General features: G+C 56.0%; 1 protein-coding gene and 1 long non-coding RNA gene across 3 annotated transcripts; one reads left to right on the top strand and one right to left on the bottom strand.

Moving 5' to 3' along the window:
* Window positions 1-15,138: 15,138 nt before the first annotated feature.
* Window positions 15,139-38,351, bottom strand: LOC141977464 (uncharacterized). The gene is made up of 3 exons (XR_012636236.1): window positions 36,505-38,351; window positions 15,942-16,094; window positions 15,139-15,576 (listed from the first exon to the last, which is right to left on the bottom strand). It is a non-coding gene; the product is annotated as an uncharacterized LOC141977464 (long non-coding RNA).
* PSMC4 (proteasome 26S subunit, ATPase 4) lies at window positions 28,542-53,851 on the top strand. Of its 2 annotated transcripts, none has more exons than XM_074938982.1 (11): window positions 28,542-29,080; window positions 48,148-48,246; window positions 48,738-48,924; window positions 49,024-49,170; window positions 49,478-49,587; window positions 49,913-50,006; window positions 50,339-50,506; window positions 51,101-51,177; window positions 51,395-51,563; window positions 52,779-52,834; window positions 53,496-53,851. In XM_074938982.1, the coding sequence occupies exons 1-11, from the start codon at window positions 28,691-28,693 to the stop codon at window positions 53,607-53,609; spliced, it is 1,611 nt and encodes a 536-aa protein (XP_074795083.1). In that variant the 5' UTR covers window positions 28,542-28,690; the 3' UTR covers window positions 53,610-53,851. The 2 variants fall into 2 exon arrangements, with proteins under 2 accessions (XP_074795083.1, XP_074795084.1); XM_074938983.1 differs by lacking the exon at window positions 28,542-29,080 and adding an exon at window positions 40,697-40,842 and having other exon boundaries at window positions 53,496-53,771.
* Window positions 53,852-55,950: the final 2,099 nt, after the last annotated feature.

Raw genomic sequence — 55,950 nt, 5'->3', positions numbered from 1 at the left:
CCATCTGCATCTTTCCCAAGGCTGGATCCCACACTTCCTGCTTCTGATTGTTCCCCGTCTCCATTCCGCTGTCCTGGGCTGTGGGAGTTTGGCTTTGCGCACCACCAGCAGCTGTGCTGGGCCCCAGCCCGGGCTGTGTTGAGGCCCTGGAGCATTCCTGTGCACCAGGACTGTTACACAGGGACAAAACCTCAAAGATACAGTTGCCTTGCCTTGCTTCCCCTGCTGCCCGTTCTCCCATTGCTTTGTGGGGAAGACTCCTGGCTGCAAAGAAAACTTCCAAAAGTGACCCCCGTGACCAACACTTTTGAAGCACTTGGAGGAAAGGAAGGTGATGAGGAACAGTCAACATAGATTCACCAAGGGCAAGTCATGCCTGACCAACCTGATTGCCTTCTATGACGAGATAACTGGCTCTGTGAATATGGGGAAAGCAGTGGATGTGATATATCTTGACTTTAGCAAAGCTTTTGATAAGGTCTCCTACAGTATACTTGCCAGTTAAAGAAGTATGGATTGGATAAATGGACTATAAGGTGGATAGAAAGCTGGCTAGATTGTCAGGCTCAACGGGTAGTGATAAACGGCTCAATGTCTAGTTGGCACCTGGTATCAAGCAGAGTGCCCCAGAGGTCGGTCCTGGGGCTGGTTTTGTTCAACATCTTTATCAGTGATCTGAATGATGGGATTAATTGCACCCTAAGCAAGTTCGCAGATGACACTAAGCTGGGGGGAAAGGTAGATACACTGGAGGGAAGGGATAGGGTCCAGAATGACCAAGACAAATTGGAGGATTGGGCCAAAAGAAATCTGATGAGGTTCAACAAGGACAAGTGCAGAGTCCTGCACTTAGGAAGGAAGAATCCCATGCACCACTACAAGCTGGGGACCAACTGGCTAAGCAGCAGTTCTGCAGAAAAGGACCTGACCTGGGGATTACCGAGAACGAGAAGCTGGATATGAGTCAGCAGTGTGCCCTTGTTGCCAAGAAGGCCAATGGCATATTGGGCTGCATCAGTAGGAGCATTGCCAGCAGATCAAGGGAAGTGATTATTCCCCTCTATTCAGCACTGGTGAGGCCACACCAGGAGTATTGCATCCAGTTTTGGTTCCCCCACTACAGAAGGAATGTGGACAAATTGGAGAGAGTCCAGCGGAGGGCAACGAAAATGATTAGGGGGCTGGGGTACATGACTTAAACAAGGAGAGGCTGAGGGAACTGGGGTTATTTAGTCTGCAGAAGAGAAGAGTGAGGAGGGATTTGATAGCAGCCTTCAACTGCCTGAACGGGGGGGGGGGGTTCCAAAGAGGATGACGCTCAGCTGTTCTCAGTGGTGGCAGGTGACAGAACAAGGAGTAATGGTCTCAAGTTGCAGTGGGGGAGGTCTAGGTTGGAAATTAGGAAACACTATTTCACTAGGAGGGTGGTGAAGCACTGGAATGGGTTACCTAGGGAGGTGGTGATTCTCCGTCCTTAGAGGTTTTTATGGCCCGGCTTGACAAAGCCCTGGCCGGGATGATTTAGTTGGGGTTGGTCCTGCTTTGAACAGGGGATTGGACTAGATGACCTCCTGAGGTCTCTTCCAACCTTAATATTCTATGAACGCTGCCTGAGTATGTGCAGAGATTGGGCTGATCACCCTAGAGGAGGCAGCTGCCCCGAGTGTAACTCACGTAGCCTGAGTCTGCAAAGAGTCTGGGTCGATCGCCCTGGGAGGGGGCAGCTGCCCCGGGTTGTCAGCCACGCTGCCTGAGTCTGCGCAGAGCCTGTGTCGATCGCCCGGAGAGTGGGCAGTTGCCCTGGGTGTGACCCACACTCCCTAAGTCTGGGCATAGCCTGGGACAATCGCCTGGAGAGGGGAGAGCTGTCCCAGGTGTCAGCCATGTTGTCTGAGTGTGCACAGAGCCTGAGCCAATGGCCCGGAGAGGGGGCAGCTGCCCCACAATGCCTGAGTCTGTGCAGAGCCTGGGTCGATTGACCTGAAAGGGGGCAGATTCCCTGACCGTGAGCCATGCTGCCTGAGGCTGCACAGAGCCTGGGGGATCACCTGGAGTGGGGGCAGCTGTCCCAGGTGTGAGCTACACTGCCTGAGTCTGCGCAGAGCCTGGGACTATCACCCGGAGAGGGGCAGCTGCCCCAGGTGTGACACACGCTCCCTAAGTCTGGGCAGAGACTGGGCCAATCGCCTGGAGAGGTGGCAGCTGCCCTGGGTGTGACCCATGCTCCCTAAATCTGCGCACAGACTGGGCTGACTGCCCGGAGAGGGGGTGTCATGGAGTCACCGGATCATTCTTGTTTTTTTCTTGGTTTTGTCAATGGTTTGCATGTAGAGGGGGTGGGACGCAGTTTCCCTGGGTGTTACTGGTTTAACGAGGTGATGGGAGAGGGAGTTTGTTGTTACAGAGGACCAGCCAAGGAACTTGGGACCCCAGCCATGGCCTGGAGAATGGGTATCCCAGCGACCGGTGACCTGGTGACTGGGAGGCCCAGCTCGGGAGTCACCGCTGGTTCTGGCCAGTGGGAGGACAATGGGCTGCAAAGAGAGGACCCCTGTCAATGTTCCTTCCCCACTCTGAACTCTAGGGTACAGATGTGGGGACCTGCATGAAAACCTCCTAAGCTTATTTTTACCAGCTTAGGTTAAAACTTCCCCAAGGTACAAATTAATTTTACCCTTTGCCCTTGGATTTCTACTGCCACCACCAAACTTTATCTGGGTTCCTGAAAAAACGGAGTTTGGACACGTCTTTCCCCCCCAAAATCCTCCCAACCCTTGCACCCCACTTCCTGGGGAAGGTTTGGTAAAAATCCTCACCAATTTGCATAGGTGACCACAGACCCAAACCCTTGGATCTTAGAGCAATGAAAAAGCATTCAGTTTCCTTACAAGAAGACTTTTAATAGAAGTAAAAAAAAAAATAATAATAATCATCTCTGTAAAATCAGGATGGTAAATACCTTACAGGGTAATTAGATTCAAAACAGAGAATCCCGCTAGGCAAAACCTTAAGTTACAAAAAAAGACACACAGACAGGAATATCCATTCTATTCAGCACAGCTATTTTCTCCGCCATTTAAAGAAATCATAATCTAACACATACCTAGCTAGATTACTTACTAAATTCTAAGACTCCATTCCTCTTCTGTCCCCGGCAAAATCATCATACAGACAGATACGACCCTTTGTTTTTCTCCCTCCTCCCAGCTTTTGAAAGTATCTTGTCTCCTCATTGGTCATTTTGGTCAGGTGCCGGTGAGGTTACCTTTAGCTTCTTAACCCTTTACAGGTGAGAGGATTTTTCCTCTGGCCAGGAGGGATTTTAAAGGGGTTTGCCCTTCCCTTTATATTTATGACACGCCCCCCAAATCTCAGCTAGGGTAAAATGCTGGCTGGGATTTCTTCCTGGAGCTCTAGGAAAAACAGAGTTAATAAGACACATGCACCTCTAAATATACTACCAAGTACATAAAGACTAACAATATTTTCCACATCTCAAGGACGATTGTAACCAGTTGATTCTGGGAAACTTTCATGGGAGAGTGCATCAGCCACTTTGTTAGAAGCTCCTGAGACGTGTTGGATGTCGAAATCAAAATCTTGGAGAGCTAAACTCCACCGAAGAAGTTTTTTGTTTTTTCCCGTGGCGGTATGAAGCCACTGTAGTGCAGCATGGTTGGTTTGCAGGTGGAAACGCTGTCCCCAAACATATGGGCGTAGCTTTTCCAGAGCGTAGACAATGGCGTAACATTCTTTTTCACTGACTGACCAGTTGCTTTCCCTCTCAGACAGTTTTTTGCTGAGAAACACGACAGGGTGGAATTCTTGATCCGGTCCTTTCTGCATTAAAACTGCTCCCACACCACGCTCGGACGCATCTGTGGTTACTAGGAACGGTTTGTCAAAGTCTGGGGCCCTTAGCACAGGGTCAGACATGAGTGTCGCTTTAAGCTGGTTAAAGGCCTTCTGACACTCTTCGGTCCACTGAACAGCATTTGGCTGTTTCTTTTTGGTTAGGTCTGTCAGTGGGGCGGCGATTTGTCTGTATTGCGGTACAAATCGTCTGAAATAACTGGCCAAGCCTAAGAAGGATTGGACCTATTTCTTTGACTTTGGGACAGGCCACTTTTGGATAGCATCCACTTTGGCCTGTAGGGGGCTGATAGTTCCTTGACCCACCTGGTGTCCAAGGTAAGTCACTCTGTTAAGGCTAAGAAGTGTCAAATAGGCCTAAACAGTTAGTCCTGCCTCCCTTATGCGCTCAAAGACTTTTTGTAGATGTTCCAGGTGTTCTGCCCAGGAATCTGAAAATATGGCCACATCGTCAAGGTAGGCTACTGCATATTCTCCTAATCCCGCTAGGAGACCATCTACAAGTCTTTGGAAGGTGGCAGGTGCATTTCGCAGCCCGAAAGGGAGTACATTAAATTCATACAGCCCAACATGTGTGGTGAAGGCTGACCTTTCCTTGGCGGATTCATCTAGCGGTACCTGCCAGTACCCCTTGGTTAAGTCCAAGGTAGAGATGAACTGGGCCCGTCCCAGTTTCTCTAATAGTTCATCTGTGCGTGGTATTGGATAGTTGTCTGGGCGAGTTACAGCATTTAGCTTACGGTAGTCCACGCAAAAACGTATCTCCCCATCTGGTTTGGGAATTAGAACCACTGGAGATGCCCATGCACTTCCAGAGGGGCAGATTACACCCATCTGTAACATATCCTGGATCTCCCAGTCTATAGCAGTTTTAGCTTGAGGAGACACCCGGTAAGGTTGGACTCTAATTGGGTGAGCATTACCTGTGTCAATGGAGTGGTATGCCCGTTCAGTCAGTCCTGGGGTGGCTGAGAAAGTTGGTGTGTAGCTAATGCACAGCTCCTTGATCTGCTGTTGCTGCATACGCCCAAGGGTCATGGAGAGGTTCACCCCTTCCACACCACCAGCACTTTTCCCTTCATAGTAGACACCTTCAGGCCACTCAGCGTCGTCTCCTCCCTGGGCTGTAAACTGACAAGCCTTTAATTCTCTGGAATAAAAGGGCTTTAGAGAATTAATATGGTACACCTTAGGCTTTCGGTTGGAGGTGGGGAATGCTATGAGATAATTAACAGCTCCCAGGCGCTCCTGGACCGTGAATGGCCCTTCCCACGATGCTTCCATTTTATGGGCCTGGAGCGCCTTTAAGACCATGACCTGGTCCCCTACTTTGAAGGAATGCTCTCTGGCATGTTTATCCTACCAGGCTTTTTGCTCTTTTTGAGCATCTTGTAGGTTTTCTTTAGCAAGGGCTAAAGAGGTTCGGAGGGTGTTTTGTAGGTTGGTTACAAAGTCCAGAATGTTAGTTCCTGGAGAAGGTGTAAATCCCTCCCATTGCTGCTTCACCAACTGTAATGGCCCCTTAACCTCATGGCCATATACAAGTTCAAATGGTGAAAACCCTAAACTGGGATGTGGTACAGCTCTGTAGGCAAAGAGCAACTGCTGCAACACTAGGTCCCAATCATTGGAGTGCTCGTTTACGAATTCACGTACCATGGCCCCCAAAGTTCCATTAAACTTCTCCACCATGCCACTTGTTTGATGGTGGTAAGGAGTGGCAACCAAGTGATTTACCCCATGAGCTTCCCAGAGGTTTTCCATAGTTCCTGCCAGGATTAGTCCCTGCATCTGTGAGGATGTCGGAGGGCCAACCTACCCTGGCAAAAATGTCTGCTAGTGCCTGGCACACACTTTTAGCCCTGGTGTTGCTTAGAGCTACTGCTTCCGGCCATCGGGTGGCAAAATCCATGAAAGTCAGTATATACTGCTTTCCTCTGGGTGTCTTTTTCGGAAGAGGACCCAGAATATCCACAGCTACTCACTGAAATGGAACTTCAATGATGGGGAGTGGCTGGAGAGGGGCTTTGACCTGGTCTTGGGGTTTTCCCACTCTTTGGCATACTTCACAAGACCAGACATAGGTAGAAACATCCTTGCCCATTCCCTCCCAGTGGAATGACCCCCCCAAACGGTCTTTGACCCTGTTCACCCCAGCATGGCCACTAGGATGATCGTGGGCTAAGCTCAAGAGCTTGGCCCGGTATTTAGTTGGAACTACCAACTGTCTCTGAGGATGCCAGTCTTCCTGGTGTCCACCAGAAAGAGTTTCCTTGTATAAAAGTCCTTTTTCTACAACAAACCTGGATTGATTAGAAGAGCTGAGAGGCGGTGCGTTGCTCCATGCCACCGTTCAAGCTCTCTGGAGGCTTTCATCTGCTTCCTGTTCAGTCTGGAACTGTTCCCTTGAGACTGGAGACATCAGTTCCTCCTTGGATTGTGGACCTATGCTTGGTCCCTCTGGTAGCGATGTAGGGGATGGGGCTGTTTCCGTTGACTGTGAACCGCTTTCCGCTGGGGCACTATGTTGGGGTTCAGGCTCCGGCTGAGCCTCTTTTGTAGGGTTATGGGTTGCTGCCGGTTTAGGTTCGGTGGGGCCCTTTGGTGTTGAGGTTGCAAGTACTGGATTCAGTGCTGGCAATGGGTCTGGTGCTGGTTGTTCCGCTGGTTCCGGTTCTGGGACTGGCTCTGTCTGGGTCTCTGGGACTGGATCCACTACTGCTGTTGCAGACATGGACCCGGACCCCAGGCCAATCACCTCTGACCGGGCCCTGGTAGAAGTTTCCGGAACAGAGCTAGGCATCACAGCTTGTTTAGCCTGGATGCGGGTGACCATTCCCGCCCTCTTGGACCGCTTCACATGATTGGCCAAGTCTTCCCTCAACAGCATGGGGATGGGATAATCATCATAGACTGCAAAAGTCCACGTTCCTGAGCAGCCCTGGTACTGGACAGGCAACTTGGCTGTAGGCAAATTGAAAGAGTTGGACTTGAACGGTTGAATCGTCACTTGGATCTCTGGGTTGATTAAATTGGGGTCCACTAAGGAAGCATGGATAGCTGACACTTGTGCTCCGGTGTCCCTCAACACCATGACCTTCTTCCCGCCCACACTCACAGTTTCCCTCCGCTCCAAGGGTATCTGGGAGGTATCTGGGCCTGCGGATCTCTGGTGTGATTCCGGTGCAATGAACTGTAATCTGTTGGGGTTCTTGGGGCAGTTGGCCTTTACATGCCCCAGCTCGTTACATTTAAAACATCGTCCAGCTGACGGGTCACTGGGGCGAGGTGGGTTGCTGGAGAACGGGGTGGCGGGACAATAAGGTGTCTGGAGGGTTCTTTGGGAGGCAGGTGGGGCCTTGGGCGGCCCCCGGTAATAGGGTGTGGTCTGGGGTTGTCCCTTCTGGTCTCCTCTCCAACTGCGACCAGTTTTCTTCTTCTCTGCCACCTCCACCCATCTGGCTCCAATCTCTCCTGCCTCGATTACAGTTTTGGGCTTCCCATCTGGGATGTATCTTTCTATTTCCTCAGGAACACCCTCTAAGAATTGTTCCATTTGCATTAGGAAGGGTAAATTTACTGGAGATTCCACACTTGCTCCTGATATCCAGGCATTCCAATGTTTCACAATGTGGTAGGCATGTCGGGTAAATGACACGTCTAGTTTCCACCTTAGGGCTCTGAACCTCCGACGAGAATGCTCGGTGTTATCCCCATTCTGACTCTCACAGTTCATACTTGTTCATGTGTTCTTTAGGCATTTCAGCCGCCACCTCAGCTAAGGGTCCACTGAGCTGTGGCCTCAGCTCTACCATGTATTGGTCGGTAGAGATGCTGTACCCAAGGCAGGCCCTTTTGAAGTTTTCTAAGAAGGCCTCAGTATCATCACCTGCCTTGTAGGTGGGGAACTTTCTGGGATGGGAAGTGGTACCTGGAGAAGGATTGCTAGGGTTTGTTGGTATATTCTGCTGAGCCTTTATCTTCTCCATCTCCTCCACATGCTTCCTCTTTTTCCTTCTCCTCCATTTCTTTGTCCCTTGCTTCCATAGCTCTCCTGTGAGCAGCCACTTGGTGTTGTTCTGCCTCTTTCGCTGCCTCCATTTCTTTGTCCCTTGCCTCCATTGCTCTCCTGTGAGCAGCTTCTAGAGCTTTTTCGGCTTCTTTCATTGTCTCCAGTTTGGCTAACTCCAATTTGTGTAGTGTCTTGGTGTCTGTCATCTTTACCTCTCTGTTTTTAACTAACTTTACACCCGAGGGTTAGAACTAAAACAAACAAAACTTGGCTTGTAAAATTTTGCTGTGCTGGAATAGGATACCTATTCTCTGATAGTGATTGTCAGCCTACAGAAAAAGACAATTGCCTTTGTCTCTGCTCTGGCCCCAAATCAAAGCAAAAAACCTCCACTACTTGGAAACCTCCTTTCCAGCAGCCCCAAGGAAAAAAAAAATTCCTTTTCAAATCTGTGCTCCTTGTAAAAAAAAAAAAAAAAACCAAAATCCTAAAAAAAAAACCCCCCAAACCCTTACCACTTTTGTCTCCAGGCAAATGGGTATAGAACACCCCCCTATTTACTTTTAGGGGAAAAAACCCTCAGGTTTGTGAAGACTGTGAATTTCCCTGCAGGAGGTTAACTACTCTGCCTCCAGGCAAAGAAAACCTGCAATTTCCACAGATAATCCCCTTTTGTCTCTGCTCTGGCCCCAAAGCAGAGAAAAAACTAGCTGCTTTCAGCTCGACCTCCTTTCCAGCAGCCCCAAAGGAAAAAAAATATTTCCTTTTTAAAATCTGTTTTTCTGGTTCAAAAAATCTCAAAATTGATCTCAAAAGGATTTCAGGTTAATCCCACCACTCTGCCACCATGTCAAGGTTCCTTCCCCACTCTGAACTCTAGGGTACGGATGTAGGGACCTGCATGAAAACCTCCTAAGCTTATTTTTACCAGCTTAGGTTAAAACTTCCCCAAGTACAAATTAATTTTACCCTTTGCCCTTGGATTTCTACTGCCACCACCGAACTTTATCTGCATTCCTGAAAAAACGGAGTTTGGACATGTCTTTCCCCCCAAAATCCTCCCAACCCTTGCACCCCACTTCCTGGGGAAGGTTTGGTAAAAATCCTCACCAATTTGCATAGGTGACCACAGACCCAAACCCTTGGATCTTAGAACAATGAAAAAGCATTCAGTTTCCTTACAAGAAGACTTTTAATAGAAGTAAAAAAAAAAAAAAAATCATCTCTGTAAAATCAGGATGGTAAATACCTTACAGGGTAATTAGATTCAAAACATAGAGAATCCCTCTAGGCAAAACCTTAAGTTACAAAAAAGACACACAGACAGGAATATTCATTCTATTCAGCACAGCTATTTCTCCGCCATTTAAAGAAATCATAATCTAACACATACCTAGCTAGATTACTTACTAAATTCTAAGACTCCATTCCTCTTCTGTCCCCGGCAAAAGCATCATACAGACAGACACAGACCCTTTGTTTTTCTCCCTCCTCCCAGCTTTTGAAAGTATCTTGTCTCCTCATTGGTCATTTTGGTCAGGTGCCAGCAAGATTACCTTTAGCTTCTTAACCCTTTACAGGTGAGAGGATTTTTCCTCTGGCCAGGAGGGATTTTAAAGGGGTTTACCCTTCCCTTTATATTTATGACAACCGCGGTGACCTGACCAGCCAGAGCGGAGCAAAGGACGGCTAAGAGGAGAGGAGGCCCAAACAACCCTGTTTACCTGGGTAGAAGACAATGGACAGAGGCAGGACTTGGGGGAGGTGATATCGGATGCCCAGCTGGAAAGCACGGGGCGGGGGCTCGGGACTGGAGAGAGATATCAGGCAGAGCCCACCTGGATGCAGGAGAAACTTAGATGTACAATGCTGAGGGAGGCCAGGCCTGAGGCCCGGAGAGTTTCCTATGCTGTGCTCAGACGCTCAGTAAACCCTCTTGTTTTATGCTGGCTGAGAGTCACTCTGGTCTAGAGTTCAGGGTTGCATTATTCCCTCTGGGAGTGGAGGTCCTGGGGGTCCAGAGCAAGTGGACTCCCTGAGGGGGCCCACGGCAAGAGACAGGCATGCTAAGGCTCAGAGAGGTGCGGTTCCAGGATGTGGAGGGGCTTAACCCCCGAGAGTGGACCCCCGAGAAGGGCTGTCACACTGGAGGGGGTTCTCCCCAAGGACTGTACGGGGCCAAGAGTGGGCACGACCTGTGAGTCTGTGACACAATGCTCTGGAACGACTCCATACGAAGCCAATCAGGACTCTGGGGGAGCCTCCTGTCTCTGATCATACTGCCTCCAGGGCAAGAAACTCACACAGCTTTGACCTTCCTGGGTCTGATCTCGGAGCATTCAGCATCCTCTGCCCCTCCGTGCGCTTCCCACAGCGAGTCTGCCCGGGCGGGGCTCCAGGGGAAGCCAGAGGGCCCTGCACCCCAACTCTGCAGCCAGCAGTGAATCTCCGCCAGCCGGTAAAACAGAATGTTTATTAGTCGACAGGAACATAGCATCGGGCAGAACTTGTTAGCACAGAAATCAGTGACTTTCAGCCAAGTCCATCTTGTGGGGAGGGGAGCCCAGAGCCAGGGCTCTGGTCCTCCCCCTGCGCCCCAAGCTAGCCAAGACTGACTTGCTTCCAGCTGGCTGGCTCCTGCCCTGCTCGCTGTGCCTCCTCCGGCCTTTGTCTTGCTTCCTGGGCCAAGAGTCACCTAGTCGCATCCCCCTCCTGGGTCTCAGGTTATGAAGGGGCAGCTATATCATCAGTGCAGGCAGCTGGAGCAGCCTCCGCAAAAGTCACACCCCCTTATTCCCACCACCTAGACATTGGTGCAATGTACAGGGAAACTGAGGCACACACAGCATTCATGCAAACAATAAGACTCACATACAACATAACAAGGGAAAATCCCCACTACGTCACAGAGGGCAGCTGCCCCGGGTGTCAGCCATTCTGTCTGAGTCTACGCAGAGCCTAGGCCGATCGCCCGAAGAGGGAGCAGCTGCCCTGGGTGTCAGCCACACTGCCCGTGTCTGCGCAGAGCCTGGGCCAATCGTCCAGAGAGGGGGCAGCTGCCATGGTGTGGGCCCTTAAAAGGCTGCAGCCATATCTATTTGGGCGGCGATTCACTGTGTACACTGACCATTCTCCCTGACGTGGCTGCACCAAATGAAAGGGGCTAATGCCAAGCTCCTGACATAGAGCCTTACTCCACTAGGATTATGACATGGAGGTGGTCCATGTGAGGGGAATACCAATGTTATAGCCGATGCTTTATCATGGGGCGGGGGCCCTGAACTTCCCCAGGTCACTGGCTAAGTGACCCCGGCTCAGTTCAGATTAGAAGGGAGGAGAGATGTGACAAAGTGGGGGATTTTCTTGTTTTTTTCAATGGTTTGCACGCAGAGGGGGTGGGTCGCAGTTTCCCTGGGTGTTACTAGTTTAGTGAGGTGATGGGAGAGGGAGTTTGTTGTTACAGAGGACCAGTGACAGAACTTGGGACCCCAGCCAATGGCCCGGAGAATGGATACCCCAGCGACTGGTGACCTGGTGACCGGTAGGCCCAGCTCGGGAGTCACAGCCAGTTCTGGCCAGTGGGAGGACAATGGGCTGCAAAGAGAGGACCCCAGTGACCTGACCAGCCAGTTCCAGCCAGAGGGGAATGAAAGGACATCGGGAGAGGAGGCCCAGGTGACCCTGTTTACCTGGATAGAAGACCATGGACAGAGGTGGGGCTTGGGGGAGGTGATATCGGATGCCCAGCTGGGAAGCAGGGGGCCTCAGGACTGGAGAGAGAGCAGGCAGAGCCCACCAGGATGCAAGAGAGACTTAGATGTCCTGTGCTGAGGGAGGCCAGGCCTGACGGCCCTGAGAGTTTCCTATGCTGTGTTCAGACACTCAATAAACTCTCCTGTTTAACGCTGGCTGAGAGTCACTCTGGTCTAGAGATCAGGGTGGCCCCGGGGATCCCGAATGAGTGGACTCCCTGAAGGGGCCCCCGGCGAGAGACAGGCGTGCTAAGGCTCAGAGAGGTGCGGATCCAAGAGGCAGAGGGGCTTAACCCCCGAGAGAGTGGACTCCCGAGAAGGGCTGTCACACTGAAGGGGGTTCCCCCCAGGGACCCTCTGGGGCCAAGAGTGGGCATGACCTGGGAGTCTGTGACAACGTGGTAGCAGAGGATGTTTTGTGGATGCACCCTGTAGACACTTGGCTGCGAGTGCAGGCGCTTTGCAGTGAGTGGCTGCCCGCAATAAAACGAGGGGATTAAAGGAACCAGCACGGAAATTGTCTACAACCAGCTCTGTAAGAGGGACCTGGCACGTCAGTGCAGGGAGAGAGGGTTGAGCATTGGGAGGCTCACCCAGGAGCAGCTGGTTGCCTGGCTGGTAGAGATTGACGAGTCCTAGGGCCAAGTTCCAGATCCCAGCAGGTCTTCCTGGATGCCCGGAGAGCCTGGGAGTAGCAGGGTGTAGTTGGGGTAGTGGCAGGGGGTCCACTGGACCCAGTTCCCCAGCCAGGATCGGGGCTTCCCACCTGGGTTCCTCCCAGTGTGTGTGAAGAGATGGGAACTGGAGCTGGAAGTGAAGGAGCTGGAGCTGGAGGAGCAGAGGCTAGCTGGCTGCTCGGAGCAGTGACAACATGAGCTGGAGTTGGAGGAGCGGCGGGCCAAGAGGGTCTGCCGGGGGGTACGTGGGGAAGGGCCCCAAGACACCAGTTCTGCAGAGAATCTAGACACCAAACTGCTGCCCCAGCCTAAGGAGGGGGATGGGATATTGATGCCTACCTCACAGCCTTTGAGAAGGCTTGTGATCTGAACCAGATTGATCCCGCAGACAGGCTCCACTGTCTGACCCCCCTGCTGGATCCCAAGGCCATAGATGCCGTCAGCCAAATGGAGGGTATTCAAACAGGCTTTGGTGCTGAAGTTCGAACTAACCCCTGAGGCGTACAGGAAACGACTCCGGGGTGTATGCAAGACCTCAGGCATCACCTACAAGGAGGTCGCCAACCTGCTGGGGGAACATCTCTCCGCAAGTGGGGAAAGGGCACAGGAGCCACTACTGTCAGACGTGTATAACCTGGTGGGGTTGGAGCAGCTGTATGACATCTGCCCTCCAGACCTTAAGGTGTGGTTAGTGGACTGGAAGCCTAAAGATCTGCACTGAGCGGGGGCACTGGTGGATGAGTTGTGGACAGCAGACTGGGGGCAGGCAGGAGACCCACAACGGGGACTCAGAAGGGGAGTCACCCAGAGACCTCTCAAAGGTGGGACTCCAGGAAGCCCAACTCAGGGGTGCCCATGAAGGCCGGGGTGGGCCGACCCCCATCATGGGACTTGAGGGACCTGAAATGTAATTACTGTGGCTAAAAAGGACCCAAGGTGGTGTCATGCCCAAAGACACAGGAAATTTTCGCCCAAGAGAACCCTCAAAGGGTTAACGGGCGAAGGGGAGACAGCCTGTAACAGAGGCTTAGAGAGTGACCTGGGAACCTGTCACCCAGCTGGCTCCTGGGGCAGAGCTGGCCAGGGGAAGGGGGAAGGCAGACGGGCTTCCCCTCCAAGCCCAGCAGATATGTCTGCTTGTGACCCCTGGGCTCAGGCCCCAGGTCAGTGGGGAGATATTCACAGAGTGAAGCGATTCTGGGATGAGACTCTTGTGGGTGTGATGCAACCTCACCAGCTGCTATGGGGCCGTATAACTTGGGGGAAGGCTCCCAGATGGCAGCCATTCACCCGGGGTTCCTGTGTAGACAAAGGAAGGATCGGGATACAGGGCTGTTAGCTGAGGTCCTTCAACACATCAGCTTTGATGTACTCTTGGGAAGTGACTGTGTCTCTTTAAGGACAGGTTTCAGAGTACCAGCCGTGTTAGTCTGTATCCACAAAAAGAAAAGGAGGACTTGTGGCACCTGAGAGACTAACAAATTTGATGAAGTGAGCTGTAGCTCACGAAAGCTTATGCTCAAATAAATTTGTTAGTCTCTCAGGTGCCACAAGTCCTCCTTTTCTTTTTGTGTCTCTTTAAGACAGGATCCGGACCCCATGCCAGGAACGGCCAAAGAGCTGAACCCAGAGATCAGCGGAGAGGGCAGGAGCCAGTGAGCATGTGAATGGCCCATAAATGGCCCGGTTGGCAGGCAGGGGGGTACTTTCCCCCCTGGCTAGTAGCACAAGGGAAGAACTGAGAAGCTCTGGTTCCCTGCCTGTCTGTAGCCAGGCCCTGGAGCTGAGTGGGACAACAGCCCTGCACAGGGGAGAGGTGGCTCAGACTGGCTCTGATGCGGCAACCAAAGCAGTGGGCTTGCTCCCTACCCTCACTGGGACACAGGTGCTGGGGGTGGTCGGACCCCCAATTAAGATCCTGTAGCGAGGACACATCTGAATGGGGGCCCCAAGGAGGTTGGGGTGCATGATCAGCTACCTGCAGAGGTGCTGATGGGGGATGGACTGAAGAACTGGCCAGACGGTGCCCTGGTCCTTGCCTGTGGCTGAGGGGTGGGGCGTGGAACCTCCAGTGCGGGGAAGTGAGTTGCCAGGGACAGGGCTTAACAGGGCTGAGACCAAGGCCTTGTCCCGACATGGGAAAACTAAGGCACAGCAATGAGGGCTGGGCCCCAAACCCAGCAGCTGAATTCTAGACCTAGCTGCAGAAGGATCCCTCCTGGAAGAAGCGATGGGTCCTGGTGTTGCAAGATTCTGGGAAAGGATCCAGGTGAGAGAAGGTACCCTGTACCAGGAAAGGGCTCCCTGAGGGAAAACTGAACTTGGGGGATCAGAGGGTGTCAGGTGGTCCCCCAGAAGTACCACCGAGGGGATGTCCCTTCTTCTAAATGTAACCCTTCTGCCTGTCAGAGTTGGCAGCAACAAGGGCTGGGTTCAGTATCAAGGGGTTCCCTTCCAATAACACAATGCAAAACTGTCTCGAGCCCCCACCCAGTGACCTGGGACAAATATGTACCACCCCCGCTGGGCGACTCCAAGAGGCAATACTTCCCTTCTCGCAAGCACATAGTCTGAGTGTAGCAAAAAGCCTTTAATAACAGAGAGAAACAATGTGGCATTATGTTGGGGAAACACCACCAACAGGATTCATAACACAACCCATGAGCAAAAAAAACCCACCCCAAGCAAATAGGGGCGTGTCCTTTCCCTTGGGTTCTTGAGTCCAGCAACCCAAAATCACCCAAAGTCCCACAACTCCAACGACCCAAAAGTCTCTGTCCCTGGTCAGGGCAGCCCCAGAGTTCGAAAGTTTATCTGCAGAGTTTTACCTCCCAACCTGGGTGGAGATCGGGGAGGAGGGGTTAAGGGGCACCTTACGTGGTCCAAAGCTGATGGCCCACCTCTCCACGGGGCTCTGCTCTGCCAGCCGCCCCATGAGCTGCTCTAGGCATCCAACAAACTGCTCTGCTTCACCAGCCGCTCTCTTCCACAAGCTGCTCTGCTTGCCGTCCCGCAAACTGCAATGCTCTGCTCTGCCAACCGTCCCGCAAACTGCTCTGCTCCACAAGCCGCTCCGCTCGCCGTCCAGCAAACTGCTCCCCCATATATCTTCAGGCTCCCCCACTACTTAACACGACACTCAGTGGTTTCAGCTCTTAGTCAGTTCAGCTCTTTTGTGATTTCAGCTTGTAGTAGGGGAGCCTCAGTGCTGGCACACCATTAGCCCAAAGTGAATTCAGCTCAGCAGCCTGTAACTAGACTCCTAATGGAATCAAAATTAGCTCTGATATTCCACAGTGGAGAAAGAAGGAAGTGCAATTAGCATGTAAGGCCCTCACCAAGGGGCCCATGCCACCAAGTATTAATACCTGTCCCCAACCTCTCTCCCTTCACAGAGTTTTGGAACCCATGTCCCTTGCCTAGCGAGTGCTACTTAGTTGATGGCGAGTCCCTCCATCATAACAAAAGGCCAAGTACAGTTCCACTGTCCTTGATTACCATAATCAGGGTAATAACAATTTATTCTTCCTGCCCCAATAACAGAGACACTGGGGATCCCACAGCAGCCAAAGTGACCATTTGTCCTCAAGCTTGTTGACCCCCTCAAAGTATGTTCACCTCGTTTACCTGTCTGATGATCTTGAAGGGGCCATCCCAGGCAGGTTGCATGCAGCTTGTTCTTCCTTACGGGTATGAGAAGCATCATCTGGTCCCCGGTAGCATAGGAGCGGGCACGTGCGGAGTGGTCGTACCAGACCTTCTGCTTCCTCTGTGCCCTGGCTAAAAGGAAATTTAGTTTAATAGTTTTCTATTTGGTAAGAACTCACTTATCAATAAACTTAGTTGGGAAACCTGTATGTCTTTATAGATGTAGTTGTGAAATCCTCACTTCTGTATTGTTTTGTCATTATAGTTCCCACTTTGCTATTGTTTATTTGCATGGTCTCTGTCTGGTTCTGTGATTGTTTCTGTCTGCTGTATAATTAATTTTGCTGGGTGTAAACTAATTAAGGTGGTGGGATATAATTGGTTAGCTAATCATGTTACAATATGTTAGGATTGGTTAGGTAAATTTCAGTAAAATGATTCGCAAAAAGAAAAGGAGGACTTGTGGCACCTTAGAGACTAACCAATTTATTTGAGCATAAGCTTTCGTGAGCTACAGCTCACTTCATCAGATGCATAAAGTGGAAAATACAGTGAGAAGATTTATATACACACAGACCATGAAAAAATGTGTGTTTATCATACACATTGTAAGGAGAGTGATCACTTAAGATGAGCTATTACCAGCAGGAGAGTGGGGTGGGGGGAGAGAAAACCTTTTGAAGTGATAATCAAGGTGGGCCATTTCCAGGAGTTAACAAGAACGTCTGAGGAATAAACAAGGGAAAATAGTTTTACTTTGTATAATGACACAACCACTCCCAGTCTCTATTCAAGCCTAAGTTAATTGTATCCAATTTGCAAATTAATTCCAATTCAGCAGTCTCTCGCTGGACTCTGTTTTTGAAGTTTTTTTGTTGAAGAATAGTCACTTTTAGGTCAGAAATCGAGTGACCAGAGAGATTGAAGTGTTCTCCGACTGGTTTATGAATGTTATAATTCTTGACATCTGATTTGTGTCCATTTATTCTTTTACGTAGAGACTGTCCAGTTTGACCAATGTACATGGCAGAGGGGCATTGCTGGCTCATGATGACATATATCACATTGGTAGATGTGCAGGTGAATAAGCCTCTGATCGTGTGGCTGATGTGATTAGGCCCTATGATGGTGTCCCCTGAATAGATATGTGGGCACAGTTGGCAACGGGCTTTGTTGCAAATGACTGGTTAAGGTATAGCTAAGAATATTACTATATAAATTAGGGGCAAACAGGAAGTAAATTGGGATTTGAAAATAAGAAAAAAGGAACTTGGATTTAAGCTTGCTGGAAGTTCACCCCAATAAACATCGAATTGTTTGCACCTTCAGACTTTGGGTATTGTTGCTCTCTGTTTACGCGAGAAGGACCAGGGAAGTGGGAGGGTAAAGGAATAAGCCCTCTGTCACGGAAGTCACAGGCTCGGTGCTCTGGAACAGCTCTGAATCAAACCCAGGCAGCACCCTCTTTAGTGTGCTCCCCTCAGGGCACACTCTGCTAGGGTAAGCCTCCTTGGCTTCGACACCTCCTGGGACTGACCTCAGAGGGTTCAGCACCCCTTTTCTCACCGTGAGCTCCCGAAGGGCCTTGCACCCCAAACTTGCAGTCAGCAGTGACTCTCAGCCAGCGTTGTAAAACAGAAGGTTTATTAGTCAACAGGAACACAGCGTAGAACAGATTTTGTTAGCACAGGAAATGGACACTCAGCAAAATCCACCTTGGGGGAGGGCATCCGGAACCCAGGGCCCTGGAGCCCTTTCCCCCCTGATTCCCCAACCAGAGACTGACTCCTTTCCCCTAGCCAAACCTCAGTCACCCTCTAGCCCCTCCTCTGGCCTTTGTCTCTTTCCAGGGCAAGGAGGCCACCTGATCTCCTTGTTCTCCAACACCTTCAGTTGGCACCTTGCAAGGGAGAGGCCCAGGCCATTAGTTGCCAGGAGACAGGGTGTCGGCTATTCTCTGTGCAGACAGGATCACACCTGCCCTCTAGGGCTCTGCAACAATCACACACCCTTATCCCACCACCTAGATACTTAAGAAATGCATAGGGGAAACTAAGGCACCCACACAGTACTCAGAGAAAACATTAAGAGCATTCCCACTTTGTCACACCCTCTAACAGCTAGGTTTCCCTTGGCCAAGCCCATGATCTCCGAATCCACCACCGATTCCACATTTGTTTCTCATTGCGTCCAGTGGTCCCCTCCTTCTCCTTTCACCTGTGACGTGGCTACACCAAATGAAAGGGGCTAATGCCAAGCTCCTGAGAGGGAGCCTGCTCCTCCAGGGTTATGACATGGAGGTGGTCCATGTGAGGAGGACTGCCAATGTTATAGCCGATGCTTTATCACAGAGCAGAGGCCCTGAACTTCCCCAGGTCACTGGCTAAGTGACCCTGCTCAGTTCAGACTCGAAGGGGGGAGAGATGTGATGAAGTGGGGGGGTTATCTTGGTTTTTTCAATGGTTTGCATGCAGAGGGAGTGGGATGCAGTTTCCCTGGGTGTTACTGGTTTAATAGGTAATGGGAGAGGGAGTCTGTTGTTACAGAGGACCAGCGACGAAACTTGGGACCCCAGCCAATGGCCTGCAGAACAGATACCACATCAACTGGTGACCTGGGGACCGGGAGCCCCAGCTTGGGAATCACAGCCGGTTCTGGCTAGTGGGAGGACAATGGGCTGTGAAGAGAGGACCCCAGTGACCTGACCAGCCAGTTTCAGCCAGAAGGGTACAAAGGACGGATGAGAGGAGAGGGGGCCCAGGGGACGCTGTTTACCTGGATAAAAGACAATGGACAGAGGTGGGGCTTGAGGGAGGTGATATCAGATGCCCAGCTGGAAAGCACAGGGGCTTGGGACTGGAGATGGAGAGCAGGCAGAGCCCATCTGGATACAGGAGAGACTTAGATGTACTGTGCTGAGGAAGGCCTGGCCTGAGGCGCGGAGAGTTTCCTATGTTGTGTTCAGACGCTCAATAAACCGTCCTGTTTTACGCTGGCTGAGAGTAGCTCCAGACTAGAGATCAGGGTTGCATAATACCCTCTGCGAGTGGAGGCCCCGGGGGTCCAGAGCGAGTGGACTCCCTGAGGGGGCCCATGGCAAGAGACAGGCGTGCTAAGGCTCAGAGAGGTGCGGTTCCAGGAAGCGAAGGAGCTTAACCACTGAGAGAGAGTGGACCCCCGAGAAGGGCTGTCACACTGGAGGGGGTTCCCCCCCGGGACTGTACGAGGCCAAGAGTGGGCATGACCTGTGAGTCCATTAAGGCTACACTTTCTGAGTCTGTGCAGAACCTGGGCCGACCACCCAGACATATGGCAGCTGCCCCGGGTGTTAGCCATGCTGCCAGAGTCTCCACAGAGCTTGGGCCGACCGCCCAGAGCGGGGGAAGCTGCCCCGAGTGTGACTCACGCTGCCTGCGTCTGCAAAGAGCCTGGGCCAACTGCCCAGAAAGGAGGCAGCTTCCCCTGGTGTCAGCCACGCTGCCTAAGTCTCCACAGAGCTTGGGCCAAGCATCCGGAGAGGAAGCAGCTGTCCCAGGTGTGAGCTATGCTGCCTGACTCTGAGCAAAGCCTGGACCAACCACTTGGAAAGAGGGCAGCTGCCCCGGGTGTCAGCGTCGCTGCCTGAGTCTGCACAGAGGGTGGGCCGATCGCCCGGTGTCATGGAGTCACCAGGCAATGCTCTGGAACTACTCCATACGAAGCCAATCAGGACTCTGTGGGATCCTCCTGTCTCTGATCATACTGCCTCCAGGGCAAGAAGCTTACACAGCTTCGACTTCCTGGGTCTGACCTCGGAGCATTCAGCATCCCTTCCACACTGTGTGCTTTCTGCAGCAAGTCCGCCTGTGCAGGGCTCCTGGGGAAGCCAGAGGGCCCTGCACCCCAACTCCACAGTCAGACATGATTCTCAGGCAGCTGGTAAAACAGAAGGTTTATTAGTCGACAGGAACACAGCTTAGAAAAGAACTTGTTAGCAGAGAAGTGAGTGACTTTCAGCCAAGTCCATCTTGGCAAGAGGGGAGCCCAGAGCCAGGGCTCTGGTCCTCCCACTTCGCCCCAAGCCAGCCAAGACTGATGCGCTTCCAGCTGCCTGGCCCCTGCCCTGCCCATTGCTCCTCCTCCAGCCTTTGTCTCACTTCCCGGGCCAAGAGGGTCTCAGGTTATGAAGGGGTGGTTACAGCATCCGCAAAAGTTGCACACCCTTATTCCCACCACCTAGACATTGGTGCAATACACAGGGGGACTGAGGCACACACATCATTCATGAAAAACAGTAAGATTCACATAGGCTCATATACAACATAACGAGGGAAAATCCCCACTTCGTCACACCTGGAGATGGGGCAGTTGCCCCAGGTGTCAGCCATGTGCCAGAGTCTGGGCAGAGCCTGGGCCAAATGCTCAGAGAGGGTGCAGCGGCCCCGGGTGTCAGCCACAATGCCTGAATCTGCACAGAGCCTGGGCCGATCGGCCTGAGAGAGGGCAGCTGCCCTGTGTGTCAGTCATGCTGCCTGAGTCTGCGCAGAGCCTGCATTGAACATCCGCTCCGGGTGTCAGCCCCACTGCCTGGGGCAGCCTGGGGAGGAGGCAGCTGCCCTGGGTGTCAGCTCCTCTTTCTGAGTCAGCACAGAGTCTGAGCCGATCACCCAGAGGGGGGGCTGCTGCAAGAGATGTCAGTCTCTCTGCCTGAGTCTGCGCAGGGCCTGGACCAACCATCTGGAGTTGGGGGAGCTGCTCCGGGTGTCAGCCACACTGCCAGAGTCTCCACAGAGCCTGGGCCAACTGCCTAGAGTCTGCGCAGAGCCTCGGCTGATCATCTGAGAGGGAGCAGCTGCTCCAGGTGTCAGCCAGGCTGCCAAAATTTGCCCAGAACCTGGGCCCATCGCTGGGAGAGGGGGCAGCAGTCCCAGGTGTCCTCTACCTTGCCACAGTCTGCTCAGAGCCTGGGCCAATTTCCTGAAATAGGGGGCAGCGCAGATCATGCACCAACACTCTGAAGTGGGGACAGCTGCTCTGGGTGTCTGCCACTCTGCCTGAGTATGATCAGAGCCTGGGCCAATCACAGGGAGAGGGGGCAGTTGCCACGGGTGTCAGCCACGCTGCCAGAGTCTGCGCAGAGCCTGGGGCCATCACTGGGAGAGGGGACAGCTTCCCTGGATGTCCTCCACGCTGCCTGAGTCTGTGCAGAGCCTGGTCCAACCACCCAGAGAGGGGGCAGCTGCCCCGGGTGTCAGCCATGCTTCCTGAGTCAGCGCAGAGCCTGGGAAGACTGCACAAAGTGGATGCAGAAACCCTGGGTGCCAGCCACGCTGCCTACGTCTGTGCAGAGGATGGGCTGACCACCCAGAGAGGGGCAGCAGCCCCGGGTGTCAGCCACGCTGCCTGAGTCTGCGCAGAGCCTGGTCCAACCACCCAGAGAGGGGGCAGCAGCCCCGGGTGTCAGCCACGCTGCCTGAGTCTGCGCAGAGCCTGGGCCCATCTCTGGGAGAGGGGGCAGCTGCCCTGGGTTGTTGTAGAAGCAGCAGTGCTCTGTATGACTATGCTCTGTATAACCTGTACGTTCAAAAGGTCTGTTACACCTTCTGCCCCCCTCCCCCCCCCCGCCATTTTGTCTCCTCTCCCTCTTTGAATACTTGTGAAGTGGCTTTCCCCCTCTCCCTCCCCCTCAGATCAGGTCCTTAAAAGGGGAAGGGGCCATGTACTCAGGAGTGCACTCACAAGCAGGGGGTTGGACTAGATGACCTCCTGAGGTCCCTTCCAATCCTGGTACTCTATGAAGGCCCTTCACCCGGTTTGCCTGCATTTCATCGTGCGTCAGGAAGACTTACCTCCATTGCTGTGCTGTGGGACACTTACCTTGAAGGATCCTGACATCCCCAGTGCCATGCCTGTCCTGAGAGTGTGAATGTGACCCCTCTGCCTTCTTTTGAGCTTAGCTATCAGTATAATAAACGTGCTGCTTTTTGCCAAACTCTGGTGGATCACTAGTTCTGCCTAAGCTTACTAGCTGGCTCAATTTTGGGTAACATGGGTGTCCTCCACGCTGCTTCAGTCTGCACAGAGCCTGGGCCGATTGCCCGGATAGGGGGCAGCTTCCCCCTTGTGACCCATGCTGCCTGAGTCTGCACAGAGCCTGGGTCAACTGCCCAGAAAGGGGACAACTGCCCCGGGTGTCAACTACACTGCCTGAGTCTGCGCAGAGCCTGGGCCAACCACCTGGATTGGAGGCAGCTGCCCCGGTTGTCAGCCATGCTGTCTGAGTCTGCACACTCTGGGAAGACCGCACAAAGTGGATGCAGATGCCCCGGGTGTCAGCCATGCTCCCTAAGTCTGTGCAGAGCGTGGGCTGACCACCCAGAGAGGGGGCAGCAGCCCCAGGTATCAGCAACTCTGCCTGAGTCTGCACAGAGCCTGGTCCGACTGTCCGGAGATGGGGCAGCTACCCCAGGTGTCAGCCACGCTTCCTGAGTCAGTGCAGAGCCTGGGCTGACTGCCCGGAGAGGGGGTGTGATGAAGTGGGAATGTTCTTAATGTTTTCTCTGAGTACTGTGTGGGTGCCTCAGTTTCCCCTATGCATTTCTTAAGTATCTAGGTGGTGGGAAAAGAGTGTGTGATTGTTGCAGCGCCATAGAGGGCCAGCATGATGCCATCTGCACAGAGAATGGCCGACACCCTGTCTCCTGACAACTGGTCTTAGTGGTGGGATTTACTGATGGCGCTTCCTGCAGTGAATGACCGGGAAGCAGTGAAATGAAAGGGGATTAACGAGGACCAGGCATGCTGAAGCCTCAGAGAGGAGCGGTTTTAGGAGGTGAAGGAGCTATGCTTAACCCCTGAGAGTGTGTGACCAGCGAGGACTGTTGCAGTAATGGGGTCCCTCTGGGGACCACAGTGAGTGGTTCCAGGGGCGGAGGAGTTTGCAGCTTGACCCTGACAAAGAGAAGGATAGTTGCAGTAACGGGGTCCCACTGGGGACTGTGGCAAGCGGTTCCAGGGGTGGAGTCTGCGGTTTGACCCCGGAAGAGAGGTGTTGACCTGCAGAAGGGCTGACACAGTAGCGGTTCTTCCTAGAAACCGTGGGGAGCTGAGACCACACAGGCCTGTGAGTCCACAAAAAGTTGGGAACAGCAAAGTGGTGGCCTATCAGAGGGTTACACATTGGAAAGTTCACCAAAGAACAGTTAATCATGCAGCTGGAGGACGATGACGCTCTAAGGAGCATATTCCTGACCCAAATGGGGCTACAAGAGGATCTGGGAGCAGCTGGAGCAGTAGCCAGGCATCCCCAAGACTCCTGTCCCCAACCAGATGGGGGTCTTCACGGTCAGGTTCCCCATCAGGGGATCTGAGATGGATGGGATTGGAGCTGAGTCCGAGAGAGCTGGAGGACAGTGAGAGACAGCGAGAGCTCAAGAAAGAGCTGCAGGAGAAGCAGCAGCAGCATGAACTGGCGATGGTGAAGTGGAGAAGCATACGGGACTTCCTAGGGATGAGTGGGGATAGACCCCGGGGTGCCAATTCCGCAGGGAACCTCAATCCTAAATTGCTGCCCCTGGTTAAGGAGGGGAGGATGTGGATGCCCACCTCACTGCCCTTGAGCAGGCTGGTGATTTGAACCAGGGGTACCCTGCGGAAAAGCCCCAGTATCTAGCTCCCTTGCTGGGTCCCAAAGCCAGATGGGTGGGGTAGTGGACAGGCTTCCACTACTGGCCCCGGCCTATATGCCTGCGTGGACTCTCCTGGGCTCAGGCCCCTCGGTCCCCCAGTGGGAGTGGAAGGTGATGGTCAATGGGGAGACATTCCTGGGGTGGCGAGATCCTGGGACAGAGAGAACTGTTGTCAGGCTCCCAGTGGTGCAGCCTCACCAGATGCTGAGGGGCTGCGTGACCTGGGTGAAGGTACCAGGGATGAAGCCCCTCACCCTGCCTATGGCCCAGACCACTTTGCACACACAGGAGGGGTCGGGCTGGATGGTAGTTGGGGTTCTCCAAGATATCGGCTGCGAGGTCCTGTTGGGGGGTGACTGTGTCTCTTTGGGACAGGATCCAGGCCCTGCTCCTGTAATGGCCGAGGGTTTGAATTTGAACCCAGGGAACCAATCGGCTGAGACTGAAATTGTCAGTAAAAATACAAATGACCTGGCTGGCAGCGGGGAGGAGCTGCTAGGCTCAGGATACCTGCCCACCTGTAACCAGACCCCTGAGGCTGGGTGGGACAAAGAGATGCTCCCTGCCCCCCTGCACACCGGAGAGGGGGCTCACGCTGGCTCTGATGCTGTGACCAAAGCAGCGAGCTCACTGCCTGCCCTCAGTGGGACCGTAAGGGCAGCACTGAGCACGGTGGGAGCTGAGACCCCGGCTGAGTGGGGGGGATACAGGCAGGGCAGGTCGGCTGCCAACCACGTTTGCCTTGTCCAGAAGCGCTGCTGGGAAGTGAGTCCACAGCAGGGAGGGGACTACCAGGGACAGGGCTCAGCGTGGCTGTGACCCCAGGCCCAGCCAGCGAGAGGGAACAGGTCCCACTCCCTCCCGCAGCAGCTGAATTCCAGACCGAGCTGCAGAAGGATCCCTCCTTGGAGAAGCTGAGGGAACTTGCTGGCCACAGCGCTGCAGACCCCCTTGGGGAAGGCTGCAGGGACAGATTCCTGTGGGAGAAGGGGTTCCTGTACCGGGAATGGGCTCCCCAAGGAGAAGTGGAGTCGTGGGGGAACCAAAGGCAGCTGGTGGTGTCCCAGAAGTACCGCTGCAGGCTGCTGTACCTGGCCCGCGACGTCCCTCTCTCAGGACACCAGGGGATCCAGAGCCCCAAGCAGCGGCTCTGCAGAACTTTTCCTGGCGTGGAGTCTGTGACGCAGCCCAGCAGCACTGCAGGTCCTGCGACCCCTGCCAGCGGGTGGGGAAGGCCTGGGATAAGGGTGAAGCTCCTTTGAGACGCCTGCCCATCTTTGAGGAACCTTTCCAGTAGGTGCCTATGGACATAGTGGGGCCCCTCAGGAAGGCGACCTGTTCAGGGAAGAAATACATCCTGGTGGGGATGGATTTCGCTCCCCGCTCCCCAGAGGTGGTGGCTCTGTCCTCCACCAAGGTAGACACCATGGCAGACTCGCTGCTGACCATCTTCAGCAGAGAGGGGGTCCCCAGCGAGGTTCTTACAGACCCAGGGTCCAATTTCATGTCAGCCCGGCTCCAGGGCTTGTGGGAGAAATGTGGGGTCTGGCCCACCTGGGCCTCTGCAGGTCACCCTCCGTCCCACAGGCTGGTGGAGAGAGTTTACAGGACCCTGAGGATGATGCTGAGGACTTTTATGAATCAGCATCTGCAGGACTGGGACAAGGACCTGCCCCACCTGCGGTACAGGGAAGTGCCCCAGGAATCCACAGCGTTCTTCCCTTTCGAGCTGCTGTATGGGAGGAGAGTGAGGGGACCCCTGGACCTGGTAAGGGACGGTTGGGAGGAGAAGGGGGAAGACCCCCTGGTGGATCTCTTCCCTGAGATGGGAGCCAATCCTCCCATCAGGTGTCCCTCGTTCAGAGTCACTGGGAAAACAGCCCAGACCCTGGAGAGAGAGGTCAAGGACATGCTGGCTTTAGAGGTGATCCAGCTGTTCAACAGCCCATGAGCCTCAACAGTGTGGCGGGTCCGATTCTGTATGGACTATCAGAAGCTTAATGCCATCACCGTGTCCGATGCCTACCCCATGCCTAGGCCTGGAGAGATTCTAGACAAGCGGCCGGGGGGGGGGGGGGGGCGCTCACTACCTCTTTACTATGGATCTCACCAAGGGCGACTGGCAGGTGCCTTTGGACCCAGATGCCAGGTTGAAATCTGCCTTCACCACCCCTTTGGGGCTCTTTGAGTTCCTGGTCCTGCCTTTTGACCTCAAGGGGGCGTCGGCCACCTCCCAGCGCTGGGTGGATCAGCTACTGAGGGGCATGGAGAACCTGGCCCTGGCATACATTGATGACATCTGTGTCTTTAGCCAGACCTGGGAGGAACACATGTCGCAGGTGAAGAGGGTGCTGGGGTGCCTCAAGGAGGCAGGACTGACGATAAAAGCTGGAAAGTGTAAGGTGGGGATGGCAGAGGTGTCGTACCTGGGCCACAAGGTGGGGAGCAGCTGCCCAAACCCAGAGCTGGCCAAGGTGGAGACAATCAGAGATTGGCCCGTTCCCCAGACCAAGAAACAGGTCCAGGCCTTTACTGTGATGGCGGGGTACTACCGGAGGTTTGTACCCCACTTTAGCTCCCTAGCTGCCCCCATCACTGAGCTATGTAAGAAGGGGAAGCCAGACGAGATGGTCTGGACCGAGCAGTGCCAGAGGGCTCTCTATGCACTGAAGGAGGCTCTAATCCAGGCCCTGGTAAATCTGGTAAACCCAGACTTTGCCAAGCCCTTTACAGTGGCCACCGACACCTCAGATGCAGGGCTGGGCGCGGCGCTCATGCAGGCCGATGCTAAGGGGGGAGACACCCCGTCGGGTACCTGAGTAAGAAGCTGCTGCTCTGGGAGCAGAACTGTGTGGCCACAGAGAAGAAATGCCTGGCCACGGTGCAGGCCCTTAAAAAGCTGCAGCTGTATCTATTTGGGCGGCGCTTTGCTGTGTATACTGACCACTCTGCCCTGACGTGGCTGCATCAAATGAAAGGGGCTGATGCTGAGCTGCTGGTGACAGAGACACCTGGTCAGAGGGTGGCCAAGATCAAGATGGGGGCTTTTAACCAAGAGAGCCCGAATCACAGCCCTCCAGACTGGAGCGCTGGGAGAAGACCCGATCTCAGTTTGAACGCCAGGGGTTTTGGGGTTTTGGGGCTGCATAAACCTTCCCACATGCGGCCTGTGAATGCCATCAAGCATACCCGATCTAAGGGAGGGTGTGAAACTGGAAAGGCCTGGTGTAACTCTCACCAAGGAATGGGAGAGATGCTGGGGCATACATGGGAACGTTGGTGGGTTCGAACTTCTCCAGGTCACTAGCTAAAGGGACCCCACTCAGTTCAGTCTCGAAGGAGGGAGAGATGTGACAAAGTGGGAATGTTCTTAATGTTTTCTCTGAATACTGTGTGGGTGCCTTAGTTTCCCCTATGCATTTCTTAAGTATCTAGATGGTAGGACAAGGGTATGTGATTGTTGCAGAGTCCTAGAGGGCCAGTGTGATGCCGTCTGCACAGAGAATGGCCGACACCCTGTCTCCTGGCAACTGATGGCCTGGGCCCCTCCGCTGCAAGGTGCCAATTGAAGGTGTTGGAGAACAAAGAGATCAGGTGCCCTGCTTGCCCGGAAAAGAGACAAAGGCCAGAGGAGGGGCTGGAGAGAGTTTTTCAGTTTGGAGTAGGCTGGGGAGACAGGGGGAGGCCCAGAACCAGGACTGAGGGGTCCTGTTTTCTGTACCTACAAGCTCTGTTTTGGACTGTGATCCTGTTGTCTAATAAACCTTCTGTTTTACTGGCTGGCTGAAAGTCACGGTGAATCGCAAGAAGTGTGTGGTGCAGGGGCCTGACCTCCCCCAAACTCCGTGACAACTGGTGTCAGAGATGGGATGTACTGCACCCTGTGGATGGCACTTCCTGCAGTAAGTGAGTGGGGAGCAGTAAAATTAAGGGGATTAACGAGGACCAGGCATGCTGAAGGCTCAGAGAGGAGCAGTTTCAGGGAGCAGAGAAGCTACACTTAACCCCTGGGAGTGTGTGACCAGTGAGAAGGACTGTTGCAGGAACGGAGTCCCCCTGGTGAGTGGTTACAGGTGGGGAGGAGTCTGCGGTTTGAGCCTGGGAGAGAGGTGGTGACCTGGAGAAGGGCTGGCACAGTAGGGGTTCTTTTTGGAAACCGTGGGGAGCTGAGAACACACAGGCCTGCGAGTCCACAGCAACTTGGTATCAGCGAGAAGTCGTGTAACCATCTCCTTAAGAGCAACCTTGTGGAGCTGTGCAAGCAGAGAGGCCTGCGCACTGGAAAGCTCACCAAAGAACAGCTGGTTGCCCAGCTGGAGGAAGAGGATCGCTCAGAGGAGCCGATACCTGTCCCTGGGGGAAGCAGCCCAGTAAATGCAGTGTGCGGTGTCTGTCCCAACTGGGAGTGGTCAGACTGCTGCCAAGAGCACTCCAAGGCCCCTCCTACCTATGGCTAGGGGAGGGGCTGGAAGGAGCCTGGCGAACATCAGGGGCACCGTGACTCCCGCAGCCAGCAGGGGATCCTCACGGCGGAGCTCCCCACCACTGGAGCTGAGGTGGCTGGCATGGGAGAGGGAGATAAAACTGAAAGAGCTGGAGCTGAGGCAGCATGAGCTGGAGGAGTGGGAGAAACAGCGGCAGCATGAACTGGAGGATCGGAATAAACAGCGGCAGCATGAACTGGAATTGGCAAGGCTAAGGAACAGAGAGCCCTCTGCTGCAGTGAGTGAGGGGGAATCCAGGACTGCATGGAGCTTTGATAAACGCATTCTGTCCCAGTTTAAGGAAGGGGAGGACATAGATGAATTCCTGATTGCCTTTGAGAAGGCCTGTGAGCTGCACAGAGTTGACCCTGCAGACAGGCTCCAGTTTCTCACCCCCTTACTGGACCCCAAAGCCATGGGGCTGTATAGCCGAATGGAAGGGGTGGAGGCAGGGGACTATTAACTGTTCAAAAAGGCCCTGCTATGCAAGTTTGGGATGACTCCCGAGGCGTATCGGAAAAAGTTCCGGAGTCAGCGTAAAACCGCTGAGGACACATATCTGGAACTGATCCTCTGAATGGAGGGATATGTCCACAAGTGGGCAGATGGGGCCCAGACTAAGGTGGACATGGTTAAACTGATTGTACTGGAGCAACTGTATGAACATTGCCCAGCCAATCTGAGGATGTGGTTGGGGGACAAAAAGCCAGAGGACCTACAGCGCACAGGGCAGCTGGCCGATGAGTTTGTGGACAGCCAGTCAGGGGGTGGAAAGGAGAAGTCCCAAAAGAATAAGCCCACCATGATGCAGAGAGACAGTCACCCTGGGATCCCCCAAAGGGGGAATGTGGAGAACCCCCTTCCCAAGGGGAACAACTGGCATCAGGACCAACCGCCCAGCTCAAGGGAGCCAATGGAACCTGAACTGCTATTACTGTGGCCAGAGAGGCCACATAACTCAGAGGCAGTGAGTTATATCTCCACGTGGTGCCTTGGCACCAGCAAAATTCAGAGCCCAGGGGCACAGCTCCACCAATATTTGGGGCTGGGTGTCCCCCCACCCCACGCCTCCTACTAGTGCCCCCTGGACTCCCCTTGCTGCCTCCCCGGGCCCCAGAGCAGAGCCTCCCTGCCTCTTCCGAGCAGCTCTATGCTGCCTCCCTGCAGCAACTGCTGCGGCAGAGTCCTAGTGCCGCCATCTTAACTGCCAGGGCAGACTGACTGAGCCTGCCCTTCCACCTCAGACCCTTCCCTTTTCCGGTGGGACCCTCCACCAGCACAGGGGGCCCCCCCGCCCGCAGTCACCACTCCTGCCCCATGCTGGGCAAGGGGCAGCCCCATCCCTCGCCCCCAGTGAGGCTACAGTCAGGGGCAACAGCAGGGGAGGAGGCGCACGCAGCTCCTCCCGGCACCCACCACGGGGGAGGCGAGGTGGATTCCTGGACCTGACAGGGACCCTAGGAGCACATGCAGTGACAGTGGTGGGGCTGAGTGTGCTGCTGGGGGAGGCAGGAAAGGGGGGCTCTTCCCCAGAGCTCGCTGCTGCTGGCAGGGAAAGGGCTGGGGGGAGCCCTCCTCTCTGGCCCCTGTCCCGCAGCAGCCTGCCTGCACCCCAAACTCATCCCCAGCCCTGCCCCACCCCAGAGGCCACACCCCCAGCCAGAGCTTTCACCCCCCCACCACACCCTCAACCCCAGCCTTGAGCCCCCTTCAGCACCACAAACCCCTCATCTTCCGTCCCAGCCAGAGCCCTCATCCCGCCTCACCCTCTACCCTCTGCCCGAGCCCCTCCAGCACCACAAACCCCTTATCTCCAGTCCCAGCCAGAGCCCTCATCCCCCCACACCCCAACCCTCTACCCCAGCCCTGAGCCCCCTCCAACACCACAAACCCCTCATCTCCAGTCCCAGCCAGAGCTTTCACCCCCACACACACCCCAACCCTCTGCCCCAGCCCTGAGCCCCTCCAGCACCACAAACCCCTCATCTCCAGTCCCAGCCAGAGCCCTCATCCCCCTACACCCCAACCCTCTGCCCGAGCCCCCTCCAGCACCCCAAACACCTTATCCCCAGTCCCAGTCAGAGCCCTCATCCCCCTGCACGCCAACCCTCTGCACCAGCCCTGAGCCTCTCTAACACCCCAAACCCCCCAGCCCCAGACAGAGCCCTCATCCCCCACACTCCTACTCTCACCCTGAGCCCCTCCCACACCCCAAACCCTCATCTTCAGCCACACCCCACAGCCCTCACCCTGCACCCCCTCCCATCCCCAAACTGCCTCTCAGAGCCTGCACCCTGCACCCCAATCCTATGCCCCAGCCTAAGGCCTGCACCCCAGACCTCCTCCCCCACCAAAACTCCCTCCCAGAGCCTTGGGCAGGTGGAGGGCAGAGTTTGGGCAGGGGTGGGTTCTGGGCACCACCAAAAATTATACAAACCTACTGCCCCTGCCAGTGCCCAAGCTCAAGGACATACTGAGCAGACCGAACCCGCACAGAGTTAACTAGGTAGGAACACAGCCAGAGAAGGGGCAGGCTTCCCTGGGGGGGTGGGCAGCTTACCAACTGTTCAGGAGGGAGGAGTTTCCCAGACCAGCTCCCCTGGGTTGCTCCGGACTCAAGGTTCTCAGTTTACAGGGTGGGTGCAGGGCTGTCCCTGCAGAGTGAGTGCCTTGTTCCCCTAGAGGTGGATGGGAGGAAGGTGTCACGGAGTGTGGGGGAGTCCAGGCCCTGCACCCCTCTTCCTGGGATTCACTGAGACTCTCAGCCAGCCAGTAAAACAGAAGGTTTATTGGACAACAGGAACACAGTCCAAAACAGAGCTTGTGGGTACAACCAGGACCCCTCAGTCAAGTCCTTCTGGGGGAGCAGGGAGCTTAGACCCCAGCCTTGGGGTTCCCTGCGTTCCTCCACCCAGCACCAAACTGAAACTAAACCCCCGCAGCAGGCTCCCTCCTGCAGCCTCTGTCCACATTCCCGGGCAGAGGTGTTACCTCCCCCTCCCCCTCCTGGCTCAGGTTACAGGCTCTCAGGTCTCCCATCCCCAGGGCACATTCCCAGGTCAACACTCCCCTCTCTCTGCTGCGTCACATCGTCACAGAAGGTCAATGGATAATGGGACATGGGCGCTGAGGTGCCGCTGGCCCAGCCCTAGGTGGTGGCCCCAGATCGGGTGGTGCCCAATACCTATCTGACCCTGACGGGTTTGGGCGGGACCCCATTCAAGGTGCCTGTGGTGAGGGTACATCTGAAATGGGGGGCCAAGGAGGGCCCCAAGGATGTGGGGGTGCACCATCATTTGCCCACTGAGGTGTTGATGGGAGGTGAACCTAAAGGATTGGCCAAGCAACCCCCAGAACGCCCTACTTGTGACCCGTAGCCAGAGCCGGCGAGGGGCACTATGCCCTGACATTGGGGAGGGTACCTCACAGGAGGCACAGGACTCTACTCTGGTGGGGAGAGAGTGCCCAGGGACAAGGCTCAGAGTAGTGGCAGCAAGAGGGAGCAGGTGCCCATCCCTTCCCCATATGCTAAGTTCCAGGCCGAGTTGCAGAAAGATCCCTCCTTGCGGAAGCTAAGGGACCTGGCTGGCCTCAGTGCGGCACAGACCATGGGGAAAGGTTGCCAGGAGAGGTTCCTGTGGGAGAAGGGATTCCTGTACCAAGAATGGGCTCCCCCAGGGGAAGTGGAGTCATGGAGGAATCAGGAGGCAGCTGGTGGTCCCCCAGAAGTATTGCTGCAAGCTACTGTAACTGGCCCATGACATCCCTCTCTCAGGACATCGGGGAATCCAGTGCACCAGGCAGAGTCTGCTACAGAACTTTTACGGGCCTGGAGTCTTTACTACCGTCCAACAGTGTTACAGATCCTGTGACCCCTGTCAGGGGGTGGGGAAGGCCTGGGACAAGGGGAGAGTGGCTTTGAGACCTCTGCCCATTATAGAGGAGCCTTTTCAGAAGGTGGCTGTGGACAAAGTGGGGCCTCTCAGGAAGACAACCCGGTCAGGGAAGAAATACATACTGGTGGTGGTAGATTTCACTACCCACTACCCCGAGGCAGTGGCCTTGTCTTCTATTGATGCAGACACCATGGCAGATGCACTGCTGACCATTTTCAGCCGAGTGGGGTTCCCCAAGGAAGTCTTAACAGACCAAGGATCCAACTTCATGTCAGCCCCGCTCCGGTGCTTGCGGGAGAAATGTGGGGTCCGGCACGTCTGGTCTCAGCATATCACCCCCAGTCCAATGGGCTGGTGGAGAGGTTCAATGGAACTCTAAAGATGATGCTGAAAATCTTTATGAACCAGCACCTGCAGGACTGGGACAAGTACTTACCTCACCTGCTGTTAGCGTACAGGGAAGTGCCCCAGGAGTCTATCGGGTTTTCGCCTTTTGAACTGTTATATGGAAGAAGGATAAGGGGGCCCCTGGACCTGATGGGAGACAAATGGGAGGCGAAGGCCACTCCCGATGGAGAATCAGTGGTGGAATATGTCTTGACCTTCTGAGAAATACTTGCTGAGCTCATGGGCTTGGCCAAGAAGAATCTGGCCAGAGCCCAGAAGAAGCAGAAGGTCTGGTATGACTGCACGGCGTGGGCCCCTGCCTACACCACTGGAGACCAGGTGATGGTTCTCATCCCTGTGAGACGAAACAAACTACAAGCCGTCTGGGAAGGTCCTTTCAAGGGTGTTAAGCAACTAAATGAGGTAAACTATGTGGTGGAAAGAGAAAAGGAGTACTTGTGGCACCTTAGAGACTAACCAATTTATTTGAGCATGAGCTTTCGTGAGCTACAGCTCACTTCATCCGATGAAGTGAGCTGTAGCTCACGAAAGCTCATGCTCAAATAAATTGGTTAGTCTCTAAGGTGCCACAAGTACTCCTTTTCTTTTTGCGAATACAGACTAACACGGCTGTTACTCTGAAATATGTGGTGGAACTGTCTAACTGGGCACATGGCCACCGTGTGTACCATGTTAATATGATGAAACCATATTATGACAGGGGGAATGTGGTATTAGTTGCGTGTGGACATTGGGAGGAGCAGGAAGTTGACCCTTTAGTAGATCTATTCCCTGAGACAGGAGCTGGCTCCTCCCTGGAAACAATTCCCCTCTCTGATCAGCTAACCCCTGCCCAGCAAGCTGAGATCAGAGGGACGTTGCATTTGTACGGATAGCTGTTTTCCAATCAGCCTGGACTCACTAATCTGACTGTCTACCGGGTGAAGACAGGATCGCACCCGCCTATTAGATGCTCCCCCTTCCGAGTCACAGGGAAAACTGCTCAGGACCTGGAAAGAGAAGTCTGTGACATGCTCGCTTTGGGGGTGATCCAGCCATCTTCCAGCCCTTGGGCCTCGCCTGTGGTCCTGTTCCCCAAAAAGGACGGGTCGATCCGGTTCTGTGTGAACTATCGGAAGCTTAATGCCATCATCGTGTCTGATGCCTACCCCATGCCCAGGCCTGATGAGCTCCTAGACAAGCTGGGAGGAGCTCGCTACTTTACCACCATGGATCTTAAAAAGGGCTACTCAGAAGTGCCATTTATGCAGATGCCAGGCTGAAATCTGCCTTATCACCCCTCTGGGGCTCTATGAGTTCCTGACCCTGCCTTTCAGCCTCAAGGGGGCACCAGCCACCTTCCAGCACCTGGTGGATCAGCTACTGAGGGGGATGGAGAGTTTTGCCGTGGCGTCACTGATGTTATCTATGTCTTTAGCCAGACCTGGGAGGGACCACGTAGGGTGACCAGATGAAACGGACAAAATATCGGGACACATGGGGTAAGCAAAAAAAAAAGGGGGGGGGCAGAGCGGAGTTGCCGAAGGAAAAAAAACAAACAAACCGCCGGAGCGGACAAAGCTGCAATATCAGGACAAATGGCGTCCCAACCATGCATCGGTCGGGACGCGGGACAAAGAACTAAAAATCGGGACAGTCCCGATTTTATCGGGAAGTCTGGTCACCCTAGAACCATGTGTCCCAGGTTAAACACATGCTGGATCGACTCCAGGAGGCTGGGCTGACCATAAAAGCAGAGAAGTGCAAGGTGCGGATGGCCGAAGTATCTTACCTGGGCCACTGGGTGGGGAGTGGCTGCCTAAAGCCAGAACCAGCCAAGGTGCAGGTGATCAGAGACTGGCCTGCTCCCCACACCAAAAAGTTGGTCCAAGCCTTTATTGGGATGGCGGTGTATTATTGAAGATTTGTGCCCCACTTTAGCTCCATAGCTGCCCCCATCACTGAGCTATGCAAGAAGGGGAAGCCAGACACAGTGGTCTGGACTGAGCAGTGCCAGAGGGCTCTCTGCGCGCTGAAGGAGGCTCTGGTGGCCCAGTGCTGGTAACTCCAGACTTTGACAAGCCCTTTATGGTGTTCAGCGACACCTCAGACACGGGGCTGGGGGCAGTGTTAATGCAGGGGGAGAGACATCCCATCGTGTACTTGAGCAAGAAGTTGCTACCCTGGGAGCAGAACTACGCAGCCGTAGAGAAGGACTGCCTGGCCATGGTGTGGGCCCTTAAGAAGCTAGAGCCCTATCTATTTGGGTGACACTTCACTGTGTACACTGACCACTCCCCCTGACCTGGTTACACCAGATGAAAGGAGCCAATGCCAAGCTCCTGAGGTGGAGCCTGTTCCTGCAGGATTATGATATGGAGTTGGAGGTGGTCCATGTGAAGGGGAGTGCCAACATAATAGCCAGGGCTGTCCTTACCCATACACAAAGTACGCAGCTGCGTAGGGCACCAGGAAATTTGGGGCACCAAATTTCCTGGTGCCCTCTGCAGCTGCGTGCTGCTCCAGCCCCTGCTCTGGCTCTTCCCCAGGGTCCCCGCCCATGCCCCGCCCTGCCTCTTCCCACCCCAGCCCTGCCCAGACTCCCCTGAGCTCTGCAGCAGGGCCAGGCCTGCACTGGCTTGGGGGGCAAGGGGGAACCACCCCCCAGCACTCACCGATGGCATGGCTGGGGACCGGGTGGCTGCACTCCCACTCCTGCTGCCGGTGAGTGCTGGGGGGTGGTTCCCCCTTGCCCCCCAAGCCAGCCCCGCCCCCCACTCCCTCCCTGCTCCTACCCCACAGAGGCCTGGGGCCCCTCACTCCCCACCCCACTCAGTTCAGTCCTGAACGGGGGAGAGATGTGACAGAGTATGGAGTGGGGAGTATTGACCTGGGAATGTTGCGTGGGAGTTTTATTGGGAATGTTGCATTGGTGCTGGATGGTGGTGGGATATCAGGGTGTGACCTCACGTGATGGATGATACGTAACCTGAGCCCAGGAGGGGGCTTGGGCCAGGTGACACCTTCTGCCCAGGAAACTGGACAAAGGCTGGAGGAGGAGCCGGGGGGGTATGGTTGCAGGGAGACTGCTGGAAGGGGTTTCAGTTTGGAGCTGGCAGGGGAAACGGAGGGAGGCCCAGCACCGCGGTCTGGGCTTCCTACCTCCAAGATGGACCTGACTGAGGGGTCCTGTTTTCTGTACCTACAAGCTGTTTTGGACTGTGTTCCTGTTGCCTAATAAACCTTCTGTTTTACTGGCTGGCTGAGAGTCATGGTGAAGCGCAGGAAGTGCGGGGGTGCAGGGCCCTGACTCCCCCACACTCCGTGACAGGGGGCAGCTGCTCCAGTTATCAGCCACTCTGCCTGAGTCTGCGCAGAGCCTGGGCTGACCACCCAGAAAGGGGACAAATGCCCCAGGTGTCAGCCACGCTGCCTGAGTCTGCGCAGAGCCTGGGCCAACCGCCCGGAGAGGAGGCAGCTGCCCCGGGTGTCAGCCACACTTGCTGAGTCAGCGCAGAACCTGGGCCAACCACCCAGAGAGGGGGCAGATGCTCCAGGTGTCAGCCACACTGCCAGAGTCTCTCCAGGGCCTGGGCTTACTGTCCGGACAAGGGGAAGCTTCCCCCGGTGTCAGCCACGCTGCCAAACACTACGCAGAGCCTGGGCTGATCGCCTGGAGAGGGGGCAGCTCCCCCGGGTGTCACCCACACTGCCTCAGTGTGCGCAGAGCTTGGGAAAATCACCCAGATAGGGGGTAGCTTCCCCCATGTGACCCACGCTGCCTGAGTTTGTGCAGAGCCTGGGCCAATCGCCCGGAGAGGGTGTAGCTGCCTCGGGTGTGAGCCACGCTGCCTGAGTCTGCGCAGAGCCTGGGGTGATCACCAGAGAGGGTCCAGCTACCCCAAATGCACCCCATGATACCTGAGTCTGCGCAGAGCCTGGGCCGATTGACCTGAAATGGGGCAACTGCCCCAAGTGTGATCCACGCTGCCTGAGTCAGTACAGTTACTGGGCAATGGCCCAGAGAGGGGGCAGCTTCCCGAGATGAGCCACGCTGCCTCAGTCTGCGCAGAGCCTGGGCTGATCGGCCAGAGAGGGGGAAGCTTACCTGGGTGTCAGCCACGCTGCCAAATTCTGCGTAGAGCCTGGGCCCATGGCTGGGAGAGTGGGCAGCTGCCCTGGGTGTCCTCCATGCTGCCTCAGTCTGCACAGAGATAGGTCCAATCGCCTGGAGAGAGGGAAGCTGCCCCGGTTGTAAGCCTCGCTGCCTGAGTCTCCACAGAACCTGAGCCGCCCGCCCAAAGAGAGGGCAGCTGCCCCGGCTGTGAGCCATGCTGCCTGAGTCTGCGCAGAGCCTGGGCCGATCATCCGGAGAAGAGGCAGCTGCCCCAAATGTGCCCCACGATGCCTGAGTCTGCGCAGTGACTGGGCCGATGGCCCAGAGAGGGGGCAGTTTCCCTGAGTGTGTGCCTGTGACAAATTTGAGGATTTTTGTAGTGTTTTACATGAATAGTGTGCGCGCCTCAGTTTCCCTGTGTGCTGCATGTTTAGCAAGGTGGTGGGAGAGGGTTTGTTGTTGCAGAGGACCAGGTGTGACCTCGCATAGAAGCCGGGACCCCCAGATAATGACCTGGAGATGGGGAAACCTAACAACTGGTGGCCTGGTGACTAAGAGGCCCACCCTAGCTTGTCCGTCAGCTTGTTCTGGTCAGTGTGAGGACAAAGGGCTGAGGAGAGAGGACCGCAGTGACCTGACCAACCAGTTCCAGCCAGAGGGGAACAAAGGACTGAAGAGAGAGGGCCCCAGCAACCTGTTTACCTGGGACAGAAGACAAAGTACAGGGGAGGAGCTGTTGGAGCTGGTGATATCGGATACCCAGCTGGAAAGCGCAGGCAGGGGCGGCTCGACCAATTTTGCTGCCCCAAGCAGTCGCCACTGAATTGCTGCCACACCTGGAAGAGCGGTGGAGCAGCCGCCCAAAAGCCCCCGCTGCGGGAAGAGCGGTGGAGCTGCTGCTGAATTGCCGCCGCGGGACACGGACTGCCGCCCCATTCTTGGGAAGCTCGTGCAAGGAGCCGGCCCTGAGCGCAGGGTCTCCGGACTAGAGAGAGAGCAGGCAGAGCCCACCTGGATGCAGGAGAGACATGGATGTGCTGTGCTGAGGGAGGCCAGGCCTGAGGGCCCTGAGAGTTTCCTATGCTGTGTTCATCCACTCAAAAACCCTCCTGTTTTATTCTGGCTGAGAGTCGCTCTAGTCTAGGAAACAGGATTGCATTATTCCCTCTGGGAGTGGAGGCCCCGGAGGTCCAGAGTGAGTGGACTCCCTGCAGGGACCCACAGCAAGAGACAGGTGTGCTAAGGTTCAGAGAGGTGCAGTTCCAAGAGGCACAGGGGCTTAACCCCCGAGAGAGAGTGGACCCCCGAGAAGGGCTGTCACACTGAAAGAGGTTCCCCCCAGGGACGACACGGGGCTAGGAGTGGGCACAACCTGTGAGTCAGTGACAGGAGGCAGCTGCCCCAGGTGTGACCCACACTGCCTGAGTCTCCGCAGAGCCTGGGCCAATCACGCAGAGAGTTGCCAGCCCCAGGTGTCAGTCACGCTGCCTGAGTCTGCACAGAGCCTGGGCCGATCGCCCGGAGAGGAGGCAGATGCTCGGGGCATCAGCCATGCGGCCTGAGTCTGTGCAGAACCTGGGCCGATCACCCAGAGAGGGGGAAGCTGCTCGGGGCGTCAGCCACGTGCCCTGAGTCTGAGCAGAGCCTGGGCCGACCACCCGGAGAGGGGGCAGCTGCTCAGGGCGTCAGCCAGGCTGCCTGAGTCTGAGCAGAGCCTGGGCCGATCGCCCGGAGAGGAGGCAGCTGCTCAGGGCATCAGCCACGCAGCCTGAGTTTCCGCAGAGCCTGGGCCAATCACGCAGAGAGTTGCCAGCCCCAGGTGTCAGTCACGCTGCCTGAGTCTGCACAGAGCCTGGGCCAACCGCCCGGAGAGGGGGCAGCTGCTCGGGGCGTCAGCCACACTGCCTGAGTCTGCGCAGAGCCTGGGCCAACCGCCCAGAGAGGGGGCAGCTGCTCGGAGCGTCAGCCACGCGGCCTGAGTCTGCGCGGAGCCTGGGCCGACCACCCGGACAGGGGGCAGCTGCTCGGGGCGTCAGCCACGCTGCCTGAGTCTGTGCGGAGCCTGGGCCGACCGCCCGGACAGGGGGCAGCTGCTCGGGGCGTCAGCCACGCTGCCTGAGTCTGCGCAGAGCCTGGGCCGATCATCTGGAGAGGGGGCAGCTGCTCGGGGCGTCAGCCACGCTGCCTGAGTCTGCACAGAGCCTGGGCCGATCGCCCAGATTGGGGGTAGCTGCTCGGGGTGTCAGCCACACTGCCTGAGTCTGCACGGTGCCTGGGCCGATCGCCCGGAGAGGGGGCAGCTGCTCGGGGCGTCAGCCACGCGGCCTGAGTCTGCGCGGAGCCTGGGCCGACTGCCCGGACAGGGGGCAGCTGCTCGGGGCGTCATCCAGGCAGCCTGAGTCTGCGCAGAGCCTGGGCCGACCACCCGGAGAGGGGGCAGCTGCTCAGGGCGTCAGCCAGGCTGCCTGAGTCTGAGCAGAGCCTGGGCCGATCGCCCGGAGAGGAGGCAGCTGCTCGGGGCATCAGCCACGCAGCCTGAGTTTCCGCAGAGCCTGGGCCAATCACGCAGAGAGTTGCCAGCCCCAGGTGTCAGTCACGCTGCCTGAGTCTGCACAGAGCCTGGGCCAACCGCCCGGAGAGGGGGCAGCTGCTCGGGGCGTCAGCCACACTGCCTGAGTCTGCGCAGAGCCTGGGCCAACCGCCCGGAGAGGGGGCAACTGCTCGGGGCGTCAGCCACACTGCCTGAGTCTGCACAGAGCCTGGGCCGACCGCCCAGAGAGGGGGCAGCTGCTCGGAGCGTCAGCCACGCGGCCTGAGTCTGCGCAGAGCCTGGGCCGATCATCTGGAGAGGGGGCAGCTGCTCGGGGCGTCAGCCACGCTGCCTGAGTCTGCACGGAGCCTGGGCCGATCATCCGGAGAGGGGGCAGCTGCTCGGGGCGTCAGCCACGCTGCCTGAGTCTGCGCGGAGCCTGGGCCAACCGCCCGGACAGGGGGCAGCTGCTCGGGGTTTCAGCCATGCTGCCTGAGTCTGCACAGAGCCTGGGCCGATCTCCCAGATTTGGGGTAGCTGCCTGGGGCGTCAGCCACGCTGCCTGAGTCTGCACGGTGCCTGGGCCGATCGCCCGGAGAGGGGGCAGCTGCTCGGGGCGTCAGCCACGCGGCCTGAGTCTGCGCGGAGCCTGGGCCGACTGCCCGGACATGGGGCAGCTGCTCGGGGCGTCAGCCACGCTGCCTGAGTCTGCACGGAGCCTGGGCCAATCGCCCAGAGAGGGGGCAGCTGCTCAGGGCGTCATCCAGGCAGCCTGAGTCTGCGCAGAGCCTGGGCCGATCGCCCGGAGAGGGGGCAGCTGCTCGGGGCGTCAGCCACGCTGCCTGAGTCTTCGCAGAGCCTGGGCCGACTGCTCGGACAGGGGGTAGCTGCTCGGGGCGTCAGCCACGCTGCCTGAGTCTGCGCGGAGCCTGGGCCGACCGCCCAGACAGGGGGCAGCTGCTCGGGGTGTCAGCCACGCTGCCTGAGTCTGCACGGAGCCTGGGCCGATCGCCCGGAGAGGGGGTAGCTGCTCGGGGCGTCAGCCACGCTGCCTGAGTCTGCACGGAGCCTGGGCCGATCGCCCGGAGAGGGGGGCAGCTGCTCGGGGCGTCAGCCACGCTGCCTGAGTCTGCGCAGAGCCTGGGCCGACTGCCCGGACACGGGGCAGCTGCTCGGGGCGTCATCCAGGCGGCCTGAGTCTGCACAGAGCCTGGGCCGATCGCCCGGAGAGGGGGCAGCTGCTCGGGGCGTCAGCCACGCGGCCTGAGTCTGCGCAGAGCCTGGGCCGATCGCCCGGACAGGGGGCAGCTGCTTGGGGCATCAGCCACGCTGCCTGAGTCTGCACGGAGCCTGGGCCGATCGCCCGGAGAGGGGGCAGCTGCTCGGGGCGTCAGCCACGCGGCCTGAGTCTGCGCAGAGCCTGGACCGACCGCCCGCAGAGGGGGCAGCTGCTCGTGGCGTCAGCCACGCGGCCTGAGTCTGCGCAGAGCCTGAGCCTGTCACTGGGCGGCTCCCGGGTCTCACGTTGCATTGCGTTGCCAAGTGTGCACGCAGGGGATGGGCGGGGCTGTGTGCGTTAACCCTTGCGTTGCTGGAAAGGGGCTGAGGAAGGACAAAACTCATAACGGGTCGGGGTGAGGACTCCAGCTCCCAGCAGTCCCCGCGCCGGGGGAACTACGGCTCCCAGCAGCCCCCGCGCCGGGGGAGAGACTCCAACGCCCAGCAGCCCCGGGGAGGCCCGAGGTTTCCGCGGCGGAGGGAAGATGGAGGAAATCGGGATCTTGGTGGAGAAAACCCAGGTGCGGGTCGAGGGGGACCCGGCGGGGGTGGCTCGGGGATCCCCGGTCCCACTCCGCTCGGACGAGCTCCGGTCCCCGCCACCGCCCTCCGGGTTCGCGCCCCGCCGGCAGCCGCGCTCCTGGGGAGATGCCGAGTCACGGCGGCCCGGCCTGGAGTGCCCCCCCCCTCCCCGCGCGATCCGGGCATGGAACCCAGGAGTCCGGGCTTCCCCCTCTCTCCCCTCCCCGCGCGATCCGGGCATGGAACCCAGGAGTCCGGGCTTCCCCCTCTCTCCCCTCCCCGCGCGATCCGGGCATGGAACCCAGGAGTCCGGGCTTCCCCCTCTCTCCCTTCCCCGCGCGATCCGGGCATGGAACCCAGGAGTCCGGGCTTCCCCCTCTCTCCCTTCCCCGCGCGATCCGGGCATGGAACCCAGGAGTCCGGGCTTCCCCCCCTCTCCCTTCCCCGCGCGATCCGGGCATGGAACCCAGGAGTCCGGGCTTCCCCCTCTCTCCCTTCCCCGCGCGATCCGGGCATGGAACCCAGGAGTCCGGGCTTCCCCCTCTCTCCCTTCCCCGCGCGATCCGGGCATGGAACCCAGGAGTCCGGGCTTCCCCCTCTCTCCTCTCCCCGCGCGATCCGGGCATGGAACCCAGGAGTCCGGGCTTCCCCCTCTCTCCTCTCCCCGCGCGATCCGGGCATGGAACCCAGGAGTCCGGGCTTCCCCCTCTCTCCCCTCCCCGCGCGATCCGGGCATGGAACCCAGGAGTCCGGGCTTCCCCCTCTCTCCCCTCCCCGCGCGATCCGGGCATGGAACCCAGGAGTCCGGCCCCCCCCCCCCAAATTCCGGGCGTGGAACTCAGGAGTCTGGGCTCGTTTCCAGTTTCTCTACATCCTTTCTATACATTGGTGACCAAAACTGGACACAGTACTCCAGCTGTGACCTAACCAGGGCCGAGTAGAGTGTTACTGTCACCTCCCATGACTTGCATGCTGGGTCTCTGTTAATGCAACCTAAAATTGCATTTGCTTTTTTTGCAACCGCATCAGATTGCTGATTCGTGTTGAGGTGTGATCCACCACAACTCCCAGATTCTTCTCAGCCATGCTGCTGCCCAGCCAGTAATCCCCCATTCTGTATTTGTGCATTCGGTTCTTCTTCCGTGAATGTAGCACCTGATGTTTGTCTTTGTTGAATTTCATTTTGTTGCCTATAGCCCAGTTCTCCAATTTATCAAGATCTCTCTTAATTTTAGCTCTATCCTCCAAAGTGTTTGCAAACACTTCCCCCCTCCCCCGCCCCGCGCTGTGTGTCATTGGCAAATTTGATCAGTATGCTCTCTGTTCCTACTTCTGAGTCATTAATAAAGATGTTAAACAACACTGGACCCAGAACAGATCCCTGTGGAACCCCACTTGATACCTCCTTCCAATCTGACATCATTCCATTAATAGTTACTCTGAGTTATGTAGCCACTCAATGGTAGTTCTATCGAGCTTGCATTTCTCCAGCTTACTTATCAGACTGTCATGTGGGACTATGTGTAAAGTAGGGCTGTCGATTAATTGCAGTTAACCCACACGATTAACTAAAAGAAAAATTAATCATGATTAATTGCAGTTTTAATCACATTGTTAAACAACAGAACACCAATTGAAATTTATCTAAATATTTTTTGGATGTTTTTCTACATTTTCAAATATATTGATTTCAGTTACAACACAGAATACAAAATGTACAGTGTTCACTTTATATGATTTTTTTATTACAAATATTTGCACTATAAAAATTATAAAAGAAATAGTATTTTTCAGTTCACCTAATACAAGTACTGCAGTACAATTTCTTTATCATGAAGGTGCAACTTACAGGGTTTTTTGTTACACAACTGCACTCAAAAACAAAACAATGTAAAACTTTAGAGCCTACAAGTCCACTCAGTCCTCCTGCTTGTTCAGCCAATCGCTAAGACAAACAAGTTTGTTTACATTTACGGGCAATAAAGCTGCCCGCTTCTCATTTACAATGTTGACTGAAAATGAGAACAGGCGTTCTCATGGCACTTTTGTACCCAGCATTGTAAGATAATTACATGCCAGATATACTAAACATTTATATACCCCTTCATGTATCTACCACCACTCCAGAGGACAGTCTTCCATGCTGATGATGCTCATTTAAAAAAAAAAAGACATTAATTAAATTTGTGACTCAACTCATTGGAGGAGAGTTTTGTCTCCTCTCTGTTTTACCCGCTTTCTGTCATATATTTCGTGTTATGGCAGTGTCAGATGATGATCCAGCACGTTTGTTTTAAGAACACTTTCACTGCAGATTTGACAAAACACAAAGAAGGTACCAATGTGAGATTTCTAAAGATAGCTACAGCACTCTACCCAAGGTTTAAGAATCTGAAGTGAACACTCCAATGCAGAAACTACAGAACTCGAACCACCAAAAAAGAAAATCAGCCTTATGCTGGTGGCATCTGACTCAGTTGATGAAAATGAACACGCATCGGTCCGCACTGCTTTGGATCATTATCAAGCAGAACCTGTCATAAACATGGGTGCATGTCCTCTAGAATGGTGGTCGAAGCATGAAGGGACATGTGAATCTTTAGCACATCTGGCACCTAAATATCTTGCAACGCCGGCTACAAAGTGCCAGGCGAATGCCAGTTCTCACTTTCAGGTGACATTGCAAACAAAAAGGGGGCAGCATTAAATCCTGCAAATGTAAACAAACTTGTCAGAGCGATTGGCTGAACAAGAATTAGGACTGAGTGAACGTCTAGGCTCTAAAGTTTTACATTGTTTTATTTTTGAATGCAGTTTTTTGGACATAATTCTACATTTGTAAGTTCAACTTTCATGATAAAGAGATTGCACTACAGTATAGAATCATAGAATATCAGGGTTGGAAGGGACCTCAGGAGGTCATCTAGTCCAACCCCCTGCTCAAAGCAGGACCAATCCCCAACTAAATCATCCCAGCCAGGGCTTTGTCAAGCCTGACCTTAAAAATATCTAAGGAAGGAGATTCCACCACCTCCCTAGGTAACACATTCCAGTGTTTCACCACCCTCCTAGTGAAAAAGTTTTTCCTAATATCCAACGTAAACCTCCCCCGCTGCAACTTGAGACCATTACTCCTTGTTTTGTCATCAGCTACCACTGAGAACAGTCTAGATCCATCCTCTTTGGAACCCCCTTTCAGGTAGTTGAAAGCAGCTATCAAATCCCCCCTCATTCTTCTCTTCTGAAGACTAAACAATCCCAGTTCCCTCAGCCTCTCCTCATAAGTCATGTGTTCCAGTCCCCTAATCATTTTTGTTGCCCTCCGCTGGACTCCTTCCAATTTTTCCACATCCTTCTTGTAGTGTGGGGCCCAAAACTGGACACAATACTCCAGCTGAGGCCTCACCAATGTTGAATAGAGGGGAACGATCACGTCCCTCAATCTGCTGGCAATGCCCCTACGTATACATCCCAAAATGCCATTGGCCTTCTTGGCAACAAGGGCACACTGTTGACTCATATCCAGCTTCTCGTCCACTGTAACCCCTAGGTCCTTTTCTGCAGAACTGCTGCCGAGCCATTCGGTCCCTAGTCTGTAGCGGTGCATGGGGTTCTTCCGTCCTAAGTGCAGAACTCTGCACTTGTCCTTGTTGAACCTCATCAGATTTCTTTTGGCCCAATCCTCCAATTTGTCTAGGTCCCTCTGTATCCTATCCCTACCCTCCAGCATATCTACCTCTTCTCCCAGTTTAGTGTCATCTGCAAACTTGCTGAGGGTGCAATCCACACCATCCTCCAGATCATTTATGAAGATATTGAACAAAACCAGCCCGAGGACCGACCCTTGGGGCATTCCACTTGATACCGGCTGCCAACTAGACATGGAACCATTGATCACTACCCTTTGAGCCCGACAATCTAGCCAACTTTCTATCCACTTTATTGTCCATTCATCCAGCCCATACTTCTTTAGCTTGCTGGCAAGAATACTGTGGGAGACTGTGTCAAAAGCTTTGCTAAAGTCAAGGAACAACACGTCCACCGCTTTCCCCTCATCCACAGAGCCAGTTATCTCGTCATAGAAGGCAATTAGATTAGTCAGGCATGACTTGCCCTTGGTGAATCCATGCTGACTATTCCTTATCACTTTCCTCTCCTCTAAGTGGTTTAGAATTGATTCCTTGAGGACCTGCTCCATGATTTTTCCAGGGACTGAGGTGAGACTGACTGGCCTGTAGTTCCCAGGATCATCCTCCTTCCCTTTTTTAAAGATGGGCACTACATTAGCCTTTTTCCAGTCGTCCGGGACTTCCCCAGATCGCCCTGAGTTTTCAAAGATAATGGCCAATGGCTTTGCAATCACATCCGCCGACTCCTTTAGCACTCTCGGATGCAACGTGTCCGGCCCCATGGACTTGTGCTCGTTCAGCTTTTTCTAAATAGTCCCGAACCACTTCTTTCTCCACAGAGGGCTGCTCACCTCCTCCCCATGCTGTGCTGCCCAGTGCAGTAGTCTGGGAGCTGACCTTGTTTGTGAAAACAGAGGCAAAAAAAGCATTGAGTACATTAGCTTTTTCCACATCCTCTGTCACTAGGTTGCCGCCCTCATTCAGTAAGGGGCCCACACTTTCCTTGACTTTCTTCTTGTTGCTAACATACCTGAAGAAACCCTTCTTGTTACTCTTAACATCTCTTGCTAGCTGCAACTCCAGGTGTGATTTGGCCTTCCTGATTTCACTCCTGCATGCCCGAGCAATATTTTTATACTCTTCCCTGGTCATTTGTCCAATCTTCCACTTCTTGTAAGCTTCTTTTTTGTGTTTAAGATCAGCAAGGATTTCACAGTTAAGCCAAGCTGGTCGCCTGCCATATTTACTATTCTTTCTACACATCGGGATGGTTTGTCCCTGTAACCTCAATAAGGATTCTTTAAAATACAGCGAGCTGTCCTGGACTCTTTTCCCCCTCATGTTATTCTCCCAGGGGATCCTGCCCATCAGTTCCCTGAGGGAGTCAAAGTCTGCTTTTCTGAAGTCCAGGGTCTGTATTCTGCTGCTCTCCTTTCTTCCCTGTGTCAGGAACCTGAACTCGACCATCTCCTGGTCACTGCCTCCCAGGTTCCCATCCACTTTAGCTTCCCCTACTAATTCTTCCCGGTTTGTGAGCAGCAGGTCAAGAAGGGCTCTGCCCCTAGTTGGTTCCACCAGCACTTGCACCAGGAAATTGTCCCCTACACTTTCCAAAAACTTCCTGGATTGTCTGTGTACCGCTGTATTGCTCTCCCAGCAGATATCAGGGTGATTGAAGTCTCCCATGAGAACCAGGGCGTGCGATCTAGTAACTTCTGCGAGTTGCCGGAAGAAAGCCTCGTCCACCTCATCCCCTTGGTCCAGTGGTCTGTAGCAGACTCCCACCACGACATCACCCTCGTTGCTCACACTTCTAAACTTGAATCCAGAGACACTCAGGCAGGGCAGAAAAGGTGGGGGAGTTGCATTGTATGTAAGAGAGCAGTATGACTGCTCAGAGCTCTGGTATGAAACTGCAGAAAAACCTGTCCTTCCTGAACAGTTTATATCCATCCATGACAGTACTCCAGTCATGTGAGTTATCCCACCAAGTCTCTGTTATTCCAATCATATCATAATTCCTTGACTGTGCCAGGACTTCCAGTTCTCCCTGCTTGTTTCCCAGGCTTCTTGCATTTGTGTATAGGCACTTGAGATAACTCGCTGATCGTCCCTCTTTCTCAGTATGGGGCAGGAGCCCTCCCCTCTCGCGCGCTCCTGCTCATGCTTCCTCCCGGTATCCCACTTCCCCAGTTACCTCAGGGCTTTGGTCTCCTTCCCCCGGTGAACCTAGTTTAAAGTCCTCCTCACTAGGTTAGCCAGCCTGCTTGCGAAGATGCTCTTCCCTCTCGTCGTTAGGTGGAGCCCGTCTCTGGCTAGCACTCTTCCTTCTTGGAACACCATCCCATGGTCAAAGAATCCAAAGCCTTCTGTCTGACACCACCTGCATAGCCATTCGTTGACTTTCACGATTCGACGGTCTCTACCCAGACCTTTTCCTTCCACGGGGAGGATGGACGAGAAGACCACTTGCACCTCAAACTCCTTTATCCTTCTTCCCAGAGCCACATAGTCTGCAGTGATCCGCTCAAGGTCATCATTGGTGCCCAGTACTTGTATTAGGTGAATTGAAAAATATATTTCTTTACCATTTTTATAGTGCAAATATTTGTAATAAAAATCATATAAGGTGAGTACTGTGCACTTTGTATGCTGTGTTGTAATTGAAATCAATATATTTAAAAATGTAGAAAACATCCAAAAATATTTAAATAAATGGTATTCTATTATTGTTTAACAGCGCGATTAATTGCAATGAATTTTTTTAATCACTTGACAGCCCTAGTCAAAAGCCTTGCTGAAGTCCAGGTATATTATTTCCACCGCATTCCCCCTATCCACCAAATCCTGTCAAAGAAGGAAATCAAGCTGGTTTGGTGTGATTTGTTCTTGGTAAATCCATGCTGGCTGCTAGTGATCACCCCTTCATCCTCCAGGTGTTCGCAAAGTGAATGTTTCATACATTGCTCTAGTACAGGGGTTCTCAAACTGCGGGTCGGGACCCCTCAGGGGGTTGCGAGGTTATTGCATGGGGGTTGCAAGCTGTAAGCCTCCAACCCGAACCCTGCTTTGCCTCCAGCATTTATAATTGTGTTTAAATATATAAAAAAATTATTATTTTAATTTATAAGGGGGGTCGCATTCAGAGACTTATGTGAAAGGGGTCAGCAGTACAAAAGTTTGAGAACCACTGCTCTAGTACCTTCCCAGGTATCGAGGCCAGGCTCACTTGTCTATAGTTCCCTGGCTCCTCCTTTGTAAAGATGGTCCCTACGCTAGCCCTTCTCCAGTGTTCCAGGACCTCTCCTGTCATCCATGAGTTTACAGATACTATTGCCAGTGGCTCTGATATTTCTTCAGCTAATTCCTTCACCCTCGTGTGAGTAGCATCTGGCTTGGGTGATTTGAATTTGTTCAGATTGGTCAGAAAATCTCTGGTGTCCCTCTAGTCCCTTCGTTCCCCCCATCCCTATCTGACGGGGGCGGGATGGGGCTGTCTGACTCTTGCTGCCCAGCTGGGCTCTGGGCCCGGTGCTTGGCACCCCGGCAGTTGGGTGGGATCAGATCGGGTGTAAGACTTTTGCTGCTCAGAGGGAGCTTCACCCCTCCCTGAGCTGTGGTCACCCCTGAGCTGGGGTGTCCAGCTCTCACCTTGCCTGTCTGTGGCTGTCCTAGGATGAGTTGCCTGCGCTGGCTATCTCCAGGCCCCAGACTGGCCTGTCCTTCCTGGCCCCGGAGCCTGAGGACCTGGAGGATCTCTACAGCCGGTACAAGGTAAGCTGGGGGCTGGGGTGGCAGGAGAGGGTTGCCCTTAGATGGGAGGTGTGTTGGGAGGGCAGGCCTCAGGGTGGGAGTGGCCCTCTGACCGGATGGTGGAGTTAGGGGGATGGGACGGCAGGCCTTGAGGGGGATGCCCTCAGACGGGAGCTGTGGGTGGCAGGCTGGGATGGCAGGCCCCAAGGTGGGGGCAGCATGTGCCCTTGGCCCGGAGCTGGGATCTGATGTCATCTCTGACCAGGGTTGTGGGGCCAGGGACCTGGGAGATCTGGGCCCCAGTAACCTCTGGTGGGTTTGGTTCTTCCAGTCCCATTCCCCTCTGCTGCACAGCACCCCTGGGAGCCCACTTCCCTGCAGGTCACCCAGCCGCAGTGCTGAGCAGGGAGCTTTCTGGTGCCCGGCCCGTGGCGCCACTTCCTCTAGCAGCTACTGCGGGTACCTGAGCAGAGCAGGGAGGAGGGGCTGTCTGTCTGTCTGTCCGTCCGTAGAAGCTGCAGCAGGAGCTGGAGTTCCTGGAGGTGCAGGAGGAGTACATCAAGGATGAGCAGAAGAACCTGAAGAAGGAGTTCTTGCACGCGCAGGAGGAGGTGAAGCGCATCCAGAGCATCCCGTTGGTCATCGGCCAGTTCCTGGAGGCCGTGGACCAGAACACGGCCATCGTGGGCTCTACCACAGGTGCAGCTGGAGGAGCGGGATTGCGGGGGAGGGGAGCTGTGCACGGGGGTCCGGGCCCCGGCTTTGCCTGGCTTACCCCCATCTGCCTCTCACCCGCAGGCTCCAATTACTACGTGCGGATCCTGAGCACCATTGACCGGGAGCTGCTGAAGCCCAATGCCTCGGTGGCCCTCCACAAGCACAGCAACGCCCTGGTGGATGTGCTGCCACCCGAGGCTGACAGCAGCATTATGATGCTGACATCAGGTGGGTGCTCCCTGCGCCAACCGCAGGGGCAGCCGGTGCCACAGGGAGCAGCATGCCCAGTGCCAATGGGGGCAGAGGTCTCCCAGCTGTGCTGGGCAGCTGAGGGTCCCACGGGCATGCAGGGAGTGCTGGACGGGGAGGCGGGGGTCCCACGGCTGTGCTGGACAGGGGGTGGTAGGTCCCCCAGTTGTGCTGCGAATGCCGGGAGTGCAGGTTTTCTGGGGAGCGGAGGTCCCCTGGCCGTTATGAATAGGGGAGGCAGGGGTCCCCTGCCCGTGCTGGGCTCAGCCCTGGTGTGTGCCCACAGATCAGAAACCAGACGTGATGTACGCCGACATCGGCGGGATGGACATCCAGAAGCAGGAGGTGAGGGAGGCCGTGGAGCTGCCCCTCACCCACTTTGAGCTCTACAAGCAGGTGAGTGGGGGGCGAGACTGGGTTAGCTGGGGCTACATCCTGGGTGGCTGTGCCCTGCGCTAGGGCTGAGCTCCATCCTGCAGGTCCAGCATGGGTGCTCCTCTCACTGTGCCCTGTAGCTGGGGGGACTCCTGCGGGGCTTGGGGCTGTGTGCTCAGGGGCTGGGCTGGGGTTGGCAAGTCGCTGTCAGATCAGGAGAGGCACAGAACCCTTGACTTTCGGCAGCACCAGATGTGACTGGTGTCCAGACCCCAGCTCACCAGCTTGCTGGGCCTCTCAAGGGCGGGATGGGGGAGCCCCCAGTAACCCCCTCTGTCCTCCTCAGATCGGCATTGACCCCCCGCGCGGCGTCCTGATGTATGGCCCCCCGGGCTGTGGGAAGACTATGCTGGCCAAAGCCGTGGCCCATCACACCACAGGTGAGCAGGGTGCTGGACTGCGGGTGAAGGGGGAGCACCAGTGCCCAGCTAGTACCATGGGAGTCTGTCAAGGATGCCTGGGTTCTCTAGCACAAAGGTACCAGGCGACCTGTGGTCCCGGCTCAAGGTCTAGAAGGGCCCCGGCTTTGTGCCAGGAGGGTTGGTGGTGCAGGTGCCAGGGGCTGGTGCCAGGGCTGTGTGGCACGGGGAGCCTGTGGGTTGCCCCAGGGCGTGCCTGTCCCATGGCGGGGTATCTCTCACGGCCAGGGATGGAGTGGGGCTGCTGTCTTGCAGGGGAGCTAGGCACTAATGCTCTCTACCCATCTGTCCAGCTGCCTTCATCCGCGTGGTGGGCTCGGAGTTTGTGCAGAAGTACCTGGGTGAGGGGCCGCGCATGGTGCGGGACGTCTTCCGGCTGGCCAAGGAGAATGCGCCTGCCATCATCTTCATAGACGAGATAGATGCCATCGCCACCAAGCGCTTTGACGCCCAGACAGGGGGTGAGCCGGGGGCGAGGCACTGGGCCCGCCCCTCTGGGGGTGCAGGCTCCGATCTGGCCCCAGGGCTGGCTCGGGGGGAGCAGGAGCGGGAATGGGACATGGGGCCTCTTCCCTCTAGGGTACCGGACCCAAGTCCCAGCAGGCGGGGGGAGCAGAGAGCTACAGCCCCCACCCCACTCCTTGTAGATGTCAGTGTCACGCTGGGGTGAGCCCCTCAGGTTCCGGCCAGTCCCATGGTGGGCAGTGGGGTGGAGGGACTGTGAGGGAGCCTGGGCTGGCAGGATTGGGGGTAGTGGCGGAGGTGTGCAAATGTGGGGTGGCAGTGGTGGGCAAGGCTGAGGTGCACTGGGTGGGGACAATAGTGGCAGGAGATTGGGGGGAGGGGATAAGGGGCGGGAGGGAGGAGCGGCTGGAGGGGAGGGGGAAGGGAGTGGGTTAGGCAGGGCTGGCAGGGTGGGGGTGGGCACTGGAGAAGGAGGTGATGCGGGAGGGGACAGGAATGGGGATGAGGGTAGATAGTGGGGGGAAGGGGTGTCTGTGCCCGGCGCTGGCTCTCCAGGTGCCCCGCTCACCGGGCTGTGCCCCTCTCCCCAGCCGACAGGGAGGTGCAGCGCATCCTGCTGGAGCTGCTCAACCAGATGGATGGCTTTGATCAGAACGTCAACGTCAAGGTGCGGGAGAGCAGGGGCTGGGATGGGGGGTGACGGGCATTGCTGTGCCAGCCCCCAGATTTCTCCCTGAGGTGGTGGGATGTGGGGGGCTGAATGGGGGCAAAGGCACTGCTGTCCCAGCGAGGCTGGAGGGCACAGGACCAAGGGGGCTGAGTCTCCCCATTGGGGATGGGCAGAGGGCTCTCCTGAGGGGTGATTGTGCACTCTTGCCCTCCAGGTGATCATGGCCACAAACCGGGCAGACACGCTGGACCCCGCCCTGCTGCGGCCCGGCCGCCTCGACCGCAAGATCGAGTTCCCCCTGCCCGACCGGCGCCAGAAGCGCCTCATCTTCTCCACCATCACCAGCAAGATGAACCTGTCTGAGGAGGTGGACCTGGAGGACTGTATCCTGCCCAGAGCCTGGCACGGGGGGGGGAAGGGTGGCACAGCAGGAAGACTGTGTTCGACTGGGTGCCCAGCACGTGTTCGGGCTGGGCTGCGTCCTAGTGGATGCCTAGCACGGGGGGGGAGGCTGCGTCTTGGCTGGCTGGCGCAGGGGGACACGACGGGGGAGCTGTGTCCTATTGGGTGCCTAGCACAGGGGGGAAGCTGCGTTCCGTTGGTTGGCTTGCTGGCATGGGGGGGCGCAGCAGGGAGGCTGCGTCCCACTGGGTGCCCGGCACTGAGGAAGGGACGTCTCGGGCCCAGCTCATAAGAAGGTACCTGTCAGCTCTATGCTGCCCCATGCGGGGTTGACCCAGTGACCCAGGCCACAGCTCTGCCCCACTCTCCCTGTGTCACACACACATGCCTGAGGGTCCAGGGGGTGCACTGATCCAAGAACCCCTCCTCTCCCTGGGCAGCCCCTGCTGGAGGGGATGTCTTCTGGCCACCTCCAGGGCTGGGGTCAGGGTGGAGTCGGGCTACAGGTGCGGGCACGACAGCTGGGAGCTGTTCTGTCCCCCTCTGACACGTGGCTAGACAGGGGGAGCACCAGGGGAGGGTGTGGCTGGGGCTGCCTCCTGCTGGGCAGTGACTGGCACAGCATATGGACTGATTGCTTCACCAAGAGCAGGCAGACGGACACAAGTCTGGCACGAGCCCACAGGGCAAGGGGTGGGCCTGGCTCAGGCTGCAGGCCGGAGTAATGAGGCAGGAGGGCCCAGGACCCCCAGGGAGAACCTGGCATAGCTGAGCCAGTGCTCTCTGGTTCCGCTCAGGAGTGGGGGGATGGGGTGAAGCTGGCTCCTGCCTGTGCCTCTGGATCCATAGGGTCCAGAAAGGGTTGGCGGGGGCGGAGAGGGGTCACTCACCAAAAAACCTATCCTCTGACTCTAGCCCCCAACATGCCCACTCCTCCTGTCTGGGGCCTCTGGACTTGTCGTCATGCCGATCTGCTCCCTTCCCCCCGCCCAGGAGCTTCATGGGCCCTCGAGCTCAATCCCATCCCTCTGGGAAGGCTATGAGAAGCCCATCAGGGCCCCCCACCACGGTGCCCTGGCAGCATTGCTGGCCCCCTGGCGGGTGGGGGAGGAGTCGAGGTGGCAGTGGCTCCCAGGGGCCCTATCACCATGATCCAGCTCAGCTGCTGTGCAGATGTTTCCCTCACTCCTCCCCAGATGTGGCCCGGCCGGATAAGATCTCGGGTGCCGACATCAACTCCATCTGCCAGGAGGTAAATGCTGGGGGCCATGGGACAGGGCACCTGGACGCCCCGGGCCATGATATCTGGGTGCTGTGTGTGTTGTGACCTGCTCCTTTTTTGGGGATCCCTCACTGCTCCCCCAAGTCAGCAGGACCACCGCCACAGAGCGGGTGGCTGAAGGAACCCTGACTCTGAGATTATGGGGTCCTCTGCTGCTGGGCGATTGTGCATGGGGTTGGTCACTGTGCCCAACATCCCCCCCACACACGTGTGCACATGGGGAGTTGGGGGGGTCACTGCACCCAGTGTCGTGCCCCCCCATGCATGTGCGCACATGCACAGGGGGGTCACTGCTCAGCACCCACCCCACCCCAGACATATGCCCATTGTGCACATGGTGGGCCGGGGTCACTGTGCCCCGCATTGCCCCCACATGTGTGCGCAGAGTGGGATGGCGGGGTCACTGCAGCTGGTGTTGCCCCCCCATGCATGTGCCCATGTGCGCAGGGTGGGATGCAGGGATCACTGCACCCTGACGCCGCCCCCTCTCACATGTCCCCCTGTGCACAGGGCAGGATGGGAGGGGTCACTGCAGCTGGCGGTGGCATCCCCATGCGTGTTCACAGGGCAGGATGGGGAGGGGGTCACTGCGCCCAGCGTCACCCCCTCACACATGTCTCCGTATGCACAGGGTGGCATGCTGGCCGTGCGGGAGAACCGCTACATCGTCCTGGCCAAGGACTTCGAGAAGGCTTACAAGACGGTCATCAAGAAGGACGAGCAGGAGCACGAGTTCTACAAATGAGGGACCATGGGGGAGTGTGGGGCAGGCTCGACATCCAACCAATAAACCCATCCCCAGCTCCCTACCTCTGCTGGGAGTGCCGCTGTCTGTCCCTGTGGCCTGGCCCAACTTGGAGCCTTGTGGGGAGCACGGAGCAGGCTAAAATCCCTCCAGTAGACCCAGCCCCACACCCCTTCAGGGAGTGCTGGTGTCTGTCCCTGCTGCCCGGCCTGGCCCAGCCCAGGGCCCCGGGGGGAGTGTGGAGCAGGCTAACATCCTGCCAATCCCTTCCCCAGCCCCATGCCTCTGGGGGGAGTGCAGGTGTCTGTTCCTGCAGCCTGGGGACCTGTGCTGCCTGGAAAGCTCCCACTAGCCACCACCGCCGCCCCCCCCCCCCCCCCCCCCCGCTGCACGGCAGCCCCCAATCTCAGGTTGGAGATGGCAGGTGGCGGGTAGAGCAAAGGGCCCATGTGTCCCAGACAGGCGCTGTCTTGTCTTGGGCTATAGCAGTTGCTGCCCCCATAGCTCCCTGTGCCCCAGGCAGGGTCTCCCCTGCCCAGTGCTGGAGGCAGAGCAGGCTCTGGCTGCAGTGGGCTGGGAACGCTGCCTGTGGCCAGGCCTGTACTGGGAGCAGAGAGGGAACAGCTGGAGAAGCCCTGGGGGCCTAGGCCAGGGTTGTACCGTATAGTCTGTTCCCCAGACCCACAGCCCTGGGGCTCCCAGTTCATGTTCCCAGGATCCCAACCTCCTCTCCACTGCCACCAACAGGGATCCTGCCCTGTATTCTCTGGCCGTGCAGAGCCCTCCCTAGCAGTGGGGGCCCATTCTGTCTTCTCCGGCCCCACAAACCCCTCTCCCCAAGCACTGGGGCTCTTATCCTGAGTTCCCCAGCCCTCTTCCCCTCAGCAGCAGGGGGTGCAAGGTCTGAGCCCATCATGTGGTTTCTGTCGTACTGGCTGCATCCCTGCTGGCTTGGTTGGGACTATGTGTGTGCAGTGCTTCCCCCCTTGTGGGGCAGCTGACGGGGCAGAGCTCCGCAAAGGAAGGAGCGCCTGGTGCTGGCTTCGGGTGGGCACTGACCTGGCTAGGGGTGTGGGGCTTGGGGGTAATGGACAAACGTTCTGCACACTCTGGGTGAGAGAGCCACTTTTCTGCCAGGGCGGTTCAGTTTTCTGCCAGGGCGGTTGACTCAGAAAGTGCCAATGGGACCAAGCAAGCACTCTGTGGTGCTAAGTCATAACAGCCATATGGGGTTAGCCCTATGGCCCAGCTAGCTCAGTGTCCTGTCTGCTGCCAGTGGCCCATGCTGAGTGCTCCAGTTATCGAGTGATTGATCCCATCAGCCAGTCTGGCAGTCGGAGGTTTAGGGACACCCTGAGCATGGGGTAGCATCCCTGACTATCCTGGCTAATAACACTTCCCACTGAAACCGGGCAGATGGACCTGCCCCCCTGCCAGGCTTCTTTCCTCCATGGCTCCCCATATAACCTGCCAGAGCCAGGCAGCCTGGCAACCTTTGAAAACATAGTTTTGGTTCTTGGGCTGGTCTCAGCTCGCATCAGGCCCTGCCTGTTCTCTGTCTATGGCTCACAAGCAGAGGCCTGGCTATAGCTCTGCTGGCCTGACACCTGAGCTAGACACAGCCAGGCACAGGGAAGAGTTCGTGCAGCGCCCTAGACACGGCCTCAGAGAGATGGATTAACTGCTGCACTGGGCACACCCTGCCCCTGGCTGCAGGAAGCATCTGTGTTCCAGAGCTCTGGCTGCTGTGCCAGAGCTGTGCCGTGGGAGCCATGGTGCAGACATGGCTCAGATCCTCTGAGCACTGAATTGCTTTGGGCTAACTCAAGTCTGGGCTCTGTGCGTGGGGGCCCGGTGCCATTCCCCTCTGAGCTGGCTTGGAGATTGGACTGGACTATCCCAGGGCCCTTCAGCCCACAAATGCTTGATGTGGGCTGGTTCGGCATCATCTGGGCCTGGAGGGAATTTGGCTTTTCTGGAAATGCAAAATCTGTCCCATGCAAGAACCTCTGGTGGGCCCAGTTCTGTAGCAGAGGAACTGAGTGTTAGCCGCTGAACAGAACCCAGTGTCAATCCCCCCTCATCTCTGTTAACAAAGGCTCCAGCTCCCAAACCTGGCTGGGCTCACGGAGCCTCCCAGGGAGAAAGAAGCCGACAAGAAACAAACACTACCAGGAAGGAGCAGCCCCCCCAGCTGGTTTATGCCCATCATGCAGGACCTGGAGCCCCTGGCCCCAGGGAGGCATGCATTGGGCTTAGCGAGGGGCACCCTGTTAGCAGCAGGACCCATTGCTGGAAATGCGAGCAGCTATTTGCTCTTGGGGGCTGCCTCTTGCACCGG

This window comes from Natator depressus, chromosome 24, assembly GCF_965152275.1.
Source record: "Natator depressus isolate rNatDep1 chromosome 24, rNatDep2.hap1, whole genome shotgun sequence".
Taxonomy (NCBI): Eukaryota; Metazoa; Chordata; order Testudines; family Cheloniidae; genus Natator; species Natator depressus.
The sequence above is the reverse complement of the archived record's forward strand: the minus strand, read 5'-3'. Positions and strand labels throughout refer to the sequence as shown.

Excerpts from the sequence above, each read along its gene's own strand:
- PSMC4 (XM_074938982.1), top strand. The coding sequence starts at position 28,691 with ATGGAGGGATATGTCCACAAGTGGGCAGATGGGGCCCAGACTAAGGTG. Across the intron at positions 48,247-48,737 it reads ATCTCTACAGCCGGTACAAG|AAGCTGCAGCAGGAGCTGGA; the intron begins GTAAGCTGGGGG and ends GTCCGTCCGTAG. Across the intron at positions 51,564-52,778 it reads GGAGGTGGACCTGGAGGACT|ATGTGGCCCGGCCGGATAAG; the intron begins GTATCCTGCCCA and ends ACTCCTCCCCAG.